Source organism: Leptodactylus fuscus, chromosome 4 (genome assembly GCF_031893055.1).
Source record: "Leptodactylus fuscus isolate aLepFus1 chromosome 4, aLepFus1.hap2, whole genome shotgun sequence".
Taxonomy (NCBI): domain Eukaryota; kingdom Metazoa; phylum Chordata; class Amphibia; order Anura; family Leptodactylidae; genus Leptodactylus; species Leptodactylus fuscus.
In genome coordinates this window covers 146719541-146791629 of record NC_134268.1, presented here as the reverse complement: position 1 = coordinate 146791629, position 72089 = coordinate 146719541, and the positions used below count along the sequence as shown (strand labels likewise).

Sequence of the window (72089 nt, the reverse complement as noted above, 5' to 3'; positions counted from 1 at the left end):
GAAATCTCAGCCTTGTGTGAGCTGGCCCATGACAATGGCATTACCATCAAACTTGCGAGGTTGTCGCCATCATGGATACAGTCTCATACCTGTCTGCGATGAAACGACAGATGACTGATACAAGTGCTTACACAGAGTCTACAGTGATTTTAAATATGAGTTACCGCTCGTTCACATCTGCGGCCCGGCACTCCATACTTAGTTTTCCGTTTCCTGCCTAAAACACAGGCAGGAGACGGAAACCTGCAGGAGTCTTTCTCACCCATTCATTTGAATGGGTGAGAAAGCTGTCCGGCCGTGAGCGGCGGTGAGCGTTTTGCGCTCTCCGCCGCGAAACCGGGTTTTATAATCCGGACACAGAGTCGGACATGCAGTACTCTGTGTCCGGATAAAAAAATCCGGTTTCGCGGCGGAGAGCCTAAAACGCTCACCGCCGCTCACGGCCGGACCCGGTCTATGGTTTCTGTCTTCTGGCATGCAGAAGACGGAAACCATAGAACGGAGACCTCAAACGCAAGTGTGAACTGGGAATTACAGAAAAAAAAAATCAGGTTTTGTTGGATTTTGCTTTATGAAATAACTAGCTTGTACCCGCGACTTCGTCTGCGGTCATGTAACAATTGGGCCCGACACTGATGTGTGAAACTGTGAGAGTACTTGAAAAATGTGGATGTGATAGAACATGTGATATTTTGTATTGTGTATGTAGTAACACAGGCACTTTTTTGGTATTTATAGTGAAAGTTTATTTGTATTTTGTCTGGTATATGGTAAAGTTGAAATGTACATACTGTGTTTGGGAGAGAGTCATTTTAAGTTAATATACTTCTATATACCAATGGGAGTTGTAGTTTTGCAACAGCTGCAAGGCCACATTGACAGGTGACCCTGCAGCTGTATGGGGACGCATAGAGTGTTTTTTTTTTTACGAGGCCAGATGTACTTTTTAGTTATACCATTTTGGGGAATGTCTATTGCTTAGATCACCTTGTATTGAAAAAAAACTCGGCGGTTTAGTACTTGTGATTTTGACGTTCACTGTACAGGAAAACTATTAGTAGACTGGGCATTTTCGGACACAGGGATACCTAATGTGTATGTGTTTGACATATGATTTTCTACTTTTATATATATTCTAGGGAAAGGAGGTGATTTTGAACTTTTATTTATTTCATTTTTTTATTATATATTTTTAAAGCTTTTTTTTAATTTTTTTTCATTTTTTTTTTTTACTATTTTATTCCACCCCGGGGGCTTGAACCTGCAGTCACTTGGTTGCAAGTCCCATAGACGGCAATACAACTGTATGGGACATTCTGTATATTAGTATTACGGCTGGTCATAGACCCAGCCGCAATACTAATATAGCAGTGACAGGCCGGGGAGCCTTCATTAGGCTGTCACCTGAACAGGTCGGCTCCTGCAATATCGCCGCGCAGGAGCCGGCCTGCAACTTTACAGGTATGGGGCCGGTGGGGACCGGCCCCGGGGGAGAAGGGGCCGCCGATACAGACCCGGCATCCGCTGTAATAGAGAGGCGGATGCCGGCGAGGGATAGACGCCGGCACAGGTGCCGGGGCCTGAGACATCGCTACGCTCCTCTGCCCTGCATGAAGCCAGCGGCGGGGGGACGGAGGAGCGGAATAGCATCACTCCCAAATTTGAGGCAACAAAAGTGCGTCTTATAGTCCGAAAAATATTCTGATTCCGGCCATTAGCATCGGGCCTTTGCATACTGCGGAGACCCGGTTGCTATGGTGAGCGCTCCGCAACAGAGCGGTCACCATTAGCTTTCAATAGTGTGTGGATGGCGTGGAGGCAGAGAGCAGGTAATGTAATGGGGCGTCTGGCTGTGTGGAAAGGCTGCAAGACCGTATAGACAGCAATTCACGTGTCTTGGCGTGTATGGGACATTATGTGCATTACTATACTCTGTGAGCATCCGCGATAGTAATATTGCAATGACAGGCCTGGGAGCCTTCAGTAGGCTCCCAGCTGTCACCGTAAGTGTTCGGCTCCTGCGATAGCGGCACGAAGGAGCCGGCCTGCAAGTGTGAAGGTATTGGGGCCGGGGGGGATCGACCCCGAGGGGTGTTTGCAGAGTTGTCGGACCGGAGGGGGGTGAAGTGTTAATGGGTGGAATGAGAGTATCTTGTGATTTGGACCATTAGCATTGGGCTATTAGTTGTGCCAAGTTGGCGGATGGCGTGGAGGCAAAGAGAAGCTGAAGCAATTTGGCAGGGGGTCGGCAGGCTGTGTTTTGAAACGCTGGGGAGGAGGACAGAGCAGAAACAGGAGGGTAGTGTGTGATTTCAACTTACCGGTGAGCGTGTAGATGGATGTAAGGTGGAGGAGCGTGGAAGACACAAGGCAGTGAAGGGAAGTGCCAGGTCGGGGATGAGTGTGGAATGACGCCTGGGAGTTGTAGCGCCGGGCCTAGGCTTCTGCGTGCGCTGTAGTCACGTGTAGGCAGGAAGTGTGCGTGTTAGTAGCTTCTTTGATCAGTGACGTGTTGTCTAGTGGTTGTAAAAGGCCATAAAACCTTGGGCCTGATTTTACCCCCTTTGGAGAGTGTTAAGGGTCACCATAAGTTTGAACTCCCATATGAGGCGATCTTTCCTGTTCTTAAAATTTCCTCTTAGTACCAGGATCTTCATATCCTGGTACTAAGATCAGTGACAACACGTCACTGATCAAAGAAGCTACAAACCCAGAGAACTTTCCTGTGAACTGATATACGTATATGTTTTTTTACTGTTTATTTACATTATGTTCTGTTCTCCATCTATTTTGCATCTAACAACCCACTCCTCTGTGTATATATATGCCTACCTTCAGAAATTGTGTTATACCATCCTGATGAAGGGACCTTTTTAGTAGTCCTGAAAGCTAGATATGTCATCAAAAAACTTTTTAAGTTAGCCATTAAAAAAGGTATCAACTACTGAGGACTTCTCTCAAAAAATTTCTTTCAGAGTTTATGTTATACATCCTTAATTTGCCTATATTGATATTTTTTTATTTTTGTTGGATACATATTGGATACATATATATTTTTTCCTTTAAGATGTGAAAATGAAAAGAGAAAACCATAACAGATTTGTGGTCCCAATTTTTATTATTTCAATTTCTTGCATTTTCTGCTAATTTTTTTTCTGTTCAATTAATAAAAGATGTTTATGCTGGCACATAAGTCGAACCTCCGAACATTTGCCTGATTTCAATCCACACTACATGGAGAGTTATTTGATGTGGTGGATTAGACTATTATGACTACATATTTGGAAGCCTACAACATTTGTAATGGGGACTGTAGGACTAGTGGTGTTGCTCAACACCACAATCTTTGTTACTGTTTGGATTAATGTTTACAGGTCACAAACTCTGATGGGTTTGGCAATTCCTATAAGCCTGGAATAATATACTGAACATAGTCTTTTTTCTATTATATTAATTATAGCACTGCATAAGTGGACTCTCTGATAATTATCAGTACTTGTATAACATCTTTGCTCAGTTGGCCCTCTGCGCCATCCTCCGGTTGCATGCTACAGCTTAGGAGGTGTATCCATTTGTGATCTTCTGTTTCTGTTCTTTTAGCACAGCTGATTCTTCGTTGTAGTGTGTCAGTCCAGCCAGTGCTATTAGTGGATTTCATAATTATTAATTACCCGTACCTGTTTGTCTTGTCTGCGTTTTGTGTTCCACTCGTATTATAGGAAGGGACTGTTGCCCAGTTGTCCTCTACCGCTTATGGTAGTTGAGGCAAGTAGGTATGGACTGGTGTCTGGCACTAGGACTCACTGTCTGTCGTTCCCCTTACCCCTTCGAGGTTCCTGCAGCAGTTACAAGGGAATTGCTTAACTAGCAATTCCCTAACAACTTGACATTATCGATTACTTGCCATTGTTAAAACAATATATTTATTACTTTTCACTGTTCTACTTATATTTTAGAATTCCTTTTCTTTTGGCATTTCTATACATGGCAGTACCTATTCCCTTAATATCAATGGCACTTTTTGACTTGATTGGGCGACTGAGGATGAGCAAAAAGTCCTTGCGATTTGGGCATGCACAGTTCTGAGCGCCCTACTTGTTGCTATACTGTGCATGCGCTAGTCTGGGTTCTGATTATGCGCAGTTTATATGCTTACAAATAATGGGAGTTACAGGTCTGTAATATGGTGTAAGTAATTAATTATTCTGTATGAATTGAATGCACTTGATTGTTTTAATGGCTGAATTACTGGAAAGTATAAATTAATTCACAATGATTATGATCATGTATAGATTCATTCCACTTTATGTTATATAATTTTGCACATGATGGCACTTTTATAACTAAATATAACATTAACTTTTGACAATTGATTATAAATTAGTTTGTGAATAACACATGATTTATATACTTGGTTGTATGCACTGGCACTTTGCATGACAAAGGCTCATTTGAACTGAAATGTCGCTATTGCATGGAAGAAACCACACCACTGCATTTTGAAGTGAGTTGGAGTGCTGTCTTATTTCCTTTGGATATAATCATTGAGTTGGTACCTCGAACTCTGGACCCAGCACCCAGTGGTTGCGGCTGCCACAGGGCCCGGGAGATTAGGGGGCCTGGTGGCAGCCGCTACTGCTAGAGACTTTTTTTTTTTAATAGGCCTTTACTAGCTGAAGTATCTCCATCCAGTAACGGGCCCTATTTACTTACTAATCTTGGCCCCTGCTCATAGCCGCCTGCGCTTCCCCTTCTGTGGAGGCCTTTGTGAGTAGGAAGCGGGATCGGTGAGTGAGGGCGTGGGCTTGCGGACCCCACAAACACCTATCACTATACTCTGATTTTTTTTTTGCAAGCTCTTGCCCACATGACATCCCTACATCATTAGAGATGGCCGACATCAGTGGGGAGTGCGCGGGAACCAGGGAAAGGTAAGTGTATTTTATGCTTGTATCCTCTCCTGGGTCTCCAATTATTTCACTCTGTTGTCTGAAAAGCCCCTAGAGTAAAATAATTGTTCTTCGGTGGTCCACAATGAGGGATAATACTGTGTGCAAGGGCTACTATGGGGCATAATACTTTGTGCAGGGACCACTATGGGGCATAATATTGTGCGCAGTGGCCACTATGGGGCATTTTAATGTGTGCAGGGGCCACTATGGGGCATAAAAATGTGTGCAGGAATGCGGTCAGTCGGGGTAGTTGGGGTGGGGATGTCGGTCTGTTGAGAGGGGGGGCACATGTCAAAAGTTCGCTATGGGGCCCCACCATTCCTAGTTCCGCCTCTGGTGAAAGCCATGTATTCTTCTTGACTATATTTGCTGCTCTACATGTCGACGGTGGAATGCACCTTTCCCCAGACTGAGGTATCCAAGGAAAGGCCCACTTTCTCTGACACATGGTGATATAAAGCAGGGACAGTTTTCCGAGAGAAATAATGGCGGTTAGTTATTCTCCAGCAGGTTTTAGTGCATGCCATCAGTTGGCAAAACCCAAAAGTAATCCATTAACTGGCATGTCAGCGTCAGCACTGCCAGCAGTCTGATCATGTGTGACTTAAATTGACTGGGTGCATATTGCTAGTAGCAGACTGATATCCCTGTTGTAATAGAGAGCAGCCCAAGCAGGAACGAAGGAAGCTTGAGGGAAAAGGAGACCTGTTAAGCAACTTAGAACTGTATGGTGTAACAGTGAGTCTATTGAGAAAGCAGAAAGGAGGCATAGGCACAAGTACGAGACGATGACTTGAAGAGGCAGAGAAGTAACTGCTCTCCGGCATGTATAGTCAGTGTGCCACTGAATGTTAAACGAATCCCTTTTTAAACTACATACATGTTGGGATAGCCTTAATAAAGGCTATTCTTCTCTTACCTTTATTATTCTAATCCGTGACACCATTCTTGAGAAATATCTTCTTTCTTCCTTATGTAAATGAGTTTTCTCGAGCACTGAGAGCGTCCCCAGTGCTGCTTGAAAACTCTCCTGCGATGGCCTCTGCCTTCTTCTCTGCCTCCCACCTCAACTCTTGCGCTCCTCTTCTCTTCGTCCAAAAGCGCCAGCTGTACACATCCATCGACCATTTTCCTGGGGCTGAATGGGAGAGGCAGGAAGGGAGTTTATTTTTACTTTTTTGGGTTAGGAGCAGATTTAGTTCTAAAATATAACTTTTATGCAGTGGCGTAACAATTGTGGTTGCAGGGGGTCCGACCGCAATCGTGCAGCTGCTTAAAACTACAGGGTCATACGGGTAAATCTTTGCAGAACAAAAAAGGGACCGCCCTGACGTCTAGTCTATGAGCAGTCCAGAAGTGGTTAAACTATCCCTCTTCACTAATCAGAGGCATATAGGGGGCCTTATAAGAGTGACCTCTGGCTAGTCACAGGAACTTTTACCCTATTTTGATATTTTAGGATAACTCTTTTCCACGTTTATTTCATCTAGTTTTGTTAGTACTCACACAGGGGATTAATGGAGAGTACTCTGGCTCCAGTACAGATACATACATACTGTATATATACATAGATATCTCTATAGGTGCAGGTGTGAAAAAAATGCTTAACGTTAGAATGTTTTTTTTTAAAAAAAAACATAAATAAATAAAGGATATTAGGCTACATTCACTATTCGCATCTTCACTGGGCTGTCCGTTCTTCTGGTCTGTCAGAGGAACAGAACAAAGGACAGGAGGGCCGCTAAAATAGCAGATACAAATGGAGCTCAACAGATCCCATGGCTGTAAATCTGAAAGTGGCAGATAATAAAGTTGTGCGTGTCTTTTTATCCTTGTTATTTCAGATAATGTTTTATTGATTTTTCATAAGGAATTTTGCAAGTCAAACAAAACCTAATGCCCCTCCTGTCAGCCCATTTCCCCAAGGTGCCCATAGGTTTACTGCTCCAGACTCACTCTGGTTGTTAGTCCATAGAAGTTCAAAATTTCACATCTCTAGAATGAGTCCCTTACAGTCTCTGGCATTGGTGCGCATACCAGCAAAGTTTTCTTTATTGCAGATTTTGCAGTGGTTTTTTGTGCCAAAACCAAGAATGGCTACAAAAGAAATGGGAAACATATAGAAAACAATTCTCCCTTCTGCCCATTCCACTCCTGGCTTTGGCTCTAAAAACTCCAGCAACATTTGCAATAAAAAAGTTGCGTTTCAGAATCATGGGGACTCGGATAGTTTTTGTCATTACAGATGCAGACATAACAACTCGAGGGGAAGGAGGAGATATTTTTTATAAGGGAAAAAATGTTTTTCGTGTAGCTGGCTTTACTAAACCTCTGGGGCTGGTGCAATGAGGAGGGGGCCTACAGTGTGGATTTTGGTGGGGGTTCTTGTAAGACACTTCCTGTAGTCAATCTCCTGCCTGATGATGGTTTCACTTACTAGTTTTCTGGGGATGGTCACTGACTCAAAGATTGCCATATTCATACTCAGAAAACTTAATCTCTAAAATAAGGAATGCTGCACTCTTAGGCTTGGCCCCAAGGCCCCGAGGCCCATGGCGTAGACACCGTGGGAAAAATTACGGCGTTTTACAGTAACTGCAAAGTGGATGGGATTCATGCGAATCCCTTGCCCCCTCCGCGTTTAAAACTGCAGCACGGACACTCTGTGATTTCCAAAACTGGCACAGTTTTGGAAATCACAGCACGTCAATTATATCTACAGACACATGGGCAGCTTCCTCGTAGGTAACAGAAAGTCTGCGGAAGAAACCTCCGTGAATTTTCTGTTTAAGGCGGTGCAGGAAGAACCACAATGGGGCCATGGGGTCTTAGCCTTATAGTTTTTTTCGATTAATAATGTAGGGCAATTGGCTAAACTGGTTAGATGTATAGTTGTCTTTTTTCAGCCTACAGTACTATGTTACTATATATTTCCTTGTATGAGTTTTTCACTAAAAAAAAAAAGAAAAAGATACAGATTTTCGTCCCACAAAGTGTTTAACAGCATTGTCCTCCAGGGTTTCACTTCCTCAAATCTTTCATTAAATTTCTGTCTAAACTTATCTGTGAAATCTTAATTTCAACATTGGTGGATTGTTTTTCACTTCTGCATTTCATAATGTACTTTATACAATGCTGTAAACAAGGACTTGGAAGGAGAATGTGTGGCAAGTTTAGAACTGGAAAAACAAAACTTGGTTCTTTCCACATTGAATTTCTTTGTCAGTGTGTGCAGAATCAGTTTATTTACTTCTTGTTGGATTAAGCTCCGGATCAGCTAATGTTGCCATGAATGAAAAAAAGCTCTTTTGTCAGCTTTGGAAAATTTAGTTATTCCACTTTTTGGATCTGGGGATTCTTTGTTTGATTTCGAACCGATTTATTTGAAGGAATTCTACCATTCAAATCCATTTTTTTCTAGTTTTACTCGTTCACATGTAGGAATAGCCTTAAGAAAGGCTATTCTCCTACCTTTAGAAGTCTTCTCTGTGCGCCGTTTGGTATAAATCACGCGGCCACAAGAAAAATGGCCGCTTACACAGTAAGTAAGTGGCCATTTTTTTGTGGCCTGTGGCCATGCGCAGTCGGCTCTGCCCGAGGCCCTGAGTAAGGGGCTATTATAAGCTCCGAAACGCGTCAGCCAGATGCTTTATTTTGTCATTGTTATCATGAACATTTTTTAACTGATTGATTGTACCATATTCCGGATGACTTCACAATAAAGGCTAAGTTTTAAGTACAGGATCGTTTGCTGGAATTATCTTTTGGATGCAATGATTTACATATATGTTTTTATAGTTTTATTTTAAAACGGGAGTGGGGTTTAAAATAAGATTAGCGGTGTGTGAATAGCCTTTTTAAAGACTATTCACACATATGTAGGGAGCTCATACAGCATAATTTTGCTGATAGAGCCCCTTTAAGCAACAACTAGATGAACTCTAGTACTCATCCCAGTACTATCATATGTTTTTTTTTCCACAAAATCCTACTTCCTCTACTAGGTCACTGTTCAATGGGATGATAGACAAGATTGCAACAACGTTTGGGGTATAAAGATACTTTAATGAAGATTCTTTTTCATTACACCAACATAAAATTAAAGGCAAGTTGATGTAAAATTTGATATACAGGCAACACTTGAGTTGGAATAAACTATATATACAGTACCTTCATCAGCTGAGAATAATGAATATATTTTAAAGGGAGTCTGTCAGCATAAAATACAACCAGCCACAGTACAGTGCAGTGGACAGTCTCGCAGGTACCCTCATACCCTTATTTTTGTGAATTCCTCCTTTCAGAGTCCTCCACTGCTCCACCTGCTATGCCGAGCACACTCCAACTATCACTCCAATCCCACTCCAGGGCTGGACACAATCAAGGGGGGTCCTGCAGTTCTCCTGGATGTGGTGTTAGTAATAGTTCCCCTAGGGTGCTTACAGTTGGAGAGGAGACCTCTCCTCTCTGAGCCGGTGTGGTGTAAGTCGGAAGAGCCCTGATAGTAATGCAGGCACAACTCAGGAGTCCAGAGGTGCAGTGAACTAGGTAACAGTTTATTTAACACAACTGGAGCAAACAGAAGAGCAGCTTGCAGACGGGGGTAGTAGTACACTGTCCAATCCCTCTGCCTTGATTATAGGAGCGTGCCCATGGATGTTACAGGCTCTGTAATTTAGTCCACCACTACACCTCTTCTCGTTCCACTCCCAACCTGGGATGCTGGGGATAGCAGTGAGCAGGAAGTCCTGACAGGGACATCTGTACCAACATTGAAGAGGGCTGAAAGTAGCAGGGAAAGCATCCCCTCTGCAACAGCCCCACCACACACAGGTAATGTTATTAATGGGGGGCACTATTATGGTAATAATGTCCCCTGAATGATGGTTCCTCCCTGTCCTAACCTTACTTATTAAGGTAGCTGTCCATCCCAGCAATGAGTTATGCATGATATGTAGAGAGATATCCCTCTATAGACAAATGTAAAAATATAATTATTAAATATACACTTCATTCTCAGTCGCAGTTCAGTACTGAATTTGTGACTATCTTTATTAAGCAGTAAGATCACCCACCTTTATGCCATACACTTTATTGTGTTATATTAGGAGTCACCCAATCGCCCCCAGCTACCAAAAACCCCGCCCCATTGAGCCTCAGGAAAAATTATCTACAAAAGGGGTGAAATGAAAACCCTCTCTCCAGCTCTGTGATGCAAACAGACAAAACAAAAAAGGCCACAAGAAGACGGGATGAGATATCACAGAGAGGAGATACAGTGATAAAGCATGGAGAGAATTACATCCATAGAAATCAAATATATCAAAAACCACTAGGTGGCACCAAAGGAACTAAACATAGTATTACAGATATAGTATTCAATACAATTTATATAGATCCCAGTGAGAAACCATAGCTGGGACAGCACATCAACGAACAGGAGGCATCGCACAGTCATCCCACACGACGGGATCCAATTTTTTCAGATTTCATGTAAATAAAATTTTTCAGTCTGGCTTTTATGCATGCCACGTTCTCAAATTGCAGAACCTTATGGCTTATTTGTGTTTAGTGTTTTCAGTGTTGAGAAGTATAGACAGGTATAGTATATATAGATAGATGGACAGAATGATTAATAGATATATAGCTGTAGAAAAGTTCAAGCAGCACAGTATATATCTTTTTTAAGGTAAAGGGTTCAAATCAATTAGGAAGATTGCAACTTCCACACAAATAAAAAAGGAAAAATGGCAAAACTCCAAACATCACATTAAAAGAAAAAAGTGAATCTTTAATCCAAGGAGACGTTTCAGTCCCAATAGGAACATTTCTCAAGCAATAAGCGACCACAGCAGCAATATATAATGTAACAAAGAAGGGCATGTGCAAAGTACCGTATATACTCGATTATAAGCTGACCCCCCTAATTTTACCACAAAAAAATGGGAAAACTTATTGACTCGAGTATAAGCCTAGGGGGGAAATGCTGCAGCTACTGGAAAATTTCAAAAATTAAAATGGTTTTTGGGTGCAGTAGTTGCTGGGGAAGGGGGGGGGGGGGTGGGTTTGGTTGTCTGTCTGCCCCTTCCCTGAGCTTGAGGACTGCTTTTTTTTCCCCCACGTGGAATTGCCTGGCTGAATATAGGGTATCTGCAGTGCCCCTATTAACCCCTTCCCGATGGAACAGGAGCACTAGCCAGGTACTTTCAGACACAGGGATACCTAATGTGTATGTGTTTCACAGTAATTTTCTACTTTTATATGAATTCTAGGGGAAGAAGTGATTTAGAACTTTTATTTATTTTATTTTTTTATTATATTTTTTAAAGCTTTTTTTTTCACTACTTTATGGGAGATTCTATATTCTATATTCGGAATCCACGTCATAGACCCCTCCTCCCCCAAAAAAAAAAAATAATAAAAAAAAATTCTTGACTCGAGTATAAGCCGAGGGGGGCTTTTTTAGCACAAAAACTGTGCTTAAAAATTTGGCTTATACTGGAGTATATACGGTGAATTAATAAAATGATGATTATATTTCATCCTATGTTTGGAGAGGTGTCCTGTTAGGGCTAGTTCACACGGGAACATGGAGGAGGATTTTGACAGCAGAATCCACGTCATAATCCTCCTCCATACAATGTTAGTCTATGTAGACTGGTAGCTTTTTTTTCTGCTAGCAGAAAAAAAAAAAGTAACATGACCTTTCTTAAGGCGTTTTTCGCCTGAAGAAAGCAATAGAAGTGAATGGGAGGCGAAAACCACGCAGTTTTTTCCACGCGTTTTTTTGAAAAAATAAGCAATGCTTTTTTTTTTGCAAAAAAACGCGCAGAGAAAAACACAACGTGGTTTTTTCAGCCCATTCACTTTACAGGAGGGGAAACAGCCTGGCTTTTTGAAGCTGTTTTTAAAAAAAAAAAAAATTTAAAAAAAAAGCTTGGCAAGGTCCAAAAAAATTAATTAGGAAGCTTTTTTTTTTCCGTCGCCAAAATAAGCCACACGTTATTTACGTGTGAACTATGCCTTACAGAATATACCCCAACATATGGTGTGGTCGACCTATATATCTATCCCAATATTGCATTAATACATTGCATTATGGATACCTCATTCTCCATTATACATATATGATGCCCATAGGTCATCAAATATATATATATATATATATATATATATATATATATATATATATATATATGCCCTTTACCAGCTATTTAATTTTTTTAGTGCCTTGCAAAAGTATTCATACCTTTTGAACTTCTCACATTTTGTCACCTTACAACCACAAATGTAAATGTATTTTATTGAGATCTTAAGTGATAGACCAACACAAAGTAGCAGATAATTGTGAAGGGGAAGGAAAATGATACATGGTTTTCAAAATTTTAAATAAATAAAAATAAAAATCTTAAAAGTGTGACATGCAAAAGTATTCAGCCCCCCTATATCAATACTTTGTAGAGCCATTTTTCACTGCAATTACAGCTGTAAGTCTTTTGGGGTATGTCTCTACCAGCTTTGCACATCTAGAGTCTGAGATTTTTGCCCATTCTTCATTACAAAATAGCTTAAGCTCAGCCAGATTGGATGGAGAGCGTCTGTGAACTGCAATTTTCATGTCTAGCCACTCAATGGGATTTAGGTCTGGATTGTGACTGGGCCATTCTATCACATGAGTATTGTTAGATCTAAACCATTTCACTGTAGCTCTGGCTGTATGTTTAGGGTTATTGTCTTGCTTGTAGATGAATCTCCATCCCAGTCTCAAGTCTTCTGCATACTCCAATAGGTTTTCTTCCAGGATTGCCCTGCATTTAACTTGAACCAGCTTCCCTTTTCCTGCTGAAGAAAAGCATCCCCAAGGCATGATGACCAGGGCACCTTCTTCCACATGTTTGCTGTTTCCCCTATATGGCTTGTGGCAAACTGCAGTTTCTTTCAACAATGGTTTTCTTCTTGCCACTCTTCCATAAATGCCAAATTTGAGGAGAACAAGACTTATAGTTGTCCTGTGAACAGATTCTCCAACCTGTGGATTTCTGCAGCTCCTCCAGAGTGACCATGGACCTTTCTGCTGCTTCTCTGGCGAGTGCTCTCCTTGCTGGATCTGCAAGTTTAGGTAGATGACCATGTCTTGGTAGATTTGCACGTGTAGAATACTTTTAATTTTTTTCGGTGATGGATTGAACAGTGTTACTTGGGATACTCAAAGCTTGGAATATGTTTTTATCACCAAACCCTGCTTTAAATTTCTCTACAACATTATCTTTTGTCTAGTGAGTCCCTTGGTCTTCATGATGCTGTTTGTTCACTAGTGTTCACTAACAAACCACTGAGGCCTTCACATGACAGTTATATTTATGCTGAGACTAAATTACACACATATTGGACTCTATTAACTAATTAAGTGACTTCTGAAGGCAATTGATTGTACTGGATTTTATTTAGGGGTGTGAGAGTATAGAGGGCCGAATACTTTATCAGGTCACACTTTACAGATTTTTATTTGATTAAAATTTTGAAAACCATGTATCATTTTCGTTCTACTTTGCAATTATCTACTTTGTGTTGGTCTATCACTTAAATTTAAGTTTGGTTGTAAGGTGACAAAATGTGAAAAAGGGGTATGAATACTTTTGAAAGCTACTGTATAAACAAAAAAAATTGCTTTGATGCCTTGAGTGTCACTCACAGTACCTACATAATTAATTAGGCAAGAGTCATACCCCAAAAAGCTTACTAAAAAGTGCCATCATACCATATTTGTCACTGATCTTGCATACACAAGCACATTAAGCAGTGGCATAACTAGGAATGGCGGGCCCTGTGGCGAACTTTTGACATGCCCCCCCCCCCCCAAAACCGACGCCGAAAACCTCGACCGACTCCCTCCTCTGCACTCTATTATGTCCCTTAGTAAGCCCTGCACACAGTATTATGTTTATTAGTGGCCCCTGCACACAGTATTATCCACAATAGTGGCCCCTGCACACAGTATTATCCCCAATAGTGTCCCCTGCACACAGTATTATCCCCCATAGTGACCCCTGCACACAGTATTATCCCCCATAGTGGCCCCTACACACAGTAGTATCCCCAATAGTGTCCCCTGCACACAGTATTATCCCTCATAGTGTCCCCTGCACACAGTATTATCCCCCATTGTTGCCCCTGAACCCAGTATTATGTCCCACTGTGGACACCCATAAACAATTATTATACTCTGGGGTCTTTTTAGACCCCAGAGTATAATAATCGGAGACCCGGGGGAATAAAAACATTAAAAAAAAAACAGAAACAGTTGCTTACCTGTCCCCCGCGGTGTCACTTGCCGATCCCGGCCCTGCCAGGATCGGCATTTGAATAGGGCCCGTAACGGCCTATTAAAAAATTTAAAACAAAACGCAGCGGTAGCGGCTGTCACTGGGCCCCCTAATGGCCCAGGCCCCGTGGCAGCCGCCTCCGCTGCCTCTATGGTAGTTACGCCACTGACATTAAGCCCTAATGCAGTTGTGAAGAGATGCAGTAGCAAATATGGCCTCATCTTTACGACAGTGCCTTTATTTCCATTTAGGGTATCAAAATGACTGTGGTTTAAAGCTCCAGCTGGATCGGCAGAATTAGGGAGAAGTCCTCTGACTGCTGATCGTAGTCGCAGGAACTGCATGCAGCCTGTGGCCCATGTGTTTGAGACCCATGGTCCTCAATACCATCTTGAACTGTTTGTGAATATGTCTGCCAAATAACTTGCTATGATTGATGGACAACTAATAATGGAGAGTCATTTTACAGTTTGAGATTTTTATTATCATAATTGTTAAATATATTTAAACAACAGAGTCCAGCCTGCAGTACAATAGTAATAAAACTTTAATAAAGGACACAATATGTTAAAGGCTAAAGCAAACTCAAGTGTTTGACAAACGTCTTAAATTTTCTGTGTGAACATACAGATCTGTCTTTCCTTACCTTTCCTCTTAACTGGACATGTTTAGCTATGTTTGTCAGAAGACAACCAGCTTTTAAAAACAACATGATTTTGTGATATTCGTGAGATCTCTGTGCTATATATGTCTATGTGCGGCAACTCAGGGGTTCTGATGTGAATTGTGCCTGCCAAGGGTTTTGCTAGTCTGATACAATATTCTTTGGAATTAGTTTAATGAGAAATTGGAATCCTAAACCAAATTTAACCTCAGGTAAGAGTGGACATATATGTACCAACATGCTTAAGCACAAATGGAATAAACTCAGTCATTCTACTCGCAAGACTTATACAAGGCAAAGGCAAAGGCAGCGAAGGACGTCACATTTGCACCATAAATATTAATATATGATTAAAGAATACTATACTTATAAATATGATGCAAACAGTTTGTCCACACAATTCCACCAATGTTTCTTGATACAAACATCTCAATTTTTGCAATATAAATCCTAAACTTATGGATTCTAGTGGTCAAAATATAAAAAAAGCAAACATTGATAGTTAAAGTGCAGCAGATCAAAAGTCATTGCAGAATCCTGCATGATTGTTTCCTGGTGGATGAGTTTAAGAATAATACGTTCTGCCACTGTAGCCAGCTAGTGACTGTCATCATGCAAATAAAACAAATGTCATTTTGTAAAAACTTCATGCAGCTTATCCTTGCTTATCTCTCTGGTCCTTCTTGGGTTTAACATTCTTTTTGGTCATTCCAGGCGGAGGGTTAGAGTTCTTTGGGTTTGTCTTTGGAGGCCCACTACGACCAGTTCGTCCCACATTCTTAATCTTTTCTTGTGCTGTTTTTACTTGTTGTTGCTCTTGTAAGGTTTGCTCCCATCTCTTAATATAACAAATAAAAACATCATCACCAAAAATTCTTTAACTCTGTTCCATATAAAACCATAATTGAATATGACATCTCCTGGTGGCATTTTCTCTTTAAAGAGGAGCTTTCACCACCTCCATTAACTCTAGTTGTTAGCATCTGGTAATAAGTACAGCTCCACTGAAGTTAGATTTTATTCTCTAGCTCTCACCATCCCTTAGCAATCAATACAGTTAATTTTGTGCTTTATATGCTACTTAGGCTCTCTACTGTAAGGAGAGTAGTGTCGGACAGGAGCAGGTGAGGGGTGTGATTAGAGTGGGACAGTATAAGAGCTCAGATTCACACTTCTTGCCTATTCCTTCCTGACTCTGCCCACATGATAGTAAAGAGACTAAATAGCTTATGAGAAACCAAAGCAGTATGTATTGTTTGGGAATGGTGGGAGCTAGAGAAAATAATTAAATAATGCAAAGAGCTGGACTTGGTGGAGGTGGTGAAAAATCCTCTTTAAGAACTAAAACCACTCTTAGGCCTGGTTCACATCTGCGTTCGGTATTCCGTTCAGGGAGTCCGCATGGGGACCCCTCAAACGGAATACCAAATGCATTGGCAACTGGTGAGCAATGAAAGCACACAGACCCCATAGACTACAATGGGATCTGTGTGCTTTCCACACAGAGTCTGCAGACAGGAAAGTAGTTCATGAAGTACTTTTCTGTCTGCATTTTCCGTGCGGACACCGCGCGGAAAACAAATGGACCCCATTATAGTTATGGAGTCCGTGCACTTTCATAAGCTCACCTCTTGACAATGCATTCGGTATTCCATTCAGGGGGTCCCCATACGGACTCCCCGAACAGAATACCGAACGCAGATGTGAACCAGGCCTTAGATTAAGAGTAAAACTGTTTAGATTTTGTTTTAAATTCACACATTGAGCCTTAGCAATAGAGAGACACTTCTGTTGCTTTTCAATTTATACTGTGTACAGTGGAGGTAAGGTCAGCAAGGTATTATCATCATAAGCAGCTTCTCCTATCCTGCAGTCATCCCTGCACTTCACAGAGCATGCCCACAACACTCTACCATAGCAGTCAATAAGTTTCAGATTTTTCTCATGCTATGACAAAAAATATTGATGAAAAACCTTCTTAAATTCTTTTATTGTTCTGTGCCCCAACCTAATCTGTGAACTTATGATGTAAGATGAGCACACTAATGGATATCAACTGTGATTACAGTATAAAAGTCAATAACATTACCTTGAATCTCTTGTTTAATTGGTCTTTCCACTTCTCAACTAAACAGCCATCAAGAAGCATCATTCTAGGAATTAGATACAATGATAGATATATAATTACATCTTGTACATTCTGTAACTTCTGTACGAAATGCTAAATGCCATACATCATTTGACTGCCGCCGTGCCCCTGGACAATTTCACATTTGTTTTTTTTTTGGTTTTTTTTTGCTTTTTTATCTGAATCCGTCCACCCATTCAAAGTTATGGCCCCTGGAAGTTCTTCTGGTCTTCTTTAACGTGACCAAAGACATTAGATTTCTGCCAGCAGGTGCTGAACTCTACAGAATCCACAGACACACTCATTTCTAAGATGGCCATACCCACAAAGGCTGAAAACTACAGGTACAAGCCACAGCAATAATTGTCATGGCAATGTTTTAAAATCTGGAGACAAGTTTACACTGCAGGTTTTAGTCACAGCATGTGGATAGATTTGTTAAATCTCATCCACATACAGCAGCTGCTATGATAGATTACAGCAGGTTTGCAGCTAACTCACTTCAATCGCTCCTTATGTGTCCCAGGCATGTTTTCTGGAGCCCCCAGATCGGAGGCTGTCCAAGACGTGATATCCTGTAGATGTGCTTCTTGAAGGGAATGTGGAGTTCTGGTGAGCATAACATCATGTGAGTGCAGGACAACAGACCTATGGTTGTTCTGGAGCTTACAGCTTCATAAATCACTGTGATGTGAGCTCAGTCCAGATGAGCCATGGTCAGATCAGGAATACAGTTTCCCAGATCAAAAACAAATGTTTGCATTGGCCCATACAAAGGGCTAATAGTGGGAACAAACATTCTTATGGTTACTGGGGCCACTGTTTTGGGCAATTCACCCGTCTACGCTGCTCTCACTGTAAGGACCTTATAGTGAGGACAATATACAGGGAAAAAAGTATATTCAGGCAAACCCCATGACAAAGCTATGCCCACAAAACAAACCCACATGATGCCATACTCTTAATAGATCATGCCCATGGATCTACAGCTATTCATCCCAGCTTCTCCATACATGAGTGTATATGTGTTTTCAAAGGAGAGAAGAAAGTGAACTGCTGCCAAGCACCTCCGGCAGTGACATACATCTAGTGTGTAGCTGGCTTGCTAGGCAGCGCCTGCTGTATCTCCACTGCAAGAGGAAAAGAAATGTGAAGTCACTAAAGGCGGATAGTATATCTGGTCGAGCAGTTGGCATACATGAAAGCTGTAGATCAAGCAGCAAGGAAGAAGGTAGAGCAGCTTACAGTGAAGCCAAAGCGTCCATGAATTGAAAAAATCCAGCATCTATTCCTTTGTATAAAACGTAACTTTTATTATGAAAAAGTTTTCCGGAGCATGAGCCGCTCCATAAAATCAAATACAAGTATGCATGATGGCAGAGATGAAATGACGTCTGACTGACGCGTTTCGGGGCGTTATTGTAGCCCCTTAATCATATGATTAAGGGGCTACAATAACGCCCCGAAACGCGTCAGTCAGACGTCATTTCATCTCTGCCATCATGCATACTTGTATTTGATTTTATGGAGCGGCTCATGCTCCGGAAAACTTTTTCATAATAAAAGTTACGTTTTATACAAAGGAATAGATGCTGGATTTTTTCAATTCATGGACGCTTGTACTCACACCTTGGGCTGAGAGGCCGAATTTTCCGAGCACCTTCCTTTCTTCATAAGGTAATGGAAATTTTTTTCTTTTTAAATCAGAAGATCTGTGGGTGAGCTGACATATGTTATTTATTTAGTCCAGTACAGTGAAGCCAGTCGCAGTAGGCTGACATGGAAGCCTTGCTATATCTGGAAGACAGGTGACATCATGCTTGCCTGTAGAGAGTGGACTTCTTCAACCTGCATTTTTGTATGTTGTGTAAGCCGATGGCTGGTCAGATAATGGATGGGGGATACATCTGACCCAGACTACTCAGGTGGGTGAGATGAGAAACTCCAGAAAGAATGGTTCTCAGCAGATACTTTAGTCTGCTGAGTGTTATTTCAAAGTTCTGTTTATTGGGTTGGATTTTTTAGGAATGACAGGTAGGTTGGCAGTGGGACCTGTCATTCCACCCCCTCCAGAACCACACTTTGGGGATGTTCCTGCAACGACTCAGCTGTTGAGAGTCTCCTCGTCAAGGAGGCTTAAGAAGTCAGCTCCAGCAGCAGACTTTGGGGCAGAGCTTGGCTGGAGAGCCAACAGAGAGGTCATATTTTTGGAGCTGTGTCCTGAATGATTCTACTGGCTTTTGGATTTCTGTTATTCTAGGTGAGGTAACCTATTCTATGTTTAGTTAGAGCCTAGCCGGGCAGGGATTTATTTTGTACTAGCTTTTACCCGCGACTTCGTCTGCGGTGATTGGAGAATTGGGCAGACACAGACGTGTGAAACTGTAAAAGTGCTTTAAAAAGTTTGGTGGGCTAGCAAATGTGATGTGATGTGTTATATTGTGTATCTAGTGATACAGACAATGTGATGTGTTGTATTGTGTATGTCGTGATACAGACAATGTGATGTGTTGTATTGTGTATGTCGTGATACAGACAATGTGATGTGTTGTATTGTGTATGTCGTGATACAGACAATGTGATGTGTTGTATTGTGTATGTCGCGATACAGACAATGTGATGTGTTGTATTGTGTATGTCGTGATACAGACAATGTGATGTGTTGTATTGTGTATGTCGTGATACAGACAATGTGATGTGTTGTATTGTGAATGTCGTGATACAGACAATGTGATGTGTTGTATTGTGTATGTCGTGATACAGACAATGTGATGTGTTGTATTGTGTATGTCGTGATACAGACAATGTGTTGTGTTGTATTGTGTATGTCGTGATACAGACAATGTGATGTGTTGTATTGTGTATGTCGTGATACAGACAATGTGTTGTGTTGTATTGTGTATGTCGTGATACAGACAATGTGATGTGTTGTATTGTGTCAGACAATGTGATGTGTTGTATTGTGTCAGACAATGTGATGTGTTGTATTGTGTCAGACAATGTGATGTGTTGTATTGTGTATGTCGTGATACAGACAATGTGATGTGTTGTATTGTGTATGTCGTGATACAGACAATGTGATGTGTTGTATTGTGTCAGACAATGTGATGTGTTGTATTGTGTATGTCGTGATACAGACAATGTGATGTGTTGTATTGTGTCAGACAATGTGATGTGTTGTATTGTGTCAGACAATGTGATGTGTTGTATTGTGTATGTCGTGATACAGACAATGTGATGTGTTGTATTGTGTATGTCGTGATACAGACAATGTGATGTGTTATATAGTGGAAAGCTATATGTAAAATGTGAGTGAGTAGAGTGAGGGCTACTCCTGAGGTGACAGTAAGGAGTGTGCAGGCAGGTTGAGGCAGGAAATGCCAGGCAGTGTGTGTGAGTCTATAGCTGGGGCTAGGAGTCCTGCTTTTGTGAGTCTCCTGCTAGGAAGCCATGTTGTTTAGTGGCACCAAAAGTAGCCTGTGACTCAATCCTAAGGGAAAACTATGTTTGTGGAAAATTGCACGCAAATCCGTCCAGGCGTTTTAGCGTGATTGAGGAACAAACATCCAAACTCACAAACATCCAAACACACAAACTTTCACACTTATAATATTAGTAGGATTGTAGAAATAGAGCGTCCCTCAGGGTCTTGACCCAAAAAGGCGTGGAGGTATGGGGATAAGTGCGCACAAAACCAGTAGTCAGCTCAAAGATCTTCCAAAGCTTTAATTATAACAAGCAGGCACGATTTATTTTGTATTGTTTCCTTTTGTTGCTGCACTACCTTTTTGAGTGAAAATAAACTCTACCTTTGTTTTGGACTAAATAAACTGGACTTGTGTGTCTATGCCACCCCACCTAGCAACCCCAGACCCTGACAGTTGGCTTATCTCTTCACTTGTTTCTATACCTAACGTATTGACCGTAAAGATCTCCATTAAAGAGGTTATCCAGCTGTTAAAAAATAAACTGCAAATACCTGTACATCCACATCAGTGCTAAATACTCATTGTTCCCTTGTGCACCTTTTGCGTGGCTTTATTTTACTTGCTGTTCCTTGTATCACTGTTATTTGTATGCAGTGGACAAACTACATTTTCTATAATTCATCGGCCTGTTCTCACTCTATGTATCCCTCCCTTCTCCACTCTCCCCTGTGTACAACTTCCCTTTCTGCTGCAGGGTCTGTTTTGTGTCTTAGTGTCTCTCTTGTGTCTCACTTCTTCAGTCCATGAAGCATTGCTCTACTTCTCATATCTGACCAGACAAAAAATCACTCCCATGAGTGGTTTCAGGGTGCAAGGAGGTCACTTGCTGCAAGAATATGATAAGTGATCAGGGCAACACCCGGCATGTAAACAAGACTGGTTGCTGCATGTTCTAGTAAACTGATCTGCAGGATCCCAACAGTCTAAGGGATCTAAGAGATTGGTGGGGTCATAATAATTTCTATGATCCTCAGAAGACCCAACACAGTATAATATGCTCAACAGTGGCCTCCACACAGTATAATGTGCTCCATAATGGCCCCCACACAGTATAATATGCTCCGCAGTGCCCCCCCCCACACAGTATAATATGCTCCAGAGTGGCCCCCACATAAAATATGCAATGCAGTGGCCCTCAAACAGTATAATATGCTCCTTAGTGTCTTCACACAGTATAATATGCTCCTCACAGTTGTTTCTGCAGTTTAAAATGTTCCCAACTCCCAATTCAACAAATATTCCCAAGATTCAGCACCCTGGTTAGTTTTGGTGATATTATTATACACTGTGGTCGCATTAGGCCCCAGAATATAATAATTAGAGACCCTGGGGAGGTGATGGAAAATAATAAACATTTATACTCATCTTGCCTAACCTTTCCTGTGCATCCTTACTCCATCTGGTTCCCAGCATCCTATTCGGGGCACTTCTGGTCTGTGACTGTGGTCATGTGCCCCAGCAGTCACAGCTGGGACCTGTGATTGGACCTCAGTGGTCACATGGGGCGCGCTGATGTCATTACGCTGTCACTCCTCACGTAATTGCTGGGGCCCAATCACAGGTCCCAGCAATGACTTCTGGGGCGCGTGACCTCAGTCACAAGCCGGGAGAGCCCCCAAGAGGGTTCTGTGAACCATCAGAAGCCCAGAAGAGGTGAGTGTATGTATTTGTTAAATCACCTCCCCTGGGAAGGCTATTTTCCATTAACAATATGTATAGCAGTCAGGCTTTCCCCAATCTCTGTCATGATGCTGTGGGGCCCCAGCCATCTCAGCTGGACTTCCCAGGTCTAGCCAGGATCCCTATTATCATCTGACAGTCATCCTTGATCCTTGTGTCTTGATTCCACCTTAGTAATCTAAATAGCCTTAGTTGTGAACGAAATCTGCACTGTAGTCAAAGACATAACTTGAAGCCCCTCCAACTAAACGTAGTACTATCCTGAAGTTCCCTTCCTACTTATATTAACTTGCCATAATTTCAAGCATACTTGAGAGAACTAGGTGAATTTTGTAGATGATAATATCAAACAAACTGATGATCCTCCACTTTTTAGAGCTGCCTCCAAGGAAGTGATGCGGTCATGAGATCAACTATGTGAGTCATTTCACCAATCCAATACATTTCAAACCCTACACAAAGACCTATAGAAAACCATATAGCATAACCCATCTCAGGAAAATAGGAAGACCCCAGACCAAGCTAGAACATTTACCACAGCTGTACAAAATAAATACTACAGATGGGGTAACCGAGTGGGACCTCTGTTGGCAAAACCAGGTTTTATTCCTGTACATTATGCTTTATATGGAAAGTTGAAAAAAAAATAAAATAAAATGCTGATGTGAACCTAGCCTTATATGCTGCATATACATATGCCTAGTGTTGCATGTTTATAGTTTATATATAAAGATATTCTGAACTTTGTGTGTAGACAATGTATAGAAGATTCTAAGATTATCTGTAAGGCTCGGTTCACATTTCCATACTAGGTGGTAACAAAGTAAAATTTAAGTTGTAAACACTTTTGTGTTAAAGTTTTTGGTACAATAACGACGTTTCTCACCTTGAACGCCATTGGTAGCACATAATAAGTACATCTTGGTTAGGAAGTAAATGTGGACACTGACACGATGAGTTTGTGATAAGAGGAACTTGGGAGCGAGGAATAGTTGTTGAAGATTTCAATGTCTCTTTCACCTCCACCACTGTAGTTATTTCATTGCAGTTGCTTCTAGTGACACTTTTTACTTTTGCATGGATTACTAGAAAGAAATGAGAAGAGTTCTGTGTATTTTGTTATAGATTTAGCTACTATGGCATCTATTTAGACCCACAAGGATCACCAATTTAAAGTAATACATTGGACATTACTACTATGTGGAAGCACAAGAGGAGCTGTAATATGACCACTGCACTGTATTGTGGTAACATTGGTCCTTACTCTGGTTTTTATAGTTACAGCATGGTACAATACACATCTTTTTATGTTTTTGGTCATTTAAGACATCAGAAACAACCCTGGGGGTTTCCAAGTGAACTTTTTAAAGGTAGCAGAAAATCAGCATATAAACACCATAAATGTGAAATCTGAGACACACAGAAGTACAGTACAAGATGTAGGTGTGATAAATGGTGTGCGCTTCAGCACTTAGTCTTTATTAGGCTGCTATAAGTATATATATCATATTGGAATCACTTACCATAGCTGTAGTTTTTCGCCAAGTACATATTTAGACTCGGTTTGATTGTTTTACATTTACAACGATCTGTAAAAGAAAATAAGGATTTACAGTAACAAAACCAAACATGGCTTTCATTATGTAACTGTTACCCCACGATATGAAGTTCAGCTAGAATTATCTTAATTAGTTATCCCTTTCTTATTTCAATATTCATGGAATTGTTTCCAGTTGAGTCATATGATCCTATGGTAATGTTAGGGACATTAAGGGGTCCCCATGATAGAGTATGTTGCTGAGTTCCAAATTAAATATCAGGCCTGAAGTAATTACGCCCATTATCAGGTCTGGAGAAGCCACACACACACAACTGATGGTGTATCAAGTGAGTTCTAATTTAATGGTGCACAAAGGTGGTTTAAATACAATACAGACAAGAGCAGGTTGGACTATTCTAATAACATAACATGGTTGGCATAAAATGATTGGTTATAAGATAAACCTGGCACATGACTATTGGCTGAGGCCTTATGTATTTTGCATATCATTACAGCTTAATGGACTTTGTCCTTAAACAAAGAAAGCTTCAAAAACACTTATGTGTGAACTAGCAGCTCACACTATGTCTATATGCAGATATCATGTAAACAGAGATAAGATGTCATGTAGGTGCTAAATGAGTCTCAGTGACCTCCATATACCATGAAGATAAGATATACAAATAGCCAGCTGCGACTTACTTACACAGTTTATGTGTGAAAGGTTACAAGATGACTGACAAAATACAAAGATGGAGGATTTGACTCTAACATTCCCCCATTTTGAGATGGTTGAATACAGGAATTCATATTTAGGTACTTCAGTGACCTAATGTCTACTGCCGGACTTTACCAGATTCCCCTCATATGTTCCTGTATTCTAACCTAATCTCAATCATAGTTCTGGCCTTTTATATCTTGGTCTGCTCATCCTTTTGTATATGTTTTGTATTAAACAAACAAAATGAAGATAAGATTTTTACTACAACTTGCTGATATTTACTTGTTTATACTATGTATCGTTCCTAAAATATGAGGTGGTATTTTCTTAACTATATACTTCAAACATTTCCTGTTGCGTCAAAGAAACAGCTATATATGACATGACTTAGGCTAATATGGGGTTATGAGGACATATCCTACAATCTGACACATTCAGATCTTCGATCAAAATCATATGATGTTTAAGAAACGTATTGTCCCACTTCATTGTTAAATGTTCTATGCAGGCTTATCGTCAGGACCATCTGTAACAGCATTATCAGGAGAATCTTCATCGCTTTGTGTGTAGATACTTTCTTGCAATATGAAGCATGGATACAATTAGGCTCTCCTTCAAATATCACAGAAGGACTGGTTATCAGCAGCATTTGGAAGGACCATCAAATCTTGGCTCCAAGGTTTTTCTCACGTGTCTCTTCATCACCATCAATCTCTTGGCTCAAATGAATAGGTCCCGCCCACTAACTTAAAATCTGAGAAGGAGAGAAAACTCAAAGCCATACATTAGTCAGATGTTTTTGCCAAGACATCACATAGTCAGCCAGTACACCATACCACATCTGTAGGAGTTGCCAAGAATACAACCCCCAAAGAAAGTTTGACATGGGCTAAAGCCAATTCTTCTCTTAGGAGGGTACCTTACAGAAAATACCAATACAAGTGACACACTATTTCTTCAGTAGCCGTCTATCTGCAGCCCCGTTTGTGATGGCTTTCTTCACCAGATATGCCTCAGACTTTTCTGAAGATAGATAACTATACACACAAGCATGTACTTATACCGTCTCACCTTTAGTAACTGCATATAGTTAACCTGCAATCTCTGGAACGGGTACAAGGGCTCTGGGCCTGGCTCTGAGAAACTTTTCACTTTTTGGCCTACTTTGCATTTAACAAATGCCATGCAGTGTCTGTAGTGATGTTAAATCCTGCAGCCGCCCATCCTCTGCTCACCAGGTCACACATGGCTACTCCTAAACACTGCTTTATGCCATCAGTGGGGACAATGCACTTAGTAAATATATTCTCTTACCACCGGAGATCAGGACTTGTACATCCTCTTTTACTGTAGTCCTGGACCATTTTTGGTGCCTCAGTGTTGTAAAACCTGAAAAGAGAGCTAAAAGGGGGGTTTGGGTCGAGTATAATGACCAATTATCAGTAAAGCATATCCCCTAGGCCTCTGCAGCTGGGTTAGTGGCAGTGTCTGCCCACAAGTTACCTCTACTTTCTTTCATATCAGCCTTGATGTGTGTCCTGACTTTTGACTATACCCACCTATGTGGGGGCAGCAGCATCACTACCTGAACAGCATGGAAATCCTTTTAGGCTTAACATTAACCCTACAGAAAGCTCTCGCTCTCCAGATTGGACCATAGTCCCACTATATCAAACACCTACCCTCAGACATTGTACCCTGTCTCAGTGATGGCTTCTAGTTCAGCTTCATGAGCTGAGACCCATACAGTTCCATAATGGTTCTACTTTGTGCTTGGTTTTACCCTTGGTTTACCTCATATTCAGTGACCATGACATATCTGGTGCAGAATCCACCATCATTCCCAAATCGAGAATCATCTAAAATAAAAGAATTCTCATCAGAGTTAACAATAGATTCATCATTTACATAACCAAATCAGCAAAAGTAAAATTAATTTTAAGTTATCTGACTCTCCTTACTCCTCCCCTGAAACTATTGTTAACAGGTTAGAAGGGACTTGTAGTGCAGCACAGAATGCAAAGCTTACATTTAGAAGACATAGATAAGACACACTGCAGCCTGAGATATCCAGCCATTGTCATCTTTGTTTCCAATGCAAGATTTATCACCCCTTGTAAACCGTGTCTTATCATGGAAGCAGCTGCGCTGACTCTCCCCACACTTGTCATAGCTGTAGTACTACATATCCCAGCAGACTTATTTATACAATCCCAAGTAAATTCAGTTCTCTAAAACTTCTAAACACTCCAGAAATTCATTAAGGTAAGTAAATACTCAACATATATCAGCAGAGAAGGCGGAAGCCTTAAATTACAGAGCAGATATGCGAGTGACTTCTGATCTACTTACACAGCTACCTAACACCTTGTAGCAAACAATGACCCAGAAACACCACTTTAATTTTGTAGAACTGCAATTTATCTTTACCTGCGTGTACATGTTAGGGGCGTTCTGTGCCCCTTGTGGCAAGATAGTTCACATGTATTGCCTACCCCTATGGGGCCTAATCCCATATCAGAAGGAACATCTGAATAACTTTTTCACACAATAAATCCCGATTGTTAACATTCATGGATTTATAGTATAAACCCATAACAAATATTTATGTTACAAGTGTAAAGCCCATGTGATACATTTGATACACATACGCACCAATACACACTGAGTACATAATACATGTACATGGTATATCAAGTACATCTCATTTACACCAGAACACACATATATATTCAACAATGGAAAGAACTTTTATGCCTCCCTTTCATATCTACTTGTCACCACCCTCTGTGTTATCAGCAGTCAATATCTTTATCTGCTTGCTGTGGAGACTGAAAATGTAACAATACAGACATGGACAAACAGAACATGTACACATAGCAGACACATGTAACATGCACATATAACTGACACACATATATGGGCCCATTCACTTTTCTGAACCTTCCATACAAACATGCAACGTCACACTGGAGCTCCAGACAGAACAAAACAAATGTCAATTAAATCAAAAAGAACTTGTCTGAACTAAAATAAAAATTTTCATATATTTTGTACCGTGATATCACTTATTCTCTTGGGACGGCCAAATTTTATTCCTACAAATAGGCACAGAGTTAGTTATAATTCCCGCACAGCTAAATATTGAGGAGAAAACAAACCAAAACATGTAAATAGTTGCCTTCATCTTCTTACCAATTTGCATATTACTATAAAATAAACATAATAATGTTGATCTCATATTTATGCCATTTATCCAATTTTAAAAACATTACCATGAGAGGAGCATTCTCAAAATGGGAAACCTTTCCTGAATAAAAGGACACTATAGACATTCTAGAAATAACTTAATGTCCACCCCCAAGCCTATATACACACATATGTGTATACACATACCTACACTTAACCTGCAGTATCCTCACCACAAAACATATCATGTTTCCACTTTCCACTAACCAACAAACTAACAACACAATGCTAAGTGCCGAGCACATTAACCCTTTAGCTGGACTGTCAATGGATGCTCACTATACATTTCCTTACACTCAAAGCCTTTGTCCTTCGCTTAGGACACCAGCAATCTCTAGCCAAGTGTCCCTGGTTTCCACAATTAAAACACTTCCTGGTTACCCTCTATCCCTGTATCTGTCCTGCCTATTCTCCATTGGTAACTCCTGCTCTTTTAATTTTTTTTTTTTTTTTTTTCTTGAGCGGCATCTTCTTCTCTCTCTCCCATTCCTATTAGTTCATATGGGGGTATACCCTACCTCAGAGGGTCCCTCCCCCATAATAGCTGATGGCCAGTCAGCCGTGAGCATCCCACTCCTCTAGGGCAATTAAGACAATAGAGGGTCACTTTTGACTCACCTAGTGGGACCTCCCAAACAGTCACTCTGTTTTCATTGAACTAATCTCTAATGTGCATGTTCTGGCGTAGTGCTCAGGGCAAAACCCTCATTTGGTTTCCACAGACTCCACTTTGTCTGTGTCCCTCTATCGAACACCCCTGAATCATTGCATGTACTTACTCAGATTCTACTCAGTCCTTAGTGTCCAAAACAAGGACTTTTCAATCACTCAGTACTTCCACTCTCGCAACTCTAGGGATTAAGGATGAAGAATAACTCTCTCTTCTGCACCGCTTTTTACACTCTATAACAGATGTAACAACCAAATGACAGCATGGACAGTAGACAAAGAATGAGGTATAACATTTTCCACCCCACTACAGACAACATACTATTCAGGTTCTTGCACACTATATAATATGGCATCGATTGTTATAACATATGCAGCACTAATCTTCACTCACCGACACACAGGATCCGGGACACGTAGGAACTCAGATTAGTTATTTGGCAAGAAAAGGACTTACCGTTACAGCGCCGTTTTATTCATCTGAGGTCCTCCGGGCCCGTCTCCAAATCGGTTGGAGAGTGGATCAGTACACTATCGGCTGCACATTAAACGATTATCGATTCCCCACGATGGGCGTCAGGTTCTGTTAGGGACATTAAGGGGTCCCCATGATAGAGTATGTTGCTGAGTTCCAAATTAAATATCAGGCCTGAAGTAATTACGCCCATTATCAGGTCTGGAGAAGCCACACACACACAACTGATGGTGTATCAAGTGAGTTCTAATTTAATGGTGCACAAAGGTGGTTTAAATACAATACAGACAAGAGCAGGTTGGACTATTCTAATAACATAACATGGTTGGCATAAAATGATTGGTTATAAGATAAACCTGGCACATGACTATTGGCTGAGGCCTTATGTATTTTGCATATCATTACAGCTTAATGGACTTTGTCCTTAAACAAAGAAAGCTTCAAAAACACTTATGTGTGAACTAGCAGCTCACACTATGTCTATATGCAGATATCATGTAAACAGAGATAAGATGTCATGTAGGTGCTAAATGAGTCTCAGTGACCTCCATATACCATGAAGATAAGATATACAAATAGCCAGCTGCGACTTACTTACACAGTTTATGTGTGAAAGGTTACAAGATGACTGACAAAATACAAAGATGGAGGATTTGACTCTAACAGTAATCTCATGAAAACAGGGATTTTACAATCACAATTACAGGAGATGTGACTACTGCAACACTGACCCCCACAATCACAGGATTCAAGAAGGCCCTGAAGACTCACCTATTCAGGAAGGCCTACAACCTCCAATAACACTATCACCTCACTGCCATCTGAACAGTCTCCCCCTCTCCTTCTTTCTCTACCCCCTTCCCTCATATATTGTAAGCCAGGGGTGCCCAATACGTCAATCGCGATCTACTGGTAGATCGCAAAGGACGTATGGGTCGATCGCGAGATGCAGGGATCCCCGGTGTCTGCTTGTTCACAGTGCAGGCTGAGAGTCATCTCTGGACACTGGCAGGCGGGGCTGCCGCAGCCCCAGCCTGCCAGTGTCCGGAGATGACTCTCAGCCTGCGCTGTGAAGAAGCAGACAGCGGGGATCCCTGGGCAGCCACAGAACACCGCTCTCTCCTGCTGTCACGATCAGCCTGGCCCCGCCCACATGCCCGACCCCACCCACAGACACGCCTGCCCTGCCCACAGGCCCATCCCAGTCCCACCCACAGGCCCGCCCCTACCCCGCCCTAATAGATCTTTTGCCTTGGTCAGCTAATAAAGTAGCTCACACGCTGAAAAAGTGTGAGCACCCCTGTTGTAAGCTCTCGCGGGCAGGGCCCTCTACCCCATTGTGCCAGCCGGTCATTGTTAGTATTATATCCACCTGTATATTTTGTGCATTGTATGTAAACCCCCAAATGTAAAGCACCATGGAATTAATGGTGCTTTATAAATAAATAATAATAAATAATAATTATAATGATGTGACGGCAGCCAGGCTTGGAGGGGTTGGTGGCCAGCTGGGGATGCCTGGGCTCTACAGGATCATGACAGCAATCGAGGGAAGGGTCCGGTGTCCCCTTGTTAATACATCACCAGCAGGTTAATGCTCATTTCAGCTGCCTGTGTAGAGGTTACACCACTAAATGTAGTGCCAATCTCTGCTAAAATGCGTTTTTGTTAATCACAGCATGACAATAATACCTACTGAAGTTCTGGCGTTTTCTGTATAGGTATAATAGAAACAGAAAGTCCACAGAGGAAAACTGTGCTTTGGATACTGTATGTTTTATAACAGCTAAGCGACGTGATGCCATCCTCATCTTACCGAAGTGCATGGGCAAAGCTATAATGATATCACATGGCCGCTATAAAGCAGACGACATGGAAAGCTAACAGTGTGGAAGTCATGGCAGCTCCACAAGCTCCTCAGTCTCTTCTAACAGCTGATCAGCAGGGTTCCCAGGTGTTATACCCCACTTATCTCTTATTGATGACCTATTGTGAGGATAGGTCATCAACAGCAAGGAACTCGAATAACCCTTTAAAGGGTTTATCCACCTTTTAAAAATCAATGGCCTATCATTAAGATTGTCAGGACCCCACAGATCAGCTCTTTCCCAGAACGCGTAGTCAGCATTGTTTACATGCCAGTCATTGCACTGCACTGCACATTTACTGATGGTAGTGTCTATCACTTTCTGCTGTTTGCCTACTGTTATTTCTCTGTAATATGGCTTCAGCACTGGACTCACTTATGCCAAAATCCGCCTTGTACGAAACTTCAGATGTTCTTACAGCCATGATTCTGTTTAATTATCCTTAATTATCCTCAACACAGTTTCATGTAGAGAGTTCAGCCATGGTTATTTGCTTCTTTTAACTTCTTCTTGAATCTCCTGGAACTGTGTCTGGATAAAGAAGGTAATTTTCTGGACAGCCGCCTGCTCTGACTGTCTAGGTGAACTGGTACAGTTCATTTCTGTTTCTCATCCATTTTTCCAGAATAGATTGGTTGGAAAATATCTCTACTTCAAAGGCCTCAGGAGTCAGAGCTGGAGTCAATGTCATAGTTGAAGTCGAACTGTAGAAGGATAGTGAACCTAGAGTCGGAGTCAAACGTTTGACTAGAATGACTAGTCATTCCCAATAATTCTATTGGGAGGCTTTTTTTGGAGGCTGATTTTGAGGCGGATTCAGCGTCAAAATCAGCGCCAAAAAACTCTGTGTGCACTGACCTATAATTCCTTCAAAACTCCAGTGCTTTATATAGCAAACAGAGTAAAAACATCAAGTAAAACAACAAGACCAAGCTACACAGATACACAATTTGTTAAATCTGTTACAGTCGCATACACATACAATGGATTAGTGATTTGGAAATACCATTTATTAATCATAATCAGCTTGTCAGGCTTATTTTACAATCATTTAACTATATCCCAGATGATGATGGACTCTTGGTATATATTCTTCATACTGTATGTGGAGACAGTAATAGAGACAGTAATAAGAAGGTGACAGGGACTTTGCAAGTGTCAAATGTAGAGGGCACTATTTCAATGTGAATAAAGCTTGAAACAACAAGTATTCAGCGTGCTCAAGGTCTAAGGGTTTCCTTGCTGTTAAAACAATTGTAAAAACTAAATAAGTCTGGGACCTTGGAGATATAATGTCAGAAAGGTACATAGTAAACATCCATATTGTGATAGCGACCGCATGCCTAAGGAAGCTGATGGATGTACATAGAGAATTGGATGGAAAGAGAAGACCACAACATATAGTGTTGTTAAGCATCATAGTGGTTGATATTGGAAGTCCGACAGAGGCTAACACATGTCCTTATAGTGCCAGGGTATATAACAGACTGGAGAGCATAGAGGAACAGTCTGTAGCTCTGTCTACTATCAATGCTTTTATATGCTTTCATATACAGAAGGCCTCACTGGACAGCACATAGCAACAATGGGGCAGAGTTATTAAAACTGCCTAAAAGTAAAACTGTCTTAGTGGCCCACAGCAACCAATCACAAAGAAGCTTTCATTTGTCAAGAGCAGAATACAAAATGTAAGTTGTGCTGTGATTGGTTGCTATGGACAACTAAAACAGTTTTGTTTTTAGAAAGTTTTAATAAATCTGCATAAAATGGAAGGATAGAAACTTACTAAAGTCACTCAGGGCATAGCTGCCCTTTTTCCCCGCATCTTGGGAAGATTGGCAGACAATATGCAAGATTGCTGCTACCCTTTTTTCATGAAGTGACAACAGACAAAATAGGGAATTGATAAATTCGGAGCGTCAGTCTCACATTTCTCTGCCTGTCTCTGACTGACGCTATCAAGAAATGGTGTAGCCTCTTCTGTATTTCATTGGTCTTAACAATATCAATTTCAATGGCTTTTTTTCCATCCAAAAAAAAAAAAAAAACTAGCAAGTTTCCAGCAGGTTTTCAGTACCTTGCAGACATTTCCAAGATCCCTGTATTCCTCAAGAGAACTGTCCCATCACCAAGAAAGTGGTGACACAACAGAAGTTTGCTCCACGAGTATATTCTATGTGCCTAAAATCAGCACCCTTTGTAATCTGTCATATAGTCAAGTAATGATAAGATATGCCTGCACTCTGTATACAGCAGGGACTTCAGCTGGTTTTACACATTTATTTCTGCACCTATTGCTTTGATCCTGATGTTTTATGAATATATCTTCATTATGTTTTACATTTGTGTTGATATTACAGATTTCTATAATGTACTATTATTCTCTTAACCCTTAAACTTTCAGGGTAATGACTTTTTCTGTTATACCTTTTTTCGCTTTTTAAAGGGGTTCTCCCATCTCAGTCTTTCAGCCAGGCTGTAGGCAGCATCTGCTTCTCACTTCCTGAATTTCTCTCCCTCCCCCCCTTCTCTACTGAATGGGACAGAGAACACTTCTGCAGGTCAGATAATCTGAAGATTCTTGTACAGAATGGACTCCGTGTTATCTGTGTGTTTATTTAGAGAGATAACAGACTTGGCTTTATCAGCAAAGTGCAGTTAATTTGTCCTTGTACTGAGTAAGTGACATCACTTGTCCTAGCTCCCAGGTCCGTGGTTATAACAACACAGTGTTAACAATGGGTGGAATAAGGTCACATAGCAGCTCAAGAAAGCTAAATTTCTAAAGCAATATATTTAGGAAAAAGCTTCAATTTACATATGTTACCAGTATAGACAGGATCCTTGAGATGGGACAACCCCTTTAACTATAAGGCTCCATTCCCACGGAGTAACACGCCGCCCATTCTGACACGTAAACATGGGTCAGAGTGAGCGCTTCAAAACAGATCCCATTGACTTCAATGGGTGCCGTCTTACATGTGCTACACATTGAAATCAATGGGTTAAAAAGACTCCCATTGATTTCAATGTGTAGCACACATAAAACGACACCCATTGAAGTCAATGGGATCTGTTTTGAAGCGCTCACTCTGACATGTGTTTACGTGTCAGAATGAGCAGCGCGTTACTCCGTGGGAACGGAGCCTAATAAAGCACTTCATTATGGATCTGATGAATGCATAACCCACACACACTAAAAATAGCACTATACGTGTTTAAATGAATCCAGCATTGTTCCTGTTCCATAAGGCGCCTGTGAATCACACAATTTTTTGGAGGTTCAAAACTGGCAGATGACGAAAGAGATCTGCTTGTCCTCCAGAGCACACGAAATTCGACAGGATCAGTTATCATAAGAAAATACAGACTTTACCCATGTTTAAACTTTTGCAATGATTCATTCTTGGTCTTTCTGGGACTATGACATCTTGTGTAAACTCCGTCCATTTTATATCTAAAAAGAACAAGACAAGATTTGCCAATGAAAATAACTGCGCTCTGCCAAACACACCAAGAGAAACATGAGTCTTTAAATACACCTCTTGAACCGGATAAGACGCTCTCTCCACATCTGCAGGATAAATGCTTTTAGTAGTATTAAATAAACCTATGCTTTTGATGGCTCTATTACTTTATTGTTGTAAAAACACTTTTTTCTTTTAATAAAGTTTCACGACTGTAGAAATTATTCCATTACATAGAAGATTCTAATGCAAAGTGTCTGAAGTGGCCAAGCCAAACAAAAAACCGATGGACCAAACAACTTCCCTTTTTTGCTAGTCCGGTTATTTAAACAGGTGCTGAAGTAATTTCCGCTCATTACCTTTCACTATCACACACTTGCAAATTTACAGAAGGTCAAGTGATTTCACTTGCGCAATGAAGATTCTCTCCAGATGAACCTAACTGTATGAGTTGGGGTTAAATGCGTCACATGACAATAATCGTAGAAAGGTGAAGGATGATGTTATTTACTAATCTAATACACAATTTTATTCTTACTAATACTCAATTCCCTTAAAGGGGTTGTGTAAGACTCAGCAAAGCCAGACAATCATGTGGATAGGTCATTACTATCTAATCAGTCGTGCCAATTAGCTGTTTTGGCTGCCAAAAGCAGCTCTGCTCCATTTCACGTGAATGGAAGCAAAATTGCATTTCCTGGTGTCGCTGTAGTGATGGCTCTGGGAAGGGTAGCTTGGCATCCATTCACTTGAATAGGAGCAAAACTGCTTCCGATCATATACCTCATGTATGACTTCTGGCAGCTGAAACAGTTGACTAGTGAAGGGTTCGGGTGTCACACTCTGACTGATCTGATGATCTACCCTGTGGATAGGTCATCAGTATTCCACTTTGCTGGGTTGTGGGCAAATCCTTTAAATAACAAGTTTGACTGAAAAAAACATTTCTGCTTCTTCTAGAAACAATGTGAATTGTGTTGTATATTAACAAGAGTGGAGGCGTTTGGGAAGTTTGCCTCTTTGTATTTAAAGGAATAAGCAGGGGTATACACAGATATCATAGTACTCCATATGTCTTCTCCGCATCGTACACAGTACTGTGTAAGCGACCATTTTCTTGTGGCCGGTGGGCATGCACAGTGCTGCAAGAGAACTTATTTGCATACCGAAGAAAACTGGGATTTATACCGAATGGCGGTGCAGAGAAGACATCTAAAGGTAAGAGAAGAATAGCCTTTCTTAAGGCTATTCTGGTGTGGTACCCTGAAAAAAATGTATTTTAATGATAGAATCCCTTTAACACAGCTACCAATGAACTAAGTGCAAGCTATAACATTCTCCTTTCACTAGTGGCAGCTGTGGAAAAACTTAATAAATGTCAGGAAGCTGAAAAAGAAGATCAAGGCCAGGCCTAGGTAGGTATACTACTGGGAATAACAAAACACACTGCCAGGGATCTATTTTTGGCTATAGAAAATGTGCAGAAGATGTATTTAAAATTTCACTTGAAATCTTCAGTTTTATTGGATTTAAATTGATAAAATGTTTTAGCAGTGATAAAAAAAAACCTAAACAAAAAACACTTATACTCTCCTCTCCTGGACTTCTGATGGTTCCCAGCATCTTCCTCGGGGTTCTGAGGTCACACATTCACCAATGAGGTGCAATCACAGGCTCCAGTGACTCTGAGGTACTTTTCAGGGAGAAGAGGACGAAGAGGATGCTAGTGACAGCTGAAGCGAGGATGGCCAGGGGGCCCAAATAAAAGATTGCAGCAGGGCCCAGAAGACTTTAGTTACGCCACTGACAAGGTGAGTATAAGTGTTTCTTATTTTTACTCACCTCACCTGGGCTTCCACTGATTATACTATGAATAGAGATGAGTGAACAGTAAAATGTTCGAGGTTCGATATTCGTTTCGAGTAGCCCCTCAATATTCAACTACTCGAATCGAATATCGAACCCTATTATAGTCTATAGGGGGAAAATGCTCGTTTCAGGGGTAGGCAACGTTCGATCAAATTATACTTACCAAGTCCATGAGTGAGGGTCGGGCTGGATCCTCCGAGAAATCTTCTCCGTGCAGCATCCCCGCGGTCACGCGCAGTCGGCTCTGCCCAGGCCCGATGGCTGGCAGAGTGAATGAAGAGCCGGAAGATGCAGCGGGGACGCTGCACGGAAAAGACTTCTAAAGGTAGGAGAAGAACCAGCGTTGATTGGCTAACTGTATAGCATTCGGCCAATCAATGCTGGTTCTGCATCGAACTTTTACATTCGAATAGTGAGTGGTACTCGATCAAGTACGAGTATTTCGAATACCGTAGTATTCGATCAAATACCTACTCGATCAAGTACTACTCGTTCATCTCTAACTATGAATCATCTCAAGGGGGGCTCTCTTGAGCATTTTATACTGTGTGGGAGCCATTGTGGAACATGTACTGTGTGAGGTCCTCTGTGGCGCCTATTGTATTGGTTGGGGGCCACTGTGGAGCATATTGTATTGAGTGGGGGCCACTGTAGCGTATATTATACTGTGTGAAAGCCACTCTGGAGCATATAATACTCTGTGAGGGCCACTGTGGATCATATTAAACTGTGTGGGGGCCTCTGTTGAGCAAATTGTACAGTATAATATGCTTCACAGTGAACCCACAAAGCATGATATGTTCCACAGTGGCCCCCACACAGCATAATATGCTCCACAGTGACCCACACACAGAATAATATGCCATAATATGCCATGTATAGCCGCGTCAGACAAACCCCACGAAATTCAACAAATATTTGTGAGGTTCATGGAACCTTTGTCTGGTGTTTGGGCACCACTATTCACTCCCCAAGTAATCTATCCAAACTTTTTTCTAACAGCAAACATAAAAATGATATGAGAACTAATGACAGTGGAGATGTAATAAATTCCTAAATATAGTACACATTATGATCATACTGTATATATTTATATACATTTATACATGAACCAATACACAATCGATTATTGCTACATTTTCACAGATCATAGGTATAGTGTGTGTGTGTGTGTGTGTGTGTGTGTGTGTGTGTTGGTTGAGAATACCTGGAATTGAAACAAACATTTTTACAATGTAAAACTATTGTGTGACAATATCCACATGTCACAATACCGTGATTGTTTACACACAAATCTACCAGTAAGCTATTGGCACAACATTTATGCTGAAATATTACAAGAATTTAAGGTAACACTAACATATTTGGCGCATGATCTTTATTTCCTTTAAATTGTACAATAACTAAAGAAAGTTATTCAAAGTCATTGAAATCTGTAACCTTTTAGATGCAAAATCCCCTTACCTTCTGGGATATCAGTGACTATAGCTTCAGGAGCTATGCACACACCACGATCATATACTGGCAGATCATCACATGCCAGGTTCTCTGGCCAGCTGTGATTATATCTTTTCATGATGGGTTCACATCCATCTTTGGCTCTCTGGCACACTGACTTGCATGGTTTAATAGGATCATGAAGGAACTCCAGGGTGCAGATGGGAGCATACATGGCACAAAGGAAGAAGTTCAGCTCTGGGCTGCAGTTAATGTCCACCAGCTCCTGGTACTGTTCAATAGCCAGTATAGCATTCTCCTGGGTGCTGTGGTGGAGGTGGTTGGGCATCCTGGTAATATTCCATGGCATATCTTTGCACATTGGTATTCTGACAGTCTCACAGGGTGCTGGTTGGACTCCTGTGCCCAGCATTAGACAAAAGGCAGCTATAAGCAGCAGCATCATGGTAGCAGATAATGTAGTGCACGTTCAGCCAGACAGATTTCTAGAGATGCCAGGCTGTTCTTAGCAGTAGATCAGTAGCTGAGAAAGTTCTTCCCACCAGCTGGCCACACTACACTGCAGATAAGGACTTTTATAGCTGTGCCACATGTGACGTGCTCTACATCTACTTCTTACATGGCTGCATCATTCATTTATTTGTCAGAGTCAGTTACATCATCCTAGCCCTTTAATCCCAGGGCGACATCACCACATTTCACTTCTTTTCCAAGTTCTGTTGCAGTCTCCTCCTCCCAAGTTTCTGTCCTTAAACTTCTCCATTCAGGAAGGAAATCAATATGTCTATCCCCTGGTTCAGATCTTGCTGCAGCAGCACAACACAGCTACGAATAACAAGGCTCATCCTATAATAATAGATAGCATGATATCCCAGATCAGGTCCTCTGCTCCCTTCCAAAGACTCTTTACGGGAGAACTGTGCAATGCTCAGATACCCCACTAGAGAGAGATGCAGCTGCAAGTTCTACACTTGAACTCTGCAAACTCTGCTAAATGGACAGTATAGGCTGAATATAGTATAAAGTAAACTGAATATAGCATATGCATGCTGAATGTCTCATTTCCTAAAACACGAGCAAGAATATGTAGTTGATCTCTCTAGTGTCTTTATATCACACAGGTTAGATTGTAAGGTGTTTAGTACATGTATATTTAGCATTTTATTTTATGTTTGTTCATGTATTTTGACTACTTGTCATGATTTTTGTTTTTCTCTTCTTATTTTCTAAAGGTCTTCGGACTATATTGACAAAAGTGTTATAAGAAGTCTCTAGGGATCGAGGGAATATCCTACAATTCCTGAAGATTTTTATAGCCTTCAATATTTCAAAATTGGAACGTATTGCTATGAAATTTAGAGTATTTATGTTAGTGGCCTATCATAAGATAGAGAGCTAAGATACCATAAGCATACAGAGAGGGAGGCTGCACTGTTATCTGCTTCTTTATACATGTATGATAGAAGCCTACCAATTCATCAGTTGTAACTGCAGTAGAGGGTTTTTGTCTCCTGTGGAATTTTAATGCTGCATCAGTTGGTTAAGGATCCTCATAGAAAAGCATATTATACTCTATTGTAACTATAAGTTTCTTACTGGTTGCAATTTCTGAAATCAAAAATATATTTTGCATTTTGTATCAACGTCACTCATTTTCATAGGTGCAGGAGAAACAGTACATGAGACTGAGGCCCCATGTTGCAGAAACGCAGCTTTTGTTGTTACAGATTTTATTGCATTTTGGGCCAAAGCCAAGAATGGCTACAAAAGGAATGGGAAATATATCAGACTCACTTATACTTCTCCCTTCTACTTTCTACTCTACTCCTGACTTTGGCTAAAAAACAATATGCAGCAAAAGTTGTAACAAAAAAAGTTGCCTTTCTGCAATGTAGGACCTCAGCTATAGGCTGGATTCACATGGTGCAGTTTCTCCCCACAGTGTTATTGTTATTATACAGTATATGCTTAAAATAAATCCTAAAAATCTTGTAGCTGTTCCTGATTTCTGTTAGAGTTTTATGACTGGTCATCCGCAATCACTCTTGCCAGTGGAAAGACTGAAGCCACCAGAATGCAAGTGACATATATCACAGACTATGCAATGGAAAATATAGAGAGCATTTCTGAGCAACATTGGAGAGACTAGCCCCCTGACAATGTCGCTATAGAGAGCAAAAATATGCATGGGGTTCAATTTCCCTGCTTAGCCAAAGGGTCTTCATTCATATATCTTATTTATATTGGTGGTTCGTGCGTTTGAATTTTTGTATATATATTTATTTGATATGAATCATCTTTATTGCTTATTTTATATATATTTATTTGATAATGGGGTATTTGTGCATCATTTAGTGACATTTGACATGTGTCATTTTTCAACCATATCAGCTATACTATATAACTACACATACCCACACAGCACAAATGTACTTTCATTATATCACTTTTGATAGTTAGATTTTTTAGACAGTGTACAGTGAGGACTGTTGTACTTTATCATTTACGTCCCCTATAAAGAGATTAATATTAACAGTAGATAGAAAGGTCCACAGCACTCAGGTGTCCTTTAAAATGTAACTTTTAATCAGGAACATTTAAAAATTGCCATAGAGGACAAGACTCCACAAAAGTGAAAAAAAACCATGGTGGAAAAGAGAAAAAAATAGTGAATAAAAACCGTAGTAGAAACTGACGCGTTTCAGGTCTAGTGCCGACCCTTACTCATACTTGGTCTGCTATGAGACCTGAGACTCTAATGAGGAAATATATACCTGTGGCTTCTCTATACAATGAATCCAATCACAGGTGTTGCGCATGATATATCAGTAACCAGCGAGGACATTAGCAGTGGACACTACCTGTCGGACATTGACGGTAGTGCGAACGCCCCCTTACAAAGTAAAAAATTTAAATCACCACTTCTTCATTTTACATATAATTTTTTTTTTTTTAACCCCTTCCCGCCGATGGCATTTTTTGATTTTCGTTTTTCGTTTTTGACTCCCCTCCTTCTAAACCCCATAACTTTTTTATTTCTCCACTCCCAGAGCCATATGAGGTCTTAATTTTTGCGGGACAAATTTTTCTTCATGATGCTACCATTAATTATTCTATATAATGTACTGGGAAGCAGGAAAAAAATTCTGAATGACGTGGATTTGAAGAAAAAATGCATTTCTGCGACTTTCTTACGGGCTTTGGTTTTACGGCGTTCACTGTGCAGCCAAAATGACATGTCCTCTATATTTTGTGTTTCGGTACGGTTCCAGGGATACCAAATTTATATGGTTTTATTTACATTTTGACCCCTAAAAAAAATTCCAAAACTGTGTTAAAAATTTTTTTTTCTAAAAGTCACCATATTCCGACGGCCGTAATTTTTTTATACGTATGTGTACGGGGATGCATAGGGCGTCTTTTTTTGCGGGGCCGGGTGTACTTTTTAGTTCTACCATTTTCGGGAAATGTTATTGCTTTGATCACTTTTTATTCAAATTTTTATCAGAATCAAAACAGTGAAAAAATGGCGGTTTGGCACTTTCGACTATTTTTCCCGCAACAGGAAAAATATTTTTATAGATTTGTATAGCGGGCGATTTCGGATGCGGGGATACCTAACATGTACATGTTTCACAGTTTTTAACTACTTTTATATGTGTTCTAGGGAAAGGGGGGTGATTTGAACTTTTAATTCTTTTTATATTTTTTTATATTTTTTTTAACTTTTTTTTTATTTTTTTTTTGCATTTATTAGACCCCCTAGGGGTGTTGAACCCCAGGGGGTCTGATCACTAATGCAATGCATTACAATGCTAATGCATTGCAATGCATTGCAAAAAAGCATCCTTTCTTTTGCAGGCTGCATAGACCAGCCTGCAAAAGAGAGCCTTTGCAGACAAGCCTGGGAGCATGTACAAGGCTCCCGGCTGTCATGGCAATGGGACGTCAGCCCTGGAGCATGCTCCAGGAGCCGGCGATCCCGGCCAAAATGGCGGCGCCCATGCGCCGCCGGGAAAATGGCGCCTCCGGCGCCCTTGACAGCGGCGCTGGAGGGGTTAATGCCTCCGATCGGTCCGGGGACCAATCGGAGGCATTAGAGCCGGTTGTCTACTGCTTAAAGCAGTAGACACCCGGCGGCTATGGCGGCCGCCCAGCTCCCGGGCGGTCGCCATAGTTACAGACCCGACATGCGCCGTACTATTACGGCGCATGTCGGGAAGGGGTTAAAAAGAAACTTCTTATGTATCATTATGTCTAAAATGCTTGTAATATTGAAATCTGAAAATATTTATAATAAAAAAAGTTATCAACTTGCATGTCCCAAAATGGTACAAATATAAAGTATAACTAGACCCCCAAAAAGATCATACAGCTCCAAAGACAAAAAAAAAAATAATAAACATTATGGGGGTCAGAGTATGTCAAGGCATAAACAATTTTTTTCAAACTTTTTAGTTTTGTAAAGAAGAAAACATAAGAAAAACTATAAAAGGCCACTGCCCCACGTGACAAAAACTGCGGCAGCTAATCCCATACATACGTTCCAGAAAAACTGTGCAGTGAAAATGCCTATGGAAATAGTCTATGGGGTCCACAGGTGTCCGTGGGTAATCGGGACCCCAATGATTGAGAGCCTGGCGCATATTTAAACCTAGTCTAAATATGGTATAGCCGTGATAAAACTGACTGAAAAAATAAAGGTAACAAATATTTGATGTGGAAAAGTGAACACCATAAGCCAGGGGTAAACCAAGCCTATCTGCTGCCTGAGGCTATAGAAAGGTGCCCCCCTCCCCCCCCAAAAAAAGATATACAACCCAGCTGTCTTTGGTTAAGTGCCCCTCTAATTAAAATTGTAGGAAATGTACACTCCCATTTGCAGATAAAAAAAAATCCCCATGTTTGGCACCTACATAATACACAAACCTCTTTCTCTCTCCCCCCCCCCAGTATATGACCCCTTTTTATTACCACCACACAGTATAAGTCCCCATTTTTTGCCTACCCACAATATATGTCCCCCTTTTTTAGGCCCCCACAGTATATGGCCTCCATCTTTTCCCCCAGTATATCATTCCCTCTTTTGCCCTCGCCCACAGTATATCACCTCCTTTTTTGGCCCCCACACAGAATATGACCTCCTCTTTTTTTTCACCCTCGCATTATATAGCAGTCCTTTTTTGACACCCCCCCCCCTCTGCCATCCCAAGTATATGATCTACATTTTTTCGCACTCCAAAAGGAAATGACCCCTTTTTTAAGCTGCCCCACCAAGTATATGTCCGAGAGCTGCATTATTTTTTAATCACCCGTGAATTATTGTATTATTGCAATAGGTAGCGGGCGATATTTTTTACTCACCTGTCCATATTCCTGCATCTAGCTGAATATAGCACCTTGGTGTTCTTCAGCGCTGGGACGTAAGTGCGGCGCAACCTAGAGGCAGCAGGGGAGGCCGACCTGCACAGGAGCATGGACAGGTGAGTAAAGAATATTATCTACTACTTATAGCGGACGATTAGAAAAAGAATGTTTATTCCATGAGGCCATCATCTCTTTTTCCAGTTTCGCAATACAATGTATGGAATATTAAATGGTGTCTTTAGGAAATACAAATTGTCTCAACTCTGGGAATAGAAAAATAAAAAAGTTCTGGTTATTTGAAGACAGAAGAAATACAACGAAAACACAAAAATGAAAACTGTTATGGGTTAATAGGATATGAAGGGATCTCTTGTTATGTTGTCATACTACTTACATCTCTGTGTACAGTACAAATACTCTTGAGTTGTAGGTGATTTTTCTTATATATAATATACAATAAGAGGCATAATCGTGGTCTGACTATTTTTAAGAGGAATGTATATATGTAAATGTCCATTCATTAATGTAATTATTATTCTGTTCTCTTCTATCCGGTGATCTGGGCTATTACATCACTGCATTCACTCCCTGCCCCTCCTCTTGCAGATAGTCAGCAAAACAGGAGGAGGGAGGGGGAGGGCAAAGCAGCTGACTGAAGTGATGATGGAGGAAAGACAAGTGCAAGGCTTATGCCGCTTCATAATTCAGGCCCTTCTACTGCTCCTAGCTATAAACCAAGCAAATGCTAAAGGAATCTTTGCATCAGTACCTGCGACTCCATGCCAGGCACCTTTGCAGTGGGAAGGCAGAACAGTAGTGTACGACCATAACACTGGTAAAAACACCAGGGCCGTTGTCAGTTATGATGCTAAAATGCAACGAATCCGAGTCTTGGAGGAGAGAAAGAGCCTCATACCCTGCAAAAGGTAGGCTTTATTAGTCCGCAACATCCTGCAGTAGCAGTTTTTTTCCTAAAGCTGTTATGATATTTTTATATATCATAGTTGTATCTTGTGACCTGTCGGCAGTTTATCAGTTATCATAGTGACTGTAACATTGGTTAGGACTATAAAAAGTTCATTCACACACAACAAAAATACATCACACAACAAAAATACATATGACTTAATAATGGACTTTTTATAATATACCAGCCTCTATTCTTTGCTCTTATTGACATATATTCTCTCTCTCTCTCTCTCTCTCTCTCTCTCTCTCTCTCTCTCTCTCTCTCTCTCTCAACTGACATGAAATACAATGGACTAATTTAAAGGAAGTCTACCACCACCCAAAAACAAGTTACTGTATATGCCGTTGTGGGGCCAAGTAGCAAACATACATTTTTTGTGTCATAGGGCAATCTTGCTGCCAAGAGGATCAACTTTAAATCATATGCAAATGAGCTGTGGTGGTGCATCCGACTCGTTTTTGAGATGAAGGAAAAAATGAGTGCTCTAGCAGGCAAAGCCACGCCCTTACTGCACCAAACGGCTCATTACCATACAGATTAAAGGCTAATTTTCTCAGCTGCAATATTGCATATTGATACATAAAAAAATTGCTCTCTATAATTACTATTATCATTTATATAGCACAATTAATTCCTTGGCACTGTAGATTTGTGAAGAGTAGAGATGAGTGAACACTGTTCGACCAAATAGATATTCGATCGAATATCAGGCCGTTCGAGGTATTCGATTCCAATCGAATACCACGCCGCATACGCAGTAAAAATTCGTATCCTCTCCCACCTTCGCTGGTGCGCTTTTTGCACCAATAACTGTGCTGGGAAGGTGGGACAGGAACCACAACAACGGAGGCATTGAAAAGAAATTGAAAAAACCCATTGGCTGCCTAAAACATGTGACCTCCCATTCATAAGAACGACTATATACGTCAGATTTGCGGTGAGAGATAGGAAGAGAAACATATCTGCCGAGGGCTAGATAGGCATTAGCTTCTAGTAGGCAGGGAAAAAACGAAGAAAAACAACAGCTCTTCTCAGAGCTATATACTGCAGGGAGAGGAGTGGAGCTTTCCACGGACGGTGGAAAACAGGGATACAGAGCTATTAGTTCCAGCTATATAGGTGCAAACCAGCTTTTACAGGGGTGTCCCCCCCACAAAATAGCAGGAATACACAGCAGTTACTTCTTGCTATATAGGTGCAAACCAGCTTTTCTCAGGAGTGTCCCCCTAAAAAACAGCAGGGATACACAGCAGTTAGTTCTTGCAATATAGGTGCAAACCAGCTTTTCTCAGGGGTGTCCCCCCAAAAAAATAGCAGGAATACAAAGCAGTTAGTTCTTGCTATATAGGTACAAACCAGCTTTTCTCAGGGGTGTCCACCCAAAAATCAGCAGGAATACAGAGCAGTTAGTTCTTGCTATATAGTTGCAAAACAGATTTTTTCAAGGGTGTCCCCCCAAAATACAGCAGGAATACAGAGCAGTTAGTTCTTGCTATATAGGTGCAAACCAGCTTTTCTCGGTGTATAGACCATAAAAAGGGCATTAGTATAAATCAAAAAATACGTGAGGCTAGCACGAGGGGACGAGGACGAGGACGTGGGGCTTGGAAATGCAGATGTGGAGCAAGGTTGCACTCAACCAACAGCGTCTACTTTGCCTACTGCTCTGTGGCAGCAAGCATTGCGCTTACCCACAGTCCCCGGCTTGATGGCCACTTTAAGTAGGGTGCAGGGTACAACCCTAACCAGGCCCGAGACCCAGGAAGAGGTGTTACAATGGCTGGCGGACAATGCTTCCAGCACATTCTCTACCAGCCAGTCAGCCTCTACCTCAGCTCCTCCTCCTAACCAACAGTCTAGTCCTCCTTCCTCACAACATGCCCAATCTTCCCAGCAAAGTAATCCCACCTTTCCCACCTCCCAGGAGCTGTTTTCGTGTCCATTCACTGTCCGACCACGTCCTGAATCACCGGAGGTAACAGATGAGTTGCTGTGTCCTGATGCCCAAACACTGGAGCATCCGTTATCTCCTGTTGTTGTTGTTGACCAGCAATCGGCCCTCAGTGATGACAATGACGAGACACAGTTGCCATCAGGGCAGCCTGTTGCCATAGTCAGTGTACAAGAGGAGGAGGAGCCGTCAGAGGAATTGGAAGAGGAGGTGGTGGACGATGAGGACACTGACCTGATCTGGACAGGGCGGATGTCAAGTGGGGAGAGCAGTGTAGATGTGGTGGGAAGTGCAGCACCAAGGAGGGTGGCTAGAGGCAGAGGCATGTCCAGAGGCAGAGGACAGCTGCTTCACCGAAGCCAGGTCACAGCCAGCAGGGCCGAAAATGTTCCCTCTTGTAGCCAGCCTAGAAAAATTCACATATCGAGGCCACAGTCTTCGGTGTTGTGGAATTTTTTTAATGTATGTGTGGCGGACAAATATACTGGAGATGTTGCCGTTCCGGCTTGTGGAAACTCAGGCCTTCCATGACCTGATAGCAAGTGTGGCACCTCGCTATGCCGTCCCTAGTCGTCACTACTTCTCCCGCTGTGCCGTCCCCGCCTTGCACCAGCACATGTCACGCAACATCAGGTGGGCCATACGTTCCGCGATTTGCACAAAGGTCCACTTGACCACCGACGCGTGGACAAGTGCATGCGGACAGGGACGCTACATTTCACTGACGGCACACTGGGTGAATCTAGTTGAAGCTGGGACCGGGTCACAATCTGGGGCGGTCTACCTCATTTCCCCACCCAACATTCCTGGCAGGGGCTCTGAACCACCACCCTCCTCCTCAGCCTCCGCCATCACATCGACCCCAGCTACCTGCTGGAAATGCTGCAGCACTGGCATGGGGAGACGTCAGCAGGCCGTGCTGAAGCTCATCAACTTGGGGGACAGACAGCACACTGCCTCCGAGGTGAGGGATGCCCTCCTCGATGAGACGGCAACATGGTTTTCGCCGATGCACCTGGGCCCAGGCATGGTCATGTGTGATAATGGCCGGAACCTGGTAGCGGCTCTGGAGCTTACCAACCTTGCCAGAGTGGTGCAACGGTTTTTAAAAACGTACCCCAATTTACCCGAGCTACTGGTGAAAGTGCGACGCTTGTGCGCCCACTTTTGCAAATTTACAGTAGCCGCTGCTAGCCTCCGAAGCCTCCAGCAACGCCTGCATCTGCCAGAACACCGGCTGATGTGCGACGTCCCCACACGCTGGAACTCGGCATACCACATGTTGAGTACAGTGTGTGAGCAGCAGAGACCCTTGATGGAGTACCATCTCCAAACCCAAGGGTTCCTCAGTGTCAGCTCCCGCAGTTTCTGCACCGTGAGTGGCCATGGATGGCAGACTTAAGCGAGATCTTGCGTGTCTTTGAGGAGTCAACCATGAGCGTCAGCTGTGACGACGCACTCGTGAGTGTCACAATCCCACTCCTGTGTGTGATGTGAGAATCCCTCATCGCCATCAGGGATAACACATTGGACGCTGAGGAGTTGGGCATAGGAGCACAACCAACCCAGCAGGATAGTCAGGGCACACTCCTGTTCGCTTCACAGCATATATTGAGGGAGGAAGAGGAGGAGGATGGCGAAGTGGCAGATCTCATTGTCATACAGGAGGCTAGTGGGTAAGTTCATTGTGTCCCATTGCTGCAGCGCGGATGGGGGGAAATGGAGGAGGAAGAGGAGGAAATGGAGAGTGACCATTCCGGTGGGGGCAGCCAAGTCATGCCAAGTAACACTCTGGCACACATGGCTGAATACAAGTAGGAGTGCTTTTCATCTGACACTCCATAAGCCAGGGGTAAACCAAGCCTATCTGCTGCCTGAGGCTATAGAAAGGTGCCCCCCCCCCCAAAAAAAAAAAAAAAAGATATCCAACCCAGCTGTCTTTGGTTGAGTGCCCCTCTAATTAAAATTGTAGGAAATGTGCACTCCCATTTGCAGATAAAAAAAAAACCCGTGTTTCGCACCTACATAATACACAAACCTCTTTCTCTCTTTCTCTCCCCCCCCCCACAGTATATGACCCCTTTTTATGACCACCATATAGTATAAGTCCCCATTTTTTGCCCACCCACAATATTTGTCCCCCTTTTTTAGGCCCCCACAGTATATGGCCTCCATCTTTTCCCCCAGTATATCACCCCCTCTTTTCCCCTCGCCCACAGTATATCACCTCCTTTTTTTGGTCACCACAATATATGACCTCTTTTTCTTGGCCCCCACACAGAATATGACTTCCTGTTTTTTTCACCCTCACATTATATAGCAGTCCTTTTTTGACACACCCCCCCCCCCCATCCCAAGTATATGACCTACTTTTTTTGGCACTCCAAAAGGAAATGACCCCTCTTCTTAAGCTGCCCCACCAAGTATATGTCCGAGAGCTGCATTATTTTTTAATTACCCGTGAATTGTTGTATTATTGCATTAGGTAGCGGGCGATATTTTTTACTCACCTGTCCATATTCCTGCATCTAGCTGGATGTAGCGCCTTGGTAGCGAGTTTCAGAGTAAAGGGAATCTTGGAAGGAGAATCAGAGGAGAGTAAAGAAGAGGATCCTGTGAGGATCAGAGATTACGTGTGAGGAGGAAGCGGAAGATTAGGTCAGTGATATATGGAGGGAACAGGTTGTGGACGGCCTTAGATGTCATAACCAGTATATTGAATTGAATTCGTTGGGCAATGGGTAGTCATTGAAGGGATTAGCAAAGGAGAGAAGCAGATGAAAAATGAAGGGAAAGATGGGTGAATGGAGCAGCAGAGTTACAAATGGATTGAAAGAGAGCAAGAGAATTACCATGGAGGCCACAGAGGATTATGCTGCAATAGTCTAGACAGGAGATGATCACTGCATTCAATAGACCTTTTATAGACTCTGGGATAATGGAGGAGCCGATATGAGATACTTTTAAGGTGAAGGCATCAAGAAGTAGAAAAAGCATGAATGTGTGGCTTGAAAGACAGGGTATGATCAAAGGTTACCCAAAGACATTGGACTTTTGAGACTGGTGGAAGAGTGGAGACATCAACTGTGATTGATAGGTCAGGAAAGAGGTGAGTGAAATGTAGGACAGAGGATGAACTCTGTCTAATACAAGTTGAGTTTTAGAAAGTTGAAAACAAGAAGGAGGCTACAATGAAATTTCCTCTTTAAATTAGTGAAGAAGTCACTACACAACATTATGATATTTGGTCTCAACTTTTGCATGATCAAACTCGCCATTTGGCCCTAGAGGAAATATATACTTAGTGGGGAAGGCTTAGTAAATGTGTTAGTAGAGGGGACAGGGTCCTCATTAAGACTATGTTCACTTTGTGTTTGCAAAAAAGCAATCCCAGGTCCTGGTAGGAGGCAGCAGTGTGCCAGGGTTGCTTCCTCCTACCTCGAACTATACGAGTGGAGGGCGGAGCCACCTCATCCAATGCATTTTTAAGGGTTTCATTATAGTGACTGGTGGCCAGATTGGGACAGGAGATTGAGGAGATGGGGGACTGAGAGGACTGTAGAGTATCTGAGAGGTGCTGGGTGTTAATAGCAAGTAAATTCCTATATGTGTGATGGGTAGGTATGTCCTGTGAAGGAGAGAGAGCACTGTTGGTGAGAGACACAAGGTTATGATCAGTGAGTGGCAGAGAAGAGTTAGTAAATATAGAAAACTTTGAGGAGTTGATGGAAGACAAGATCAATTGTGTTGCTATCTGCATGTGTGGCGGAAGAAGAAAATTGTGAAAGATAACACAGATAACATGAGAAGATAACACAGCCAGAACAAGAAAATCAATATGACAGCATGGTAGCTCTGTGGTTAGCACTGTATCATTGAATGTTCAAATCCAGAAAAGGGCAACATTTTCAAGGATTTTATATGGTCTCCCATGCTTTTGTAGGTTTCCTCTCACACTCCAAAAACATACTGATAGGGAGTTTAGATTGTGAGCCCTGCTTGAGATAATATTGAGATTATCTGTAAATCAGAATATGTTGTCACAATATAAGTGAGCACAATAAATACATCATGGGGCGGGTTCACACCTGCGCCCAGTCTCCGCTTTGCAGGTTTCCGTATTCTGCCCGAGAAACTGGACAGGAGACAGAAATTGGCAGTCAGTTTTCAAACCCATTCGTGAGCACCTATGAGCGTCTTCCGGTCTCTGTGGCAAAACCATTTTTTTTTTAACCGGACACAAAGTTGGAAATTCAGGACTTTGTGTCCAGTTAAAAAAAAACGGTTTCGCTGCGGAGACCAGAATATGCTCACAGGCACTCACGGGCGGACACTGACTGCCAGGTTTCTGTCTCCTGTTAGGGTTTTTCAGGCAGAAGACAGAAACCCACAAAGTGGAGACCAAGCGCAGGTGTGAACCCGCCCATGACTAGTTTTCAGAGCAGAAAAACTTCCTACAATTATGGTCATCCAGTGGCAGTTGATCAAGACAACAGACTGTCACCAATGACATAATTAAAGAAAATCGTTAACGCTGTAAATTATTTATATTTGCAAAAATGTTCAACTTTTAATTGTCTACAATTTAAAATATGGTTATGTTCATAAGAAAAAACCCTTTAAGGGGTCAGAACATTGATTTATGTTTATATTTGAACTGATTTCGCTGTCATGTGATCTTACAGAATTGTAATAATAACAATATGTGATTGTGATGACTATTGTCTAATTCTTCACAGCTTTCTGTAAACAGTTTGGAGCACATTGACAATTCTGTATATTCTGTAACATGGCCCCAAACCAGAGCTTCATTTAAAACAACTTTTATTTCAAGTTTACTTCACTATAGCAGGATATTAAGCAGAAATAGTTCTGCATACTACCTAGCAACTCTCACAACAGAAGAGATCAGTTCAATATACCCGCTGCCTAAATAGTTAGAATGTGTACAACTACTATGTCCCTTGGGGTGATTGAAGTCTGGTTCACCATTATTACAGATTTAAGTATTGTTATTGCAAAAGTCAAGCTCTATCAATACGTACCCTAGAAATCTGGCTGCTTGACTTTGGAAAATTTAATATCACTTCTTGGGAACTTCATATCGACATTGATTTCAATATTAACTTTTAATCACCCATCCTCGTTGTTTGGTCCAAAACAAATATTGTTATTTCTTTGAAGACTATATTCTTGTTCCATTTTTTGGTGCAATCACATATTTCCATATGACACACTGCTGTTTTTCTTTTGGTGAGAAAAAAAAAATGATTGGAGCCAGGGATGGATGTTGTGTAATAATGATCTCAATAAAGTGTCAAAATGTTCACATTTATCAAGAGGTCATGTACAGGTGAATTTACAGCATTTGACTTTTTTCTTGGATGCATAACTTAAAGCATACCTGTTATTTCATTTCAGTTTTCAGGAAAAGTTGCTGTGAGTGTACATGAGGAGTAACAATATTTCTGGTCATTAAATGACTTATCGTCTACAGTTTTTAGCATTACCCCCCAATGCATGCTATATATGTAGTTCACATTTCTCTCTGAGCTGTGGAGTAGAGACTTACTGTTATAGTAAGCACTGGTATATTACATTGTAAGTACATGAGGATCTGCACCATAAATGCCCTTGACTGGAGCTAAATAGGAGCTTTCTATTACAACCAAAGCAGTGCTCAGCCCCTTCAAGCAGCTTTTTGGTGAGGGTGAGATCCCACAAATCTGATATTGCTGGTGTACCCTAACAATAAGCCATCAGTATATTTAACCTAGAAAATGCCTTTAAACTATGACTTTCTGTGTTACGGTTATGGTGGTATGGTTATAATGCTAATTTTGATGGTGGGAATTTTCAGTTTACATAACAGTGCACATAACTGTACAGCAGTTCTCTTGCTCTTTTTAAAAGAAGTCCACCAACTCCCCCAAGCATATTCTACTGCCACCACCATGTTACAGAGCACATTACAGTGATGGACAACATACCTTTCTTATGTATATCACTTTTGTAGATTTGGATAAAAACAATTTATGAAGACTTATGCAAATTAAGCAGCTGGTGCACTGGGGGTGGGGCTTTAACTTCCAGGAACACTTCTCGTGCCAGTCAGACTTTTACCATCTCCTGCCTACACCATCTTGTACAGTGAGAAATGATCCTCCAACTACTATGACATCACCCGCCCTACCTGATCAGCAAGCGCAGTCCTCCAAGATCTGAAGACTTCAAAGTTGTTTTCTTCCAACTCTAAAAAAGTGAGATGCATAACAATGGTATGTTGTTTATCTCTGTACTGTGCTCTCTAATGCAGTGGTATTAGCCGAATGGCCTTGGGGGAGGTGGTAGACTCCCTTTAACTATTAGGAATTGTCTTAATACAGTATTAGTAGATTTACCTACTGTAAGTACAGCATCAGGTGCTATGTTGGAATTTAGCCAAATTTATGATCCTTTTAACCACTTCCAGACCGCCCATAGAGTACTTATGTCTGAAAGTGGTTACTTTGTTCTGCAAGGACGTACCAGCAGGTCCTTGCAGTTTTCAGCAGCTGCACGAAATTGTACAGCTGCTGAAACAGGGAGCCAGCTGTAAGTACAGCTGGAGCTCCCCTATAGAAGGCAGGGGTGGTTTATTACCGTCCCTGCCTTCCATGATCGCTATATACACAGCTCTGGGCACCGCCTTGATGAGGCTCCCCTCTGACCCCAGCAATCCCATCATACTCCAAGATCAGAGTCTGTAAGAGCTGCTGGATCCTACAGGAACCAGATCAGCTCTATAGTATCATGCTGGAAGCTGTATTTCTTCTGCAACTGGGGCAGAATGTACCAGACAGAGTTACAGGGAAAATCAGCCTCCCCCACCAAAAAAAGTGATCAGAGGACCCCAAAGGTCTATTATGACATTATGGAGACACAATGTAAAAAAAAAGTGAATAGAAAAATTAAAAAACAAATTTAAATAAAATAATTTAAAAAAAAATACATAAAGTAATATACCAATAAAACACCCTTATTACAGGTCGTAGCCCCACCTCCGGCGATACCATACAAAATAAAAATTACTGTAACAGAGAGGAAAAAATATTTTCTATTAAATAAAAAAAATGAAAAGTAAAAAAAAAACCATACGTTTTCCCTTCTTTTTTGTTTATATTTTCCGGGATATAAAAAAATGAAAACACATGCAAAAATAAAAACAACATAAAGATAAAGCCCCACATGTCACCGAAAAAAGATGAAGAAATTAGTTGAATAACCCAAATGATAAAAATGTTAAAGCCTTCAAAAAAGCACATGAAAAACTCGAAAATGAGTCTGGCCCTGAACCACAAAATGACCCGGTAGTCAAGTGGTTAAACTAAGAATTTGACCCCTAGTGATTCATCCTAACAAATATAAAGCAAACATAGAAAGGTTTGCCATGGTATCCATTGTATTACTCATGAATGAGACTACTGCACTGTTTATTATGGTTGTTTATTAAGGTTATAGTCGTAAGATTAGCTGTTTTTGGAACGAGTAACATTAGATATCCCTTACACAGACTGAGGAGTTAGTGTAAATGATCTGGTACACAACATCCTCAACTCCGTTGCTTTGATTGATACACAGGAACATATGGTCAGACCTAAAAATAGTGATGCTCGAAATATATTTGTGACCTACATTTATTATGGGGCTGTTATGGAATAAAGCCAAAGGAACTTTAGAGAGTGCAAAGGCTTATTTATTCTAGGTATTGGTGGTGGGTCCAGCAGCCGACTTTTTGTAATAAAGCATTAATGATATCATGAATTGATATTGTTCTCACACATGACCATATAGAATGATCTATGTCTGCTTCTAGGGCCTGTCATTTTGGAAAAAGGCATTTGAATGATACCCAATATTGAAATATTGAAAAAAATTTTAAACTGTAATTTTTATTGGAATTTTCAATAAGGAGAAAGAAATTAACAAAGAAACACATACAGAAATAACTGCCAAATTTAAAAACATCAGGCCCCCCACCTATCTTAATAATGGCCATCTTGGCCCTGTCTTGTCTATATGTGTTGTCAAGGAGTTATACAAATAGCCAAGAGGGGTGTACTACTTGGTTTCCAGTACTCTCATAGAAGTCAATGGAGGGTTACAGAAACAGCATAGCACAATAAGCTATGCAATTTCTACATATTCCAAGTTATGAAAACAACATTGTTCCATCACTCGCATTAATGTTTATAACAGTTATGGAAGCAGTATAACACAGCCACTCGGCTGTTTCCTTAACTTCTGGCCTAGTGGTTGGGACATATACAGTATTCAGTTCCTTTGAACTTTCAACCTTTTGCCACATTTCAGGCCTCAAACAAAGATATCACATTTAAATTTTTTAGTGAAGAATCAACAACTGGGACACAATAGTGAAGTGGAATGAAATTTATTGGATATTTTAAACTTTTTTAACAAATAAAAAACTGAAAAGTAGGGTGTGCAAAATTATCCAATGTTGTCCTAAATGACTGAAGATGATAAATAGAATCCACCTGTGTGTAATCAAGTCTCCATATAAATGCACCTGCTCTGTGATAGTCTCAGGGTTCTGTTTAAAGCGCAGAGAGCATCATGAAGACCAAGGAACACACCAGACAGATCTGAGATACTGTTGTGGAGAAGTTTAAAGCCGGATTTGGATACAAAAATTTTTCCCAAGCTTTAAACATCCCAAGGAGCACTGTGCAAACAATTATTTTGAAATGGAAGGAGTATCAGACCACTGCAAATCTACCAAGACCCAGCCGTCCCTCTAAACTTTCATCTCAAACAAGGAGAAGACTGATCAGAGATGCAGCCAAGAGGCTCATGATCACTCTGGATGAACTGCAGAGGTCTACAGCTGAGGTGGGAGAGTCTGTCCATAGGACAACAATCAGTCGTACACTGCACAAATCTGGCCTTTATGGAAGAGTGGCAAGAAGAAAGCCATTTCTCAAAGATATCCATAAAAAGTTTCGGTTAAAGTTTGCCACAAGCCACCTGGGAGACACCAAACATGTGGAAGAAGGTGCTCTGGTCAGATGAAACCAAAATCCAACTTTTTGGCCACAATGCAAAACGATATGTTTGACGTAAAAGCAACACAGCTCATCACCCTGAACACACCATCCCCACTGTCAAACATGGTGGTGGCAGCATCATGGTTTGGGCCTGCTTTTCTTCAGCAGGGACAGGAAAGATGGTTATAATTGATGGGAAGATGGATGGAGCCAAATACAGGACCATTCTGGAAGAAAACCTGTTGGAGTCTGCAAAAGACCTGAGACTGGGACGGAGATTTATCTTCCAACAAGATAATGATCCAAAACATAAAGCAAAATCTACAATGGAATGGTTCACAAATAAACGTATCCAGGTGTTAGAATGGCCAAGCCAAAGTCCAGACCTCAATCAAATCGAATCTGTGGAAAGAGCTGAAAACTGCTGTTCACAAATGCTCTCCATCCAACCTCACTGAGCTCCAGCTGTTTTACAAGGAAGAATTTCAGTCTCTTGATGTGCAAAACTGATACAGACAAACCCCAAGCGACTTGCAACTGTAATCGCAGCAAAAGGTGGCGCTACAAAGTATTAACTCAAGGGGGCCGAATAATTTTGCACGTCCCACTATTCAGTTTTTTATTTGTTAAAAAAGTTTAAAATATCCAATGAATTTCGTTCCACTTCACAATTGTGTCCCACTTGTTGATTCTAATATAAAAAAAAAAAAATTGATATCTTTATGTTTGAAGCCTGAAATGTGGCAAAAGGTTAAAAAGTTCAAGGGGGCCGAATACTTTTGCAAGGCACTTTAAATAAAAGTGTGCGTTTTCATGGAAAACACAAAATTGTCTGGGTGACCCCAAACTTTTGAAAGGCAGTGTATGTTCAGAACAGCTGTGTTATATCTTTGTGTTATACTGTGTTCATTGCTAATGTTCTTGAACCTAGTTGTTGCACCATGGGGAGATTTATTTTGAACCTTCCATGGTATGACCATGGTATGAGCCACATTGTGAACACTAAGTTACTCCTAGGTGAGGGATCATTACAAGTAGAGGAGCCTTTGCACACTTTCAGGTGTAACTGAGCAGTCTGGGTGTATGGTGCTCCTGTCTGGTCTGTGCAATTATGGGGAGCAGCCAGCTTTGTCAAGAAACACTGGAGGTGTAAGTCTGTGAGCATGAGTGGAAGTAACTCCTGTGGAGACAGGAATGTTGCCTATCACCCATACAAATCTGTGTGCAGTAAATGTGTACCTATTGTACAATCAAACTCTAAAAAATTTCGGTTTCAGTATTTGGAATAAATTTAGTGGTTCTTTTGTGACACATCTACACTACATCACCAACACCTGGGGACTTAGCATTTCCTTACTAAAAGCGTGGTGGCTGTCTTTAATAATACTATCTTATGTCACATACTCCTGTATACTCGTATACTCTTTTAAAAGCCCATACTTTGCTCACAATGGATGTTAAGCTTACCAGACTATAATTACCTGGGGAAGACTAGAGCCCTTATTGAAATGGACATTTGCCTTGTGCCAGTCCTGTGGCGCCGTGTCTATCACTATAGAAGGTCTAAAGATTATAACAGAAATAACTGAACTGAGTTCTCTAAGGTGCACATCATCTGGTCTTGGAGACTTGTCCACATTGTGTATAAATTAGAGATTTATTCTACTTATATTGTTTGCAGTGTTCCTGTGATGTCTAAAAATATTCATTAAAGGAAATTTAGAAGAATAGGCAATCTTATCAATCCCTTGACTAAAAAAAACATGAACTATAACTATTCAGTCAGGAAAGAACAAATGCAGTATTGGGGTCTGTTGAGCCATAAGCAAAGCCTAGTGTGTGGTACAACAGCAATAGTCTGCAGAGTAGGCAGACAAGCAAAGTGTGTTCCTCATGTACTACAAGTACTGGGTGTAAAGCGAGGTAAGTATTTGCCCAATAAATGTTCATGAATTGACAGCTGTCTAAAGTGGGGTGGCCTTCTTTCCAAGAAGACATGTATTTCTCACATTCAATTTGTGAAAAAATGAATGCAACAACCAAGAGAAACATACAACATATAGAACGTGAAACAATTCCCATGATTATAAGCTACGGGTTAAAAAAAATGTCTCTGTAAGAGTCTAGACAGTGAGTGCATTAGCCATTATCTGTAGTCTCAGAATCAATGAAAGAAAACAGGGACTTTTGAAATTCTTTTTTAGATATATAGAGCATATGGACATTTTCAGTGCAATAAGAAAGTTTTAGACTAAAGATAATGTATCCTACAGTACATGTCCTTGTTCTATACATTGTGTATCTATAAGTGTTCAACAATGATACAGGAAAGCAGAAAGCAGAAAGATTATTGCAGTAAAAAAGCTCTTTATTCTGGAACAAGTTTAGAACTGTATTGTTTGGTCAGTTACCTGCAAATCAATTATTAGTCTTTGGGACTACATTCATAGTAAATGTATAAGTTAAAATGGACTCGGTGGTACTTAAAAGATCCACAATGTAAATACAACTCATTAACAATTGTACTTTTCTAAAGAGTTTACCTGTTTCTCTCCCTTCACGCCTTGCTATCAATCCTATAATGCTTCAACATAGCATCACATGAGTAGCTAGAGCCAATACCATCTCTACCTGCTGGAAGTAATACTGTGATTAACCTCCCCTCCTCCCCTCTATATTCCCCTACAGTAAATATATGCTATAAGGGAGGCTAAGCTGTGATCCTCTTCATTACAACTGTAGTCTGGAATGAATAACACTTAAATCTCAATAAACAGAAGTACTAAAGTGAGTCACAGAAGCCTGACTTACACTGTTCCTAAGTCAAAGGGGCTCTATCATTGGAAAATGTCATTTTTAGATAAGCACATCCTTGCATAGCCTTTAGAAAGGCTATTTCATATGTACCTTTTGTATGTAAATTGCCTCAGTAGATTTTGAATAAGTCTGTTTTTATTCATATGCTAATGAGCTTAGACCATGCACCGCCAGCCTGCTCTGTGTATGCACAGCAGAGTCTGCTGTGCTGATGACTTGTCTCTGCTGTGCATACACATAGAGTAAACAGTGCACAGAGACACTTCCGGTGCACGGTCGAAGCTCATTAGCATATGAAATAAAAGTAAATAAACACAAGCAAACAGAAACAAATTATTCATCCCTGTTATAAGGAAATTTCAACAGGAGCAATTCCCCAGTAGGTGTTGGTGAACCCTGGGGGGAGGGGCACGACAAGACAGTGAGCCCTAAGAAGAACTATTCCCCCCTTCCTACTTGCCTGTCCTGTCCTAAGCAACAGGCGACAACTGGTCTACAAGCCCTTCCTAGATATATGATGACTCAGACAAGACAAACAACAACAAACAGTGGTCAGCTAGGCAAGGGTTTGGTAACAGTCGGGCAACTCAGTTCAGAATCGGAATCCAAGAGAATAGTCAAAGGTAAGCCAAAGGTAAGAGGTCAGTAATAAAATAGGAGCAGAAAGAGGAGCTTAGCAGGGACAAAGTCACAAGACACAGTCACAATAGCCAGCAAACCTGTGTGAGCAGATGGCATGTCTATAGACATTCGAGGACCTGCCCTAGATTTGATTGGCAGACAGGCTGTCAATCACACAGGCAAGGCTAAGTTTAACTATTTGATGGAGGGAAACAAGGTGCAGGAGATTGTTGTGGTGGAAATTCAATTACAGAGGAGAGGTAACAGAGCTGTCTTCAAACAGTGCAACAAAAACTCTAAGCAAAGAATCAAACTGAACCCGTATCCTGTGCCAATGCGTGCAAGTGGAGGGTGGCGCAGAGATGAACAGGCAGAGACGTTACACCTGTGTCCGAAAACACCCAGTCTACAAACATATACATATTTTTTTTTCCCATATGGCATTTTTTTTTTTTTTTTAATAAACAGTGGTCAAAACATCAAACATTCCCCAAAATGGTATAACTGAAAAGTACACCTGACCTTGTAAGAAAAGACACCTTACAGAAAAAATTAAAAAGTTATGGGGTTTGGAAGGCAGGGAGTTAAAAACAAAAATTGAAAAATGCCACTGATGGAAAGAGGTTAATGATCTATCCAACACACCACTGACTACTTGATATTTGCAACCTCCATCACCAGAATTATACAGTTTACGAAACCAGAAGAAGAAGACCCAGTCCACTGTGTATTGGTTGTACCAGAACACTGTAGCTCTGCTAACCTTCAAGTGATAATTATTTTATATTCGTAGGGGTGCAAATTAGAAGAAAATGTGTTTTTTTAAATAAAATTTTTGCTTTAATACTGATAATTCTGAAAAGCTAGTTTTTTTTTTAATGTAATAAAATATTGTATATTTAATAATAAAATAATCATAAATCACCTGAATTCCCTTTCCTGCAAAACATGTACTGTCTTTTTTTTATATTAGTGAATAGAATTTGGTCATCGGGGCATAAAAATATCATGTCATGAAATAGTCAATATTTTAAATAGCAAATACACTCAAAAATAATGTACCACGAAGGAGTTATTGGAAACAAATTAGACTTTTATATGTGTGAAAGTAATGATGATATATGCTTCTCTCAGTCCAATAGCATGTGTCCTCTCAAAGTCTATCAACTGGGCAAAATGTCTTTGAGTGTATCATAGAGGCATTTATGGCAGTCAAAAATCTCTTCTCAAGAAGTACCCTACCCAAAATTAGCCTCATAGGCTAGCTGGGGAGAACCTTTATACCCTCTTGTGGCAAGATCTATAATAATATATTAATCATGTCACTCCTGTAATTATATACCTGTCTGCGACATAAGTAAATGCCGAGTATTGCAGCAATCCATCTTTTCTATCAGGTTGCTTTTTTTGGTCAATGAGTGTTCGTTTTATAATAGTTTTCTTTTAGAAAGATAGATATTTGACTTCCTTCATATCTGCTATCATATTATTATGTAGGCCAAAGCAATGTGTATTCCTCTGGCAAACCAGCATTTAGATATATTTCAAAGCATCCGTACTGTGGGAAGAGGAAAGATGTCAGGCAAAGGAGAGGGAGAGGCTAGACTGTCTGAATTCCATCACTAATTTGTTTAAAGGTTTTGGAGGATGAAGAGAGACTGTAAGAAATATGAAATAAATAAGATGAGAAGGAGAAATGCACAAGAAAATTACAAAATTGCTTAGTTCAATCAAAGGACACTATCCTTAACTGATATATTTGATATTTGACTGAGTCAAATTGAAGCTTGTTCCGTGCTACATTAGCCCTAGGAAGAGCTGCTATTATGTTCGGAAACCACAGCAATGTGTAGCTATATCCTTTCATGGCAGAGCATGGACATTTTCCACTTAGATATTTCAGAGTATGCATTAATAGCTATGGTTGAGTGTTTTGGTAATTGATCCTGATGGATGATACAAAGTGGCTGTTAAGATAATTGAAAGAGCATGTTGGGTTGAACTGCAGTTGATTTTCTTGTATCTATAGATGATAAAAATATTTAAAAAATAAAGTTTCCATACACCTCTTTTGTAAGAGCTTTTACCCCCCGGTACTTAAAAAATTCAAATTTTTTGACTGGACTTTAAAAAAGGAACTTCAATATAGTATGCAATGAAAGATACTTCATATACAGGTGAGTATTTCCTTACCTTTCCTCTTGCTTTAAAATATCTTGAGTACAGTTGCGAGAGATGGCCAACTTTGAAAAAAATCTCCATTTGGAGCCTGTATTTTGAGAAGCGATCTATCTTAATAGACTAGCAATAGGATAATAAGATATAGACTATAGACAAACATATGTCCAGACTTTTTATAGGTTTAAGTCCAAATGCACGTATGACTAAATAACTAAAAATCAAGTAGTTGACTACATATATGGATTTCTACATGCCCTGTTTTTGAGATTCTTTGCTCTTCTCTACTGGAGACTTTGGCATAACAACATGATGTAACAACCAAACAGCACTTTCATAATCCATTTATTACATAGCACATTAGACCAAAATGCTGTATATATTACATGTGACCGGCGGTGTACATAGAAATCATGTTGTCTCATAGAAAAGGTCAGAATTGATTCCACTCTCCTTGAAAAAAATACAAAAATAAAAGACAGGGAAAAGAAGGACAGTGGTTGCATAAAATAAGATATTTTCTCTTGATATTTTTAGTATGTCTGTTTGAAGAATAAAAAAGAAATTAAAAAACCCCTCAGCAACAATTACAACAACGGTGTGTTTAGATCTGTCTCGAGTAGAGTTGAGCGATCGGGATCGGAAAAGATCGGATTCCAATCGGCGATCGAGTAAATTTCACGATCGCGATCAGAATTCCGACCCGATCTTTTCCAGCGGGATCGAGATCGAAGGTTATCTCAAGATCGGCTGAACCCCAAAAGTGACTTTTCCCATAGAAAAGCATTGACTAGGGTTGAGGATCGGGATCGTAAAAGATCGGATTCCGATCGGCGATCGAGCAAATTTCACGATCAGGATCGAGATCGGCTGGAAAATGATCGGAAATCAGATTTTAAAATCGATCTTGAAATCTCAAGATCGGCTCAACCCCAGTCTCGAGTCCACAACTCCATCTGGTAATCAATAACTCAGTTACATTTCTCTTCACAAACTATATTATTTGACTATATACTGAATTACTGCAACTTTTTAATTTAACGTTTAATAATCTCCTAACATGGCAGGGGCCTGACAAACTGTCTCATAAATCAAAATAAACAAAGAAAGGCGGAAGGATATATGGTGCTTGGACTGCCAGACATAAAAAGAGATCAAAGTGTGGGCCTCTTTCTCCATGGGCCCCATAGTAATTGCCTATCCTGCTTTCATGGTAGATAACGAAATGCATGTGACTCCTTTTTAAACTAAAGCATTGTATCCACTACCATATGGTATCTCTTGTTAAAGACCACAAGATAAATGGCTGGTCATTGTGGAACCCCACCCATGGGACCTACACCATCCACTATTATGGAGTCCTACAGACCCATGTTTCCCATTGCATGGCAATAGGTAGACATTTGAATGGTGTATGGTTGAGTATGTGCCTAGATGTTCCATTCAATGTATTTGGGACTGATGGAAATAAGAAGCAATGCAACCTTATAAAGTAATATTGAGCTTAGAAAAATATATTCACATGCTATAGTATTTACTGTCTCGTGGGCTTAGAGGATTTGTTATTCCTTATTCTAGACACTCGAGGATTATCACCCATGATCCACATTTATCAGCCAAGCTATACAATCCGGCGCACAGGATGAGAAATAATCCCATACCTTTACTTTTTATTACAGCAGTGGTCAAATTAGCTGAAATCTTAGACTGAACATCTCACATGCCCCAGATATATGACTTTAGTGAAACATATAAATCCCTTAATGAAACATAAGATTCTTGATCCCCAATACAGCTACTTCCTAAAATTTAATAGAGATCATAGTACAGATAAATGTCTTCTGGCCGGTCCGAAGTAAAACCTCAGCAGAATTTACCTGGACCAAATATGGCTGACAGCAGAAAAACAACGACTTTACACATAGTGTACATAAATACTATAAAAATAATTCAAGGAACACAATATTCAGCACAAGGAGGGTCATGCATGGTAAAATCTAACAGCAGATGTATCCAGCAGAATAAAAGAACAGACATGTATGTACCTGTAACCTAAAGTGCTGGTTCACACCTGGCAAATGAAAAAACAGTGTAGTCCAGTATTTTATTTTTATTTGGGGGGGGGGGGGTTTACAAAAATCAAGTTCACCAACAGCCAGACAGATTTATGAAGTCTGATGTTTTCAATGCCAGTCTTCATATCCTTTACAAGAGCGAAGGGCGTATATCTCCTCATAAATCAGGTGTACCTCCACTGGGCCGTGCGCCTGCATTGACATCTATGCCAGCTTGTAGTGGACATACATTTCAGTGATCATTAACTGACATAAGGGATCTGTAGGGCCTGTGCATCTACACTGTATACATGAATATATATGAATGATCCATGCCGCTCCCCTCACCACTATTCCTTTCAGGAAAGTGGCAAGGGTGACATAAAATGTAAAAAAAAAAGACAATCTGACTTGCACAAGGCTTTTTCATACCTTGAAAGCTCCTGTTCACATTGCATTTGGGCTATTCCGTTCCCCTTTCCGCATGAAAAATGTGGAGAGAAAAGTCCTGCAAGCAGCCTTCTTCTATCCGCATTTTTCATGCGGAAACCGAGCAAAAACCAGACGGACCCCATTATAGTCTATGGGGTCCGTGGGTTTCCTAAGGTAACCACTTTTTTATGTGGGTTAAGCTTCCATCCGGGGGGACCCAAGTGGACTCCCTGAACGGAAACCCATGCACAGATGTGAACTGGGCCTTAGCTAGAAAACTGGTGTACAAGGCTTAATAAATCTTTCCCATTGGGCAATGGGTGGACTGGTGCGTATTTCAGTCGAATACTCATGAATATTCTTTGTGATCTACATTTTGTACAAATGTGACCTAAACATTCAGCTTCATGTTCGTTTGCTAGACTACATTTTAGCCACAGATTGGCATTTAGTAGTAAAATAAATTACTTCACAAACAAACTTTTTCTTTTCCTCTTAGGTTCTTTGAATACATCTATCTATATAAAGATGCCATGATGTTCCAGATTGAGCAAGTTACAAAAATCTGTGTGAAAAATTCTCTAACTGAACCGTGGGATCCATATGATATACCTGACAATTCAACTTACGAAGATCAGTACTATATTGGAGGACCCGGTGATCAGATACTGGTCCAGGAATGGTCTGACAGAAAGCCTGCCAGAAAATGTAAGTTTGGTTAAGATTGTATTACTCATTGTTTAACAATGGCAAACAATATAATTGCTTTCCAAAAAGGGTATAGTCACAGCCCAGCAGTGTATAATGCAAGCGTAAAATATCTTAGTTGCTTACTTATTAGATGCGGTGAGACCAGAGAAGAATCGTAGAGATGCGCGGAGAACCTTCCGGGAAGGTGGAGGAGAAATGGCAGTAAATGGGTGTCCAGCACTCTGATGCTTCTTTATGTAAAAAAATAAACTTTATTCTGGAGACATGCTCCTCTTAAAATCAATGGTTTTAGGACCATGACTAAGAGGTAAAACCTCGAAACGCGTCGGTTTTTTGATCCTTTCCACCATCCCATCTGCATTTTTCTATGTCCTGTATATACGCTGATTTTAAGAGGAGCATGTCTCCAGAATAAAGTTTATTTTTTTACATAAAGAAGCATCAGAGTGCTGGACACCCATTTACTGCCAATATAATTGCTTATCTACACACGTTATATATATATAACTCTAGAGAGAAAGTGTGTATCCAGTATCCTACACAATATGGTAGATCACCAAGTGATAGCAGACACTATCAAGTCGACTGAGTAATTTGTATATTTACTGTCTATTCATACACTGAATTGTAGAAGTTCGATTCCATTAACAAATTTCTATTTTTTTTCAGATTTGTTTATATCCCATCCATTACATTGTTACTGTATATATTCTTGATTTATGAAGAAATGTATGCAGATTTCAGGCTTCAATGACGCCAGTTTTCTAGTGTTAATGATAAATCTGACTGGGCCAGTGTCCCTTCATGCCCATTGCTTTGTCCTCTTTTAGGAAATTGGTAAGGGAGGCGTAATTTTTGTAAAGGGAAAGTAGGGCCGCCATATTTGCAGAACATGACTGCTGCCTGACGTTCTGCTGTGCAGAAACAGAATGGTATTTTACCTTTATAAGGGCATATTGCATATGTGATTGAAGAGTCAAATAAACCAGGAACCATTCCTCATCTATACAATATTGAGCAGGCACAAAAAATGGAGAGGCATGGAATTTATCTGTTAAACTACAGGAACACATGTAGCGTGAACATCCTGAAAAATATATTAAACCTAGAAGGTTCCTAAATGAAAGTATATATGTAATGGTTTCATCCTTTAGCAAGGGAATTTCCTTAGCTACTCTTAGTGATTTACCTGTTGCTAATAACAACATTGCCTGTTCATTTACTTCCAATACCAGAGATCCCAAAGGCATACCTAAACACTAGTGGTGGATGGAGTGGAAACTTGTTCAGTATATTGAAAGGTAGACAGTATGGTTCACAGAGAGCCTTCCCCCTGGTGAATGTGCACAGAGAGGTTGAGAAAAACAGCTGTGAAGTGTCTGATCTATTGACCATGTTGAATGTGTGGGAACATAGGATTTACCTAAAAAGAAAATGGTTCATGAAAAGAATAAATATTACACCTATTCCCATCCACATCATTGCTCATGCTCTCTGCTCAGCCATGTTAGCTTTATCATTTTTAATTTAATCCACTAATAAATAATAGAAATAATCTTAATAATAGTATAAAGTAATGAATAAATATAAAGAACTAATAATCATCAACGTGGCTATGAAAGAACAAAGATGATTTTCAAATTTCAATAATGAAAATATTTTTTATTAATTTAAATATATTTTTATATATACTGGCACCTGCTTTATGGCGAGGAGCACGTTCCCTGATACTATATATTCTATAGTTTCTAATATCCACCTGAATTGTTCATTTACAAAAAAATATTTGACACCCCAGTTTTGCACCTTTCGTGATTCTCACTCCTTTGTTTTCTTTACCTTCAACAGATGAAACCTGGGTTGGAGTTTACACAGATAAGGATTGCTATCCCGTGCAAGAAACCTACACGAAGAATGAAAGCATGACTACTTCCACACGCTTTTTTGACTTACAGCTAGGCATAAAAGACCCATCTGTATTCAACCCCCCTGGTAGCTGCCTCTCAGCACGGCAAGAGTTAATGAGAGATGGCTGTTGAAAACACTCATCTGCTTTTTACCTATATAGTATGCTTTAGTAAACCATGCTGATACTTAGAAAACATTGTTTTAAGGCATTGGAGCAACAGTTGACATTATACTGTAAATTCGGTCAGTAAAGGAATAATAGGCATTGCTGGATATAGATTTCCTTATACAATAATCTAAAACTACAATCATAGGCTTAGTACTCATGTGCGAATATACTATGTCTCTGGTTGATATATACTCATAAAACGGCACCTGCAGAAGTCTACGAGTCCATATTTTACATTTGATTTTACAAGGAGGTTGTTTTGTAAGGGGTTCCTTGAGAATCAATGAGGAAAAATTGTGCATGCTCTACTGTATGGGTATTACTAAGGTATTCTCCCCTTAAAGCATTGCGTCCAAAACATGGTGCTTCAAGTGACTGCACTACCTACTTCCAAACAGAGTCGGGGCACGCAGCATACAAGAACAATGTAAAGGACATCTTATCTGTCATGACTGATAAAACTATTTTCTATCAGTTTGACTAACATACATGTGACAACAATTGTTCACCATAAGCTCCATCTTTGCCATTGCCAATCATCATTACGTCGCCATTCTACTATATTTCGAGTATCTGCTGTATTGAAAGCTGCATGAGTTGTGAAGCAATATAACACGTTTGCACACTTATAATCGCCTTAATCCGAGCAGTTGCACTAATGACAATAATTCAGTTCAGTGACATCTTATCATGTCCAGTTCTATCCATAGAACATGTGCATACACTGTATATGTAAGGTGAGAGGTACAGTCATTTACATTTAACAATTTACATCATTTACAATTTATATTTACATTGTTACTCATTTACAATATTCAGAAATATACAGAAGACAACCAGACACATGGTCACAGGTTTTATTCAGATGGCCGACATTCATTTCTGTTCTGCATTCCGAGTATGAAGCAGTTGTCCAGGAAAAATGTATTTTTTTTTTATACAGGCCAGTGGACGTGAAAAGAATAGAAAAAAAATAATCATACTCACCTGTCCCCGGTGACCTTGTAGCGCAGGTCTGTACCAGTTCCAGTGTCCTCTCAAAGTGAAATTGCTCGCCACCTGTGACATCACAGGTACCTTTTGCTGATGGGCCTCAAAGTTTTCTCCTGTGGACTTTCTTTTTTTTTTTGTAGATTGTGAGCTCCATATAGACATCACAACGTACATTTCTTTTTCCTATCAGTATGTCTTTTTGTAGAGTAGGAGGAAATCCACGTAAACATGGAACATGCAAACTCCTTGCAGATGTTGTTCCTGGCAGGATTTGAACCCAAGACTCCAGTGCTGCAAGGCTGCAGTGCTAACCACTGAGCCACCATGTTGTCCTCTCCTGCGGACTTTCTGTCCCTATTATATCTATACGGAAAACACCTGCGTTTCCATTGGTATAATTGACATGTAGCACAAGTGGTTTTTTTGAATTTGCAGCTTTTACACTGCAGATTTCTTTGTTAGCCAGAGTCCCATCCACTTTGCAGGTAATGTAATACACAGCATTTTTGCAATGTGGGGTTTCCCAGGCACACTGGAAAATGAACTATGTGAGTATTCGTTGGCTCTGTGTGGACAATCTATAGCACTCTTTTGATACTGCTTGGTTCGGTATGATTGAATTTGAGCAAAGTATGGGATAATGGATGCTCTGTTTATCTGGGGACAGATATGTAGGACTGTATGAAAATGTATGTGTGCTGGGTATTACTTACTCTATTCAGGCACTTTGCAGCAAAATACATTATATATATTATATAAATTGTATACATTAAAAATGTTAGATAAGGTAAAGATTAAAAATATTATTGGAATCATTGTGCCCCCAAGAAGTAATACTCCTGGAGATGTGTTCAGAAAAGTTAAAATCCAGTCTGTGAGACCTTCTGGTTGTTTAACAGAGTGTGATTCTATCAGACTGGGATCCATTCACAAATACATAATATATATGGCCAAACTTATCAAGTAAATAGTTAATTTCACCAAGTCTTTTGTTTGATACAACTATTATCTTCATGTATTATATGTAAATGTTATCTTATAACTGGAGTTCTGCTGAACCTGATTGGTTTGAGGCTCACCCTAACCCCTTGTTCACATCTGCATTTGGTAATCCGTTTAACCTTAATCCACTGTGAGATTCCAATCTCTTGCAGCTGTTAAAGGGATTGCACTGGTGCTGAGCTGCAATACCAGTGGACAGGTATAGAGCTGCTTTTTAGGCTCCATTCTCACGGAGTAACGTGTCGCTCATTTAGATACATATACACGTGTCAGGGCGCGGCGCTTCAAAACAGATCCTATTGATTTCAATGGGTGCCGGCTTACGCGCATAACATATTGAAATCATTGGGAGGCTTTGTAATCCATTGATTTCAATGTGTTACGCGCATAAGCCGGCACCCATTGAAATCAATGGGATCTGTTTTGAAGCACCGCGCTGACACGTGTATACGTGTCTAAATGAGTAGCGCGTTACTCCATGAGAACGGAGCCTAAAAGGAAACCCCATTAAGGCTAAGGCCCAGGTCGAGAGCTGCAGCCAAAAATCCCATCCACTTTGCAGGTACTGTGGTTTTTACCACGGCGTATATGCTACATGGGGCATCGGCCATAGGCTTATGCCCGACTCTGCAGAAATGCAGCTTTTTTGTTGCAGATTTTTCTGAGGTTTTTTGAGACAAAGCCAGGAGTGGATTAAGTAGAAGGTAGAAGTATAGGAAGTTGTTACATATTTCCCATTCCTTTTGTCAAGCCTGACTTTGGCTTTAAAAACTGCAGCAAAATCTTCAATAAAATCCGCTGTGTTTCCACAACGTGGGGCCTTAACTTTCATTGTTCTTTCATGTTCAGTAGTATACATTGACTTGAATGTCTACATTGGCTCTTTGACTATCATACATGCATTATATGACTATCTCCAAATATTTCTATGTTTTATGATTTTGTCAGTTTCTCGCTTGTGTTTATTTTTTATTACTTGTATTTTATAAATGGTTAATAAAAATGACTGACACATACTGTAAAGTATACCCAAACAGTAACTAATAAATGTACAACTACTGGGCTGTATTTCTCTGTGTGCATGTATGTGTATCCTGTTGTCCCATTTACTTAGAGAACGTTTGCATTGCATCTCTGTGTGCCACAGCCCCCTTAGCATACACCAAAACGTACACTCTTTATTCAATAAAACGTTTTTATGAGGGCTGGTTTTTCCTGTGTCCAGACTGTGTGAAGATAAGCTGCAGATGAACCACAAACCTGTTTCAAAAAAGTTGTTGACCCTAGAAGAACTATCCTGAGAAAAACAAGGATGATGCTGTAAAAAAAGCACAGAAAACCCATATTGTCACAGTGTTGCACCGTAACCACCTTGAAACTACAATTGACCAACTAGTCCTTATTCTATCTGTCCCCATTAATATAAAACTGCAGTCGTGTAACAGCACAAACGCTGCTGCTATGAGGTTGTGACCAACTATGGTAAACGGATAAATCGCTCAATTTTTGGCACAGTCTGGTATATATTCTATATTCACATACTTATTTTTGTCATTGTCTAATCTTTATAGCTCAAACTTCTATATACTATCAAATTTTAGTCATTCAAGCCAAATTGTTACTCTTTAATTTGCAGGATCCATGCTCTTTTTGTTTGCACCTTGCATGTCTAAATTATTTAACCCTATATGGCTCTGGTGTTTGCACCCCACTTACACTTTTTGCACTTTTTATTTACACTCTTTGTGACTCTGTTTTACATACTATGGCTGTGTTATTCAGGCACTATTTGGCTATTACTTGGATTATCTTATGTTAAAGCATAACTAAACTTTAGGACAACTTTTGATTTTCTGGCAGTATTTGTGTCATTAATACATTTTGTAATATACTTTATTAACTAATTTTGGATTCTTCCTGCGAAATCCTGCATTTTTTTTCATCTGTATTAGAGCTGTTTCTGCCTGTCAGTAAATCTGTGTCAGAATCCGGCTCCAAAAAATGCTTCCCATTGACTTCAATGGGAACCATTCACTTCTTTTCCAACCTGCTGTTTCTTGCCACGGATTTCACAGCGTCTGCGGCGTGAACACTCCCTCTTGACTAGGCCCATTAATTTGGGCCTAATACGGAGCGGAATGCACCGACTTGATGCCAGTGCACTGCCATTTTTTGGACCAGATTCTGATGCAGCCTCCGCATCAAAATCCAGCCCAAAAAACTCTGTGAACCCAGCCTTACTGTGTATAGGAATACGGGGCTGTGTAACATGTAGAGAAAATAAGGGGCGGGGAGGGTTATATCTATAAAACGTGCAAACTTTCTTTTTGTGTCATATGAAAGAGGAGATTGATAACTGCAGTGCTATCTAATTTATTTCCAGAGATATCAATGGCTGAAAATACAGTTGGGACTGGGATATTTATATGCAGTTGTATAAAATATATAATATAAAAATCCCAATCCCAACCAGAGATATTCAAGAGAACCTTCTCTATCATATGCCAAAAAAGCAAGTTTATAAGTTTTATAATGTCCAAGCTATACTATTTGAAGTGACTCTCCCTTACCCCAAGTCTTTTTAGTATACCCCAAGTATAGTTTTATAAAGCAGAGTAAATCCTGACAGGACACCAAGGCTTATCGGTAGGAGTAATGCTTACCTGCATGCATAAAGCGATGTAACAGGGGTTCCTGTATCAGCGTGGGTATATGGTAGCTTCTCAATCACTGTCTCACTGCTTTTTTTTTTACTCAGAATGCCTACTCCAAAGCATATACACCTTCTATTCCAGCTCCTATTCCTCTGTCATATCCTGCTGTAAGATTTGTCCGAATAAATCCCCTGACAAAACATCAGGTTGTGAAGAGCATGGTATTCTAAGATGGTGGCGTTTCGATGTATGTTGTTAGTTTGTTTTATAACATTTGCTGAGGAAATGACTTGGTACACAGTGACCAACAATGAACTGCAGCACACTACTACATGGACGTAACATATAAAAATGAAATAGTACAAAGATTTTGTAACAGTTTGAAAATTAATGCTAAGCCTTTATGTCTTTCTGCGGTAACAAAAATTCATAACATTATGAACTGTAAAGTCCATAGAGCCACTACACTGTAGTTATAATTGTATTCCCATGGCCATTTCAAAAGAATGTTAACCTACTTGAGTATCTATATTTCATTGTGGTTGATACATACTCTTCCTGATTCCAAACCATACAACAAGAGAAAATCCTTCAGCCTTCTACAAATATTGTTCTGCGGCTTTGCCTGGAAATGTAAATTTTGCTTTCAACAGCAAGAACAACAGGGTTTTTTTTTATCTACAGAGGTGCCAACACACATTATAACAAACACACAAAAATTGGTCAGCACTACCAAATAATTTGAACAAGAGCTACAGGTGCATCTTGCTGTGGCTGAAATACAAATGTCAACACAAAAAGGTGCAATGTTTTGTGTTCACCAATACACATTAGTTTTAAGACAAATGAAGTCATGAATTGTAGCCAAACTGGGCAACTAACTTTCTGAAATGTCTTAGGTTAAGGCTCCAAGTAGCGGGCCGCAGCAAAAAACGCTGCCAGTAAAAAATTGGTGGCCACTGGAGATGAGCGAACACCGTTCGATCGATTAGGTATTCAATCAAATATCAGGCCGTTTGAGGTATTTGATTCCAATCGAATACCACGCAGCAAACGCAGTAAAAATTTGTATCCTCTCCCACCTTCCCTGGCGCGTTTTTTTGCACCAATAATTATGCAGGGGAGGTGGGACAGGAACTACGACAACGGAGGCATTGAAAGAAATTGAAAAAACCCATTGGCTGCCGAAAACATGTGACCTCCCATTCATAAGAATAGTCGGCGCTATCTTCGTCACATTTGCGGTGAGAGATAGGGAGAGAAAGAGATCTTCTGAGAGCTAGATAGGTATTAGCTTCTAGTAAAGGAAGTAAAGGAAACCAGCTGCATCCAGGAAGACGGTCAAGTAATCTCCATGGAGATTAAAATTTAACTTTTATTTTCCATACATGAATAAAAAAGTTACATAGTAACTATTGCGGTTAGTCAGTCAAGAAAAGTGACGTGTTTTGGGAACACATGGTCCCTTCCTCTCGGCTCAACTATCTGGCTACAATGCAAACCTTATAAACATACATGTCTAACTAAACCACTCCCACCATTAGACTAATTAACTCTTACATTTCCAATACGTCCACATTAAATGAAATAAAACATCATAAATATCACATTACATTATATGAACATTACTAATTGTGAACAATATTAATACAAACATAGTCAAA

The 72089-nt window shown here is 40.5% G+C and overlaps 2 protein-coding genes across 3 annotated transcripts; one reads left to right on the top strand and one right to left on the bottom strand.

Annotated features, from left to right (window-relative positions):
- Window positions 1-15404: 15404 nt before the first annotated feature.
- On the bottom strand, window positions 15405-38081 carry SFRP4 (secreted frizzled related protein 4). 2 transcript variants are annotated; one of them, XM_075271209.1, is made up of 6 exons: window positions 37558-38081; window positions 34134-34214; window positions 23759-23824; window positions 23122-23320; window positions 17029-17092; window positions 15405-15777 (listed from the first exon to the last, which is right to left on the bottom strand). In XM_075271209.1, exons 1-6 carry the CDS (start codon window positions 37994-37996, stop codon window positions 15595-15597), a joined length of 1032 nt encoding a protein of 343 aa, XP_075127310.1. In that variant the 5' UTR covers window positions 37997-38081; the 3' UTR covers window positions 15405-15594. The 2 variants fall into 2 exon arrangements, with proteins under 2 accessions (XP_075127310.1, XP_075127312.1); XM_075271211.1 differs by lacking the exon at window positions 34134-34214.
- Window positions 38082-43551: 5470 nt separating this feature from the next.
- Window positions 43552-68839, top strand: EPDR1 (ependymin related 1). Its single transcript, XM_075271212.1, has 3 exons — window positions 43552-43844; window positions 63488-63696; window positions 65548-68839. Exons 1-3 carry the CDS (start codon window positions 43579-43581, stop codon window positions 65736-65738), a joined length of 666 nt encoding a protein of 221 aa, XP_075127313.1. The 5' UTR covers window positions 43552-43578; the 3' UTR covers window positions 65739-68839.
- Window positions 68840-72089: the final 3250 nt, after the last annotated feature.

What these genes read in the sequence shown, in the direction of transcription:
- SFRP4 (XM_075271209.1), bottom strand. Translation starts at nt 37,996, where the DNA reads ATGATGCTGCTGCTTATAGCTGCCTTTTGTCTAATGCTGGGCACAGGA. An exon ending in TTGCAAAAGTTTAAACATGG is followed by an intron (nt 23,825 to 34,133) that starts GTAAAGTCTGTA and finishes TTTCTTTTACAG; the next exon opens with ATCGTTGTAAATGTAAAACA. An exon ending in TGCTACCAATGGCGTTCAAG is followed by an intron (nt 17,093 to 23,121) that starts GTGAGAAACGTC and finishes TCTAATTCCTAG; the next exon opens with AATGATGCTTCTTGATGGCT.
- EPDR1 (XM_075271212.1), top strand. Translation starts at nt 43,579, where the DNA reads ATGATGGAGGAAAGACAAGTGCAAGGCTTATGCCGCTTCATAATTCAG. An exon ending in AGCCTCATACCCTGCAAAAG is followed by an intron (nt 43,845 to 63,487) that starts GTAGGCTTTATT and finishes TTTTCCTCTTAG; the next exon opens with GTTCTTTGAATACATCTATC. An exon ending in CAGAAAGCCTGCCAGAAAAT is followed by an intron (nt 63,697 to 65,547) that starts GTAAGTTTGGTT and finishes TACCTTCAACAG; the next exon opens with ATGAAACCTGGGTTGGAGTT.